General features: G+C 41.6%; 1 protein-coding gene across 2 annotated transcripts; it reads left to right on the top strand.

Annotated features, from left to right (window-relative positions):
* SLC35B3 (solute carrier family 35 member B3) lies at positions 24657-45823 on the top strand. Of its 2 annotated transcripts, XM_018039235.1 has the most exons (11): positions 24663-24765; positions 27102-27231; positions 28935-29228; positions 32500-32621; positions 36411-36565; positions 37813-37920; positions 39199-39296; positions 41853-41945; positions 42365-42476; positions 43456-43525; positions 45112-45823. In XM_018039235.1, exons 3-11 carry the CDS (start codon positions 29028-29030, stop codon positions 45260-45262), a joined length of 1110 nt encoding a protein of 369 aa, XP_017894724.1. In that variant the 5' UTR covers positions 24663-24765; positions 27102-27231; positions 28935-29027; the 3' UTR covers positions 45263-45823. The 2 variants fall into 2 exon arrangements, with proteins under 2 accessions (XP_017894723.1, XP_017894724.1); XM_018039234.1 differs by lacking the exon at positions 27102-27231 and having other exon boundaries at positions 24657-24765.

The raw sequence follows: 72089 nt of genomic DNA, 5'->3' as shown, positions 1-72089 counted from the left end.
TGATAAAAATATTTACTAATTCAAAAAGAGGCAAATAAGAGGCAAAAGGGGGCAAAAGCATAGCTCTATCAAATAGAAAACAAGCATAAAGAAGGCATCTTTGAATCTAACAGAAACACTGATCAAAATAAATATAAATGGTCTAAATATTACACATAAAAGGTAGAGATTATCAGGTTAGACTTTAAAAACAAGCTCTATTTATATGCTGTCTACAAGAAAGTCACTTTAAACACAAAGAAACAGATACAAAATACAAAAGCTGGGGTTAGCGGCCCTGGCTGTCAGTGTCCATGTGAACTGCCAGACACTGACATCAGAAGGGTAGCATATCCTAAGGGCAATGGAGCATTCATGCTTGGAGTCCTCCCAGAAATTGCCTAACACATCTCTTCTCTCAGCTGCTTTAATGTATCCTTTCCCTTTTAAAAATCTTAACTGTGAGCATTAATAGTGAGATTTCAATGAGGACGTAACAATGCTATTAATAATTAGGGACACGAAGATCCAAATGTAATTTAATGCTACTACACATACATTAGCACAGATAAAATAGAAAGTCTGACAATACCAAGCATTATTGAGGACATTGAGCATCTGGGACTCCATTCACATACTTTTGTACGAATGTAAAATGACACAGATACTTCAGAAAAAAGTACAACTTTTTATAAATTTAAACATATGCTTATCACACATGCTAGTTATCAATTTCCTGCTTCCTAATTTCAAGTTCATCCTTCAGAACCTGCTCTGCAATAAGGGATAGCTCTCTAAGCATTTCTCCTTTACCATGAGCCAGTGTTAAGCTCGGTCAGTAGAGGGCACTAGAGAAACACTGCAGGAACAAGGGGCCTCATGGTTCGGGTCCGCTGTGTCTTGTTTATTATTGCCACACAACCCATCAACACCCAATTTAGTGCTATTTGCCCCAGCTGCATGCCCAGGACATGCGACCCCTTAGCAACAGCCTGGGCCAAATTACTATCTTGCCATGGCCCTCCTAATGTGGACCCCATGCTTTAAAGACCTTGTGCTCACAACAGCAATCTTCCTGTTCTGTGTACCTGCCCCCATCTTCAGCTCACTTGCAGTGCAGAGCGCTGTTTCTAGCTTGCCTGGCATCGATGAACCAATTCTGGGCACAGGAACCCAGAGATCTTTTCCACCTATCAGTAGGCCACAACAATACCTTCTCCAGTGAGAACTAACTCCAGCTTTGGGGAGACAACCCCGAGTATTCATTGGAAGGACTGATGTTGAAGCTGCAGCTCCAATGCTTTGGCCACCTGATGCGAAGAGCTGACCCATTGAAAAGGACCCTGATGCTGGGAAAGACTAAAGGCAGGAGGAGAAGGGGACGACAGAGGATGAGATGGTTGGATGGCGTCACTGACTCAATGGACATGAGTTTGAGTAAGCTCCATGAGATGGTGAAGGACGAGGAAGCCTGGCTTGCTGCAGTCCATGCGGTCACAAAGAACCGGACAGGACCGAGCGACTGAACAACAACACCCCCTCTTCCAACCATATCATCTTGTGGGTATTCTTCCTCAGTTCTGAAGTAGGCTTTGCTGCTATTGCTGCTGCTGCTGCTAAGTCACTTCAGTCGTGTCTGACTGTGTGCGACCCCACAGACGGCAGCCCCCCAGGCTCCACCATCCCTGGGATTCTTCAGGCAAGAACACTGGAGTGGGTTGCCATCTCCTTTTCCAGCCTTTAGAGCTTTCTTTATATCAATAATGGGTTTCCCTGGTGGTTCAGACAGTAAAGAATATGCCTGCAATGCAGGAGACCTGGGTTCGATCCCTGGGTCAGGAAGATACCCTGGAAGAGGGCATGGCAATCCACTCCAGTATTCTTGCCTGGAGAGTTCCATGGACAGAGAAAACTGGCAGGCTACAGGCCATGGGGTTGTGAAGAGTTGGACGCAACTGAGTGACTAACACTTTAACTTTTTCACTTCTTATATCAGTATAGTCCCTCTCCTATTACAGCTTAATGATTCTTTATATTATACTTCCACAGCTCAAATTACTACAGTTTCTTCTCCTGACGGAGCCCTGCTTGATATACAATACGACTAGTTCACCTGCTCCCAGTCTCATGAAAGACACGTGTAATTTTATTTAGCAGCTTTCAAGATTTTTTTAATTTTGGTTTTCAGAAATTTGACTGGCTGTGTTTGTCTTTGTGCTTATCTTGCTGGAGTTTGCAAGCTTCTTGAGTCTACAACAAGAGTCTTCAGCAAATCTGGACATTTTTAACCATATAATCTTCAAATAATTCTTTTTTGCCACATCCACATCCTCTTTCTCTTCTGCGTCCTGCACGCTATTTATATTTTAGACACTTTGATATTGTTTCTGTAACATGACTGTGGCTTCATTTTATAACAGACTGCTGACAGCTTGCAAACCAAGTCCTTTCTTCTTCCCCTGCGGCCCTACAGATGGTAAAGCTGGTAAGAAAGCTCCCCTTGACACCAGCAAGAGATGCGGAGCGTTAATCTTTCCTTATTCTCTTTAGCCCTTTTCAGATCAGATCGAGGGGACTGCTCAGCTCTCCCAAACACCTGTGTTTTGTGAGTAATAAACTTTTTCATACCCTCCTGCTATGCATGGGGGTGGGGAGAGTATCACCAATCTTGATATCTGAACCACACTGGGGGTGGAGGGGTTCATCTGTTATCTCATGATGACTACAACAGCACCATAAAGGCTTGTTCTTTCTTTTCTTTTTTTATTCGGAGTTGCAGATTAAATAATTTATGTTAAGCAGTTTTTCAAGTCAGCTGATATGCTTTAATTCATATATATGTTGTTAAGATATACATGTTAAAAGGGATTACTTTTAATTCCAATATGGTATTTTTCTGTTCTAGATGTTCCATTTAGTTCTTTTTCATAGTTTACAGTGCTCTCCTGAGATTTACTACATTTTCATTCATTTAATATATAAATAGTACAATAAATATAAATGGACTATATCCTCCAAATCAAAGACAAAGATAGCCAAATAAGATTAAAATTCAAAATATTATATCCTGTATAAAAAAGATATACCTAGCTATGAGAAGCTATCTTAACCCACATAACTGAAAAAGAACTTATATTGAGAATGAGAGAGTTAACTTAGGCAAGTTGATACAGAGTCCAAGCCTAAGGCCCCCTTAAGGAGGAGGTGAACATTCTTTCTTTTCCACATTCTTTTGCCTCAGACACATAGGCCTCATAGGCAACAGTGTCTCTTGCTCGAGGACATGCTTTTTTGAGTTCAGAATGTATGTTAAGAGAGAAGGTCTGGGTAAAACTTCCACAGCCATGGGCTCTGGGTTAACTCCGGCTAAACTCTGGCTAACTCTGGGCTAGCTCTGGCTAAATTTGTGCTGATGTCATCCCAGGGGGTTTGCTACAGGAAAGGGTCTGGACAAAATTTTCACAGCCTTGAGGTATTTTTCTATTCTCAGCAGCTAGCAGAAAAGTATATAATGCCCTGCTTAAAACTAGCAAGGTGGGTAATCTTTCTAGCCCCTTCTAATGTCTGTGTCAGAAGCTTTTTGCTGTCACTATCAGTTTGATAAAATTTCCACTACACAAAGCTCTGAGAGACTGAGACTCTCTCTGGTCCCGGAATTAAATCTGCTCCTGCTGCTGCTAAGTCGCTGCAGTTGTGTCTGACTCTGTGCGACCCCATACACCGCAGCCCACCAGGCTCCCCCGTCCCTGGGATTCTCCAGGCAAGAACACTGGAGTGGGTTGCCATTTCCTTCTCCAATGCATGAAAGTGAAAAGTGAAAGTGAAGTCGCTCAGTCAAGTCTGACTCTTCTTGACCCCATGGACTGTAGCCCAGCAGGCTCCTCCATCCATGGGATTTCCCAGGCAAGAGTACCGGAGTGGGTTGCCATTGCCTTCTCCAATCTTCTCCCTTGGAGACCACAAACCCAGTGGAACACTGTACGTTTTCATCAATCATCTTGGGGGATTATCCAGATCCCAAGACAAGGTATAAGCTATCATCTTAGGGCTAAGCTAAAAGCTCTCAAGAACATACAAAGAATTTCTGTGAATCAAGGGGACAAAAGGAAACAACATAATATAAAAAGATGCTGACAGGCACTTTACAGAAGAAGAAAAAACCATAGCATATGTATAAATATACATACATTTATATGTTTATTAGTAATCAGAGAAACAAAACTTACCCACAATGCATAATTTTAAACCATATGAATAACAGACAACACAGCATCCGCGAAACGTAAAGCAACAAAAACTCCCACATACTGGCACACCGCTCTAGAAAACAACTGGACGTAACCTAATCTATTTGATCAACGTGCCTACCTTGTGACTCAGCAACACCACTGATCTGCGTATACCTGAGAGAAACTGCTGCACACACATACCAGAATGCATGTACAAGAAGGGTTATGGCGCCATTGTTCATAACTGCAAAGCTTGAAATGGGTGTAATATCAATCAACAGTGGAATGGAAAGAGAATTTGTTACATAGGTATACTTCAGAGATATTGCAGGGTCAATTCCAGACCACAGCAATAAAGCCAATATCGCATTCAAGTGAGTCACACGCATTTCAGTTTCCAGTGCATTTAAAAGGTATGTTTACATTATACTGTAGTCTCTTAAGTGTGCGATAGCATTATGTCTAGAAAAACAATATATACACTCTAATTTTAAAATCTTATTTCCCAAAACTGGTAATCATCAGATCCTTTAGCAACTTGTAATCTTTCTGCAGTAGCAACATCAAAGATCACTGACCACAAATCACCATAACCAAATATATTAATAATGAAAAAGTCTGAAATACTATGAGAATTACCAAAATGTGACACAGAGATGCAAAGTGTGGGAAAATGACACCAGGAGATTTGCTCAACATAGCACTGCCACAAAACTTCCATTTATTAACAACAAAAAAAGCAATATCTGAGAATGGCAATAAAACAAATTGTAATAAAATGGCTCATTTCGTAAAGAATCTGCCTGCAATGCAGGAGACCTGGGTCCGATCCCTGAGTTGGGACGATCCCCTGGAGAAGGAAATGACAACCCACTCCAGTACTCTGGCCTGGAGAATCCCACCGACAGAGGAGCCAGGCAGGCTACAGTCCATGGGATCACTGAGAGTCAGACACGACTGTGTGACTAACTTTCATCTGGGCTTCCCTGGTGGCTCAGATGGTAAAGAATCCGCCTGCATTGCGGGAGACCTGGGTTCAATCCCTGGGTTGGGAAGATCCCCTGGAGAAGGAAATGGCAACCCACTCCAGTACTCTTTCCTGGAGAATCCCATGGACGGAGGAGCCTGGTGGGCTACAGTCCATGGGATCACAGAGAGCCAGACACAACTGAGCAACTAACACATAATATAATAAAAGGTATATGTGTGTGTTAGTTGCTCAGTCATGTCTGACTCTTAGTGACATCATGGATTGGGGCCCGCCAGGCTCCTCTGTCCATGGGCTTTTCCAGGCAAGAATACTGGAGTGGGTTGCCAATCCCTTCTCCAGGGGATCTTTCCGACCCAGGGATTGAACCCAGGTCTCCTGAATTGCAGGCAGACTTTACCATCTACCATCTGAGCCACTAGGGAAGACTGCCTGGGTTCCTACAATGGAATATTATACAGCAGTGAAAACAACTACAGCTACTTACATCAACATGGATGAATGTGAAAAAACCTAACCTTGAATAAAATAAAGCCTGCTGCTGCTAAGTCACTTCAGTCGTGTCCGACTCTGTGTGACCCCATAGATGGCAGCCCACCAGGCTCCCCCGTCCCTGGGATTCTCCAGGCAAGAACACTGGAGTGGGTTGCCATTTCCTTCTCCAGCACATAAAAGTGAGAAGTGAAAGTGAAGTCACTCAGTCGTGTCCGACTCTTAGCAATCCCATGGACTGCAGCCCACCAGGCTCCTCCATCCATGGGATTTTCCAGGCAAGAGTACTGGAGTGGGGTGCCATTGCCTTCTCCAAAAATAAAGGCAGAGATAAATATATACAATTTTTTTTCATTATATAAGTGTCATAAACAGGTAAAACAATATTATTGATGAAAACAGAAAAAGTATAAAAACAAGCAAGGAGATGAATACCTCTTGGGAGAAGAATGAAATCAAGGAGCATCATAACAAGAATTATATCAAACCAATATTTTATTTCTCATCCTGGATAATAGATTCATGATGGCTCTTTTTATTTTTATTCTTTACACTGGACATAAATTTTTATGTACTTTTTGTGTGCATAATACATTCCATGATAAAAAAATTGTACATTCCACAATAAAAAATAGTTTTAGGAGTCAGGACAGAAGACACCTTTTAAATAAGAAAAAAAAGAGACTCACCAAATCAGACATTAAAACTGTTATAAAACTATAGCAATTAAAACAGTGTTGGAATAGAGTAGAAACAGACAAACGAAAAGAACAGTATGAATTACCCAGGAATTAGACAGAGCCTAGAAATTGTCTTGTATATGTGAGGGAACTTTTTATATGATGGAGGGGCACTGTAAATTTGGGGGAAAGGATTCAATAATCAGAGGAGAGCAATAAATAAACAAAAGAGTGGTCAGTTCTTACTCTGGATAACCTGTGTCTTATCCTGCAGAACTGGGGGAGGAAACAGTCAGGTGTCCCGGCACTGGACTCCGGTAGCAACATTCCAATCCCCTCCGGGGTATGCTAGGAGTAATGGCCTGGGGAGGTGCCCTGGCCTCCGTGTAACTCACCCCACCCATCAGCAAAATGGGGGTGGCACAATGACAGTACTTGCCACAAAGCCTTGCGCACACAGCCTTCAGCTGAAGCTGAAGCTCCAATCCTTCGGCCACCTAATGAGAAGAGTTGACTCACTGGAAAAGACCCTGATGCTGGGAAAGATTGAAGGTGGGAGGAGAAGGGGAGGACAGAGGATGAGATAGTTGGATGGCATCACTGACTCAATGGACATGAGTTTGAGCAAGTTCCAGGAAATAGTGAAGGTCAGGGAAGCATGGCGTGCTGCAGTCCATGGGGTCACAAAGAGTTGGACTCAACTTAGCAACTGAATGGCAACAACAACAACTTGTGCAGATTAAGTAAAACAATCCATTTCAAGTGCTTAATGAAGTCCTGCCCTTGGATGAAAGCCAAATAAAAGGCTGGCTTCCAAAATTATTCAACTCCTATTTCCCAAAATGAAAGACTTTGTGTGACGAGGCAGAAACAAGGCTTTTAAAAATCATTATTTGTCACTTTTCTGTCTCAGTCAACAGACTGTCTTTGAACAGCGTGAGAGTGGTGTTTTTGCCAATTCAAGTCCATGTACTCAGTACCTGACGCAGCATTTGCGTGTAAATGAAAGTGCAAGTCACTCAGTCATGCCCAACTCTTTGCAACCCCATGGACTGTATCCCGCCAGGCTCCTCTGTCCATGCAATGCTCCAGGGCAGAATATGGAGTGGGTAGTCATTCCCTTCTCCAGGGGATCTTTCCAACTCAGGGATCGAACCCAGGTCTCCCGCATTGCAGGTGGTTTCTTTACTAGCTGAGCCACCAGGGAAACCTGCCATGGAAGTGGCGCTTAATAAATATATATTGTGTTGCACTGATTTAAATGAAGAGGGGAAGGGAAAGTGGCTTTGTTATAAAAAGGGAGTCAGTGTGGGTGCTGGAAAATGCCACAGATTTCCACTACTATGTACAGAAAAATAAAGCAGTGTTTTAAAGGCCAAATGTAATGAATCCCCAAGGTTATGCTACTGTGAAATCATAGTACTCTGAAATAGGAATTAGAATCAGTCAATCCAAAATGTAAAATACCACGGAAGACAAGGTAATAAAATATCATACACTTTAAATGAATAGTCCAATTAGCCAAACACCAGGGAGAGCTTCAATCAGAGCGTAACTTTACGTGAGCAGAACAAGGAGCCGCTATTAATGTCAATGAGTAAAAAGGACCAAAAACTAATAAAAAGAAGAGGAGCAGCGCAGTGATTACCTGGTCACCATCTCATAGCAAACCTAATCGCTGAAGAAACAATCGAAAGCATCAACATAATTCTTTTGTTAGAAACTTAAATATATATCTATAATCAATCGAGAATTAAAATAATCAAATCAGTGGAAATCAAATCTGATTAAAAAACTATATATTGTCCACCTTCAAAGAATAACATCTGTGCCAGAGTGGCAAGTATTACAGCAGAATAAGCTTCAGGGACTGCATGATTCTATAACATCCTGGTAGTCACTTATCTGAAGTTTCATCAGAATAAAATAACTCAGAGAGATAGGGAAGGGCGTGAAAGTCCAGCGTGCTACAGTTCATGGCGTCAGAGTCCAACACAACTGAGCGACTGAACGAGAACAGCAGCGAAATAAAATACAGACAGAAGAAACATACGACTTATTTTGTATGACTGTTACTAAAAATACTTAAGAAAATATATTTTACTTGGAATCTACCTCAGAAACACTTTCAGGTGCCATTAAAAAATTTCATAATTTTTCACCTGGAAAAATGTGATATATTCTATATAAAGCTTTTACAACAAAATTTTCGACATACTTTGTCTTCTTTTAAAAACATATAGCCAGGAGGTTTAGATGTCAGGAGAACAATGACGAGATACTTCTTTATCCTCCAAAAGAGTATATTTTCAATCTCATGACCAAAAAATGAATCTTAAAAGCTCTGATTCTTTTTGCTTTTTCCTGATTCCAGAACTGATTGACCGTATATCAAAACTGAATCTTTCAAGCTATTACATTTCACCACCTGGTTAACCTTATCAGTAAAGCACTAGAAAACAAACGCCACACACTAGAATTCCATCCACTCTGAAGAGTTGTCTTGATTATAAAGAGTTGCCCAAAACCAAGATAAATTGTTATGGAGACCAGAGGCGGGCTACATTAACTGAACACGACCGAATTCTATTAGACCTGCGTCTACAACAACCCTAAGGTCTAAGGCTGCTGGTGTTGGCCTCATGCAGAACAGAAATGCTGGCTGTTCAGCTCACATTCACCCAAACTGCATAATATATCCAGATATAAAGACATTTAGAGTTTCTAAGTGTTTCACAATAATTGTGCTTGATTCACAGGGACATCTCAATGTTCTACAGCACCTTTCATACACTTCTCCCATGTTTCTCTACCAAATTAGATTTGATGCAAAAAATTATTATGATCCTAGAACCATGACAAAAAATTTGTCCCATAAGTAACAGTAAAACCCATAAAAAAAAACTGTAGAAGGGAATTGAGATTTAGGTCAAGAATTCAAAGGACCCCCAAAGTACAGTCATAGGAAATATACAGTTCAGACTGAGAATTTATAAAATGGTCCTAGAAGATATAACTGGAATTAAATGGAAGGCGGTACCCACCATTCCTAAATCGTTTTAATCTTTGCCTGTACTACAGGCAGGAAAGAAGTGGTTTCACAAGTGAAGGTGATACAAAGCAAGCGTCTGTGATCTAAAATAATCTGGCCGTAAAACACAAAGAGGGCTTCCCTTGTAGCTCAGTCAGTAAAGAATCTGCCTCCCAGTGCAGGAGACACGGGTTCCATCCCTGGGTCGGGAAGATCCCCTGGAGAAGGAAACGGCAACCCACTCCAGGATTCTTGCCTGGGAAATCCCATGGACAGAGGAGCCTAGTGGGCTACAGTCTAGGGGGTCGCAAAGAGTCAGACACAACTTAGCGACCCAGTAACAATAATAAACACACAAAGAAGGCAAGGTGCAGATGTGATAATAAATATTCATGATGTTTACTTTGGAGAACAATCATCGTGGCTGTGGTTTCAACATCTGGTAGTCCAGAAACCACCCCGCCTCACCACTTCCCTACACACAATATGAAATTAAGTTTGGTGTTTTACCTACAACAGTATTCCATGTCACTCCTACTGCAGTTTAGCCTTTCATTCCCACCAAACGCCAAGAACTTCCAGAACGCATTACCATGCAAACGTCCTGGGTGACTTTACTACACATTTATATTGCAAGGTAATCAATAAATTATTATTTCAATATTTATTGGAATCTCAGAATAAGAAAGAAGATAGATTACACAAATTCATCTTCTGTGATGAATGGACATTCCAGCAGAAGGCATACACTGATGGAGTAGGTCAGTATGCAGACTATATTACTGAATATTTCAACCCGGGTTGTAAATACAGTATCTGTTTCTCTTAGGGACTGTCACACTGAGTGCAGTATAAAAGGCAATAAATTTCAACAGATTAATTAACTCTTTGGTTACTGGGGCTGTGGGTCACCTATCCTGGCACCTAATAAAAATTCCTTTAATGCCAAGACATAAAGAAGGGCCTCTTTGGAAATGAGTTATTAACAGCATTTCATGAATAGATGGAGAAATTGTAGCCGAGCCATTTAAGTGTCATAAAGTGCGGCGCGGGCTGCTGGAGGCCGCGGAGGGACTCCAGGCAATACCATAACAATCAAATCTGAGATGGAAGAGGGATTGAGCTGTCCACTCAGAATTTTTATATTGTCAAAGAGCAGCGAGGAAATAATGTGATCAAGAAGTGAATTAACCTTGTGTGTGAAAGGAAGGAGATGATCTGATGGAAAAGCAGTAAAGTAAAAATCACTCCATAATGCCCGCATCGCGGCCAGCCGATCCAGACCTCTAAGCGCCAGCCGACTCGCTCCCACGTTCGCCTGTAATTGGAATACATTTATTCATGCTTTTTCAGTTCTTCGGGGGTCTCCCTGTTGGAAACCCACCAGGCATTAATTCCTATCAATGCTCTATCTTTTGCAGATTCCTGCAAGCTGCTAGACAGTCTAGGGTGGGAATTAAGCTTCGGTGAGGGAGGAAGGAAAGTGCTGTTGTGTCTAGAACAAGATACGAATCCATCTCACACTCTGGGCCACACTGTTTAACTCAGCACCTTCACCGCTCCCATCAGTATTTCTTTGGATGCCTTCTGATGAATGTCTAGTGATTCTTTTTGAATTTTTATATTGCAAGACTTCCTACAAGAAGAAAATAAGACATAGCAGAGACTAACCAATTGATTTTGGTAAATGCTAGGATAACTACTGTTTACGGTGTCAATTTCACTTTCTTATTTGAGGTTGCATTTCAATATAGGACACTTCTCTACACATAACCCCGAACTCATGTAAAAAATAGTAATAAAATTTAAATCAATATATTTTTTTTTTCCTGATAACAGTACCTTTAGCCTAAATCACTTAGTAGAACCTGATCCAGCAAATCCTAGCAAGCACGTGCCTGGGACACAGAGCGTCTACCATGGACGGTGCACTGGTCTAAACGCTTTACATACATTAACCGAGGCGACCTTGATGACAGCCCTAGGAGGGTGGGCTTTTATTACTATCTCCATTTTATAAAAACTAGGGAGCACAGAGAGGTTAAGTAAATTCCTCAGGGTCACACAGCTTGAAACCACAAAGATCTCTCTCGAGCAGATCTAGATTCTTAGCCACTTAGATTTAGCAGTTTGGACTCTTAGCCACTTTGCAAAGCCGTTTCACCAAAAGTAGTTAATAGATCCAACATACCGTTCAAATCACTTTCCCCAAACAGCGGATATTCTACTTGTATGCTAATAATTAATTTTAAAGTTATACAGGAATGCACATCCATGTGTGTCCCTTTTGGGAACTGTACACCTTGGGCTGTCTCTGTATCGTCAATCATTCCCCTTTTCTATGAGGGAAAGTTTCCAGAAGCATTGAGATGCGCTCTGGAGTCTTCTGACAAGCCTCCATCTCCCTGACCTTACATCCTCTTAAAGCTACCATCACCCTCTCAGGACCAAACCCCTCCAGGAGCTGTATTCATGGGCCGTCTCTACTAGCTCACACCCCATGAATCCTTCAGCTTCTTATGAATCTGCCTCCTTGCTCAGCACCCTGTGCTAAACCCAAAGGTCACTTTTACATCTTCATTTTGTTCAACCTTTCAGGAAAAATGACACAGCTAACCACGCCCTCCTTGAAAAAAAGGCACCACTATGGCCTCCAGGACGTCATCCTCTGCCCACTCCCCTCCCTCTTACTTGCCTGGGTTTCCCTCCACTGGCTCCTCTTGTGCCCAGATCTGAGGTGCCGAGGGTCTTCAGACTGGACTATGGACCTCCCACCGCCTCCCAGCCACTCCCCTGTGGTCACGTCATCGGCTGCATGGAGGCAAAAGCCATCTTTTGGCAAATAATGCTTACCTGTTTCTCTCCTCTCTTCACTCTAACTGTAAACAGCCCACTGCTCCCTGACGTCGCAACGTATATGTCCTATAGCATCTCAGATTTAACAGATACAAAAGGGAACTCTTGATTTCCCCCCACAAGCAAAATAAAAAGGAAAACAGCAACAACAAAAACAACAGAGAGGGCATCCTAGTTAGCGGTGGAAGCCAGAAATTGAGGCGTCATCCAAAGCCCCTGCTTGGCTCTCTCCATCTCATCTGCCATATTCTGGTGCACATGTGATTTTTTTTTTAAATTCCGTTCTGGCCACCAACTGTGAGGGAAAGATTTTCCTTATCTGTACAAACACACTCAGGAGGAAATGCCTCACTCGTCGAGCGGTGGCTGAAACCGCAGCTGCCGTCTCGTGGTCCTCTGAGGGGACATCACTGGGGAGGCACAGACGACAGAGAAGCACCTGTGGGCATGGTGGTGCCTCAGAACCGACTAATCCCAGAGCTGCCCACCTCTGGACATCCTAGTAAGGTCTGCAACAAACTTCTCATTGTAAGGGGCTTTCTGTTGGTCTTGCGTTATTTCTGGGCTTCCCAGGTGGCGCTAGTCGTAAAGAACCTACCTGCCAATGCTGGAGACGGAAAACGTGTGGGTGCAGTGCCCGGATCGGGAAGATCCCCTGGAGGAGAGCATGGCAACCCACTCAGTATTCTTGCCTGGAGAATCCCATGGACAGAGGAGCCTGGCAGGCTACAGTCCACGGGGTCGCAAAGAGTCAGATGCAGCTTGGCACACTATGGCACTATGTTATTTCAAGCCAAAAGTAATCTGACAGACACACCCCTTCTCTAACTAGTTCTCTGCATAACAAATTATCTCAACATTCAGTGGTTCAGAACAGCAATAAGTGCAGTATGTTCTGAAGTTTCCGTGGGTCATGAACTCGGCAGTGGCTTAGCTGGGTGGCCCTGGTTTGGGGGTCTCTCAGGAGGTTGTTGATATGATGTATTGGGAGACTTGATGGGACAGGTGGGTCCACTTCCCAAATGGCTCATCCTCACGGGCCATCCACACGCCTGCTGCCTGCCATCAGTGGGTCCCCAAGTCCCTCCCACGTGGGCTTTTCCACAGGCTTCTAGGGCACCACGTGGCACCGATCTCTCTTTGAATGAGGAGCCAAGACTGAGCGAGCCGAGTGGAATCCATTTTTTTTTCAGTTACCATGCATCAGAAGTCACAGAGCATCAGCCCCCGTCCATTCATCAAAAGACAGCCACCAAGTCCAGCCCAGATTTAGGGGCAGAAATGAGTGTCCGTCTTGGGAAAAGGTACGCTGATATATTTTAAAACCAAGCGCACTTTTTCTCAGTGCATTCTAGTCCCGGTGGGCCTTCACTTTCTAGAATTTGAAGTCCTCTCCACCTCAGAGCTCTAGCACATGTGACCACGACTACCTAGAACATTCCTCCTTTGCATTTCATCTCTCCGTCAGGTGAGTCCTCCCCAAACACCTTCAATAGTTGCTTCCCTCAACCGCACCCATTTCTTTCTTGACTCCTCGACTCTCCCCTTCATTACACTGTTCACAATTTATCATTGTTTGATTTCCCGTCACTTCCTTTTTTCTTCTGTTGGTCTGCATTCACCCCTTGGGCTTCCCTAGTGGGTCGGTGGTAAAGAATCCAACTGCCAATGCAGGAGACATAGGTCCAATCCCTGGGTGGGGAAGATTCCCTGGAGAAGGAAATGGCAACCCACTCCAGTGTCCTTGCCTGGAGAATCCCATGGACAGAGGAGCCTGGCAGGCTGCAGTCCATGGGGTCACAGAAGAGTCACACGACTTAGCGACTAAAAACAACACAATTCAGCTCTTGGAAGTATATCTCATCTTTTTTTTTTTTTTTTTTTTTTGCTATGCTGTGCAGCATGTAGAATCTTAGTTTCCTGGCCAGCAACTGGAACTGCAGCCTCTGCAGTGGGAAAGCAGAGGTTTAGCCACTGGACCATCAGGGAAGTCCAGAAGTATGTTTCATCCTTTGTCCTGTTTACCATTACATTCCCAGAGCCTAACAGAGTCTATCAGGAAGCAGGCACTTAAGATATAGCAAATGAATAAATAAGAGAAACTTGGGCGATGCATCCACAAAATGCTTTTGAACAACAGCATTAGCACAACAATTCAGAGGGAGTTAATGTAAGATGATAAAGAAGTTCAGGAAGTTCAATATGCAAAGATCTCATAGCTGCTTTTTGAATATTCAAAGGACTATCATTGGAAAAGAGGATTAAATCTCTTCTTTATGATTCATGGAGTAGAATTAGAATGAATGGGTAGAAATTATGGTAAAACACACTTTAGTTCAATAAAAGGAAGACTCTTCTAATGATTGTTGTTGTTGTTCAGCCGCTAAGTCACGTTCGACTCTGTGATCCCAAGGACTATAGCACTCCAGGCTTCCCTGTCCATCACTATCTCCTGGGGTTTGCTCAAACTCATGTCCATTGAGTCGGTGATCCCATCCAACCATCTCATCCTCTGTCATCCCCTTCTCCTCCTGAAGGAGGAAACAGACAGAACAGGCTCCATCTTGAAAGCAGGACTCCATCTTGGGCCGGACTGTGGACTTTGAGCTATAAGCCCAGTATCTACGGAAGGTGAAGGTGAAGTCGCTCAGTCGTGTCCAACTCTTTGCGACCCCGTGGACAGTAACCTACTAGGCTTCTCCATCCATGGGATTCTCCAGGCAAGAATACTGGAATGAATTGCCATTTCCTTCTCCAGGGGATCTTCCCAACCCAGGGATCAAACCCAGGTCTCCCGCATTGGAGGCAGACACTTTAACCTCTGAGCCACCAGGGAAGTTGTATCTATGGAAACGACATACCAACTGGAAAACCAGGCCCCCCAGATGGAAGAACCCCAGGGCTCATACCTAGACTCTCCATTGCCTAAAAGAATACCCTAATTATCTGTGTAACCAAATAGAATCATAAATTCTATTATGCTTATTGGAGTATGACCACAGGCCTATTAATTGTCCACTATTAACTACCTAGGCTTAAGGCATATGAATCACAGGTTAACTTTGATTGTCTCTTTCTCTTCCTCTGTTCAGACTAGTTTCAGGGAGGTGGGTTTGGGCACGTACACTTAGGGTATGTAAGGTTTTCACAAAAACTGGTTGGGGTTTTTGGCTAAGAGGAGACTCTGCCTTGGGCCCGCCGGTGTAATAAACTGCACTCCACTGTCTGCATTGTCCTTCTGAGTGAGTTTGTTTCCCGGAGCGCGTGGCTACAACACTCCCACCTTCAATCTTTCCCAGCATCAGGGTCTTTTCCATTGAGTCAGCCCTTCGTATCAAGTGGCCAAATAATTGGAGCTTCAACTTCAGCAAAAATCCTTCCAATGAATATTCACGGCTGATTTCCTTTAGGATTGACTGGTTTGATCACCTTGCAGTCCAAGAGACTCTCAAGAGTTCTCCAACACAACAGTCTGAAAGCATCAGTTCTTCAGTGCTCAGCCTTCTCTATGGTCCAAGTCTCACATCCAAACATGACTACTGAAAAACCATAACTTTGACTAGACACACCTTTGTCAGCAAAGTGATGACTTTGCTTTTTAATATACTGTCTAGGTTTGTCATAGCTTTCCTTCCAAGGAGCAAGCATCTCTTAATTTCACGGCTACAGTAACCATCCACAGTGATTCTGGAGCCCCAAAAAATAAAATCTATCACTGCTTCCACTTTTTCCCCTTCTATTTGTCATGAAGTGATGTTTAGAGTTACCTAAAAAACTAAAACTTCCTGATCTATAAGAATAACCTTCCTATCATTTAAACATATGCTCTGAGACTACCTGCCCTCAGTGTCAAAGAAGAAATTCAAACTGGACCAGAAGACTCTAAACTCCCTCTGTGCATTCTGGGATTCTATAGTGTCAGTTCAGTTCAGTTGCTCAGTCGTGTCTGACTCTTTGCAACCCCATGAGCTGCAGCACATCAGGATTCCCTGTCCATCACCAATTCCCAGAGCTTACTCAAACTCTTGTCTATCAAGTCAGTGATGCCATCCAACCATCTCATCCTCTGTCCTCCCCTTCTCCTCCTGCCCTCAATCTTGCCCAGCATCAGGGTCTTTTCCAGTGAGTCAGCTCTTCACATCAGGTGGCCAAAGTCTTGGAATTCAGCTTCAGCATCAGTCCTTCCAATGAATATTCAGGCCTGATTTCCTTTAGGATGGACTGGCTGGATCTCCTAGCAGCCCAAAGGACTCTCAAGAGTCTGCTCCAACACCACAGTTCAAAAGCATCAATTCTTCAGGGCTCAGCTTTCTTTATACTCCAACTCTTACATCCATACATGACTACTGGATAAACAATAGCTTTGACCAGATGGGCCTTTGTTGGCAAAGTAATGTCTCTGCTTTTTAATATGCTGTCTAGGTTGGTCAGAGCTTTACTTCCAAGAAGTGAGGATTTGATTTCATTTGAAATCTTTTGATTTCATGGCTGCAGTCGCCATCTGCAGTGATTTTGGAGCCCCCTGAAATAAAGTCTGTTGCTGTTTCCACTGTTTCCCCATCTATTTGACATAAAGTGATGGGACCAGATGCCATGATCTTGGTTTTCTGAATGCTGAGTTTTAAGCCAGCTTTTTCACTCTCCTCTTTCACTTTCATTGACAGGCTCTTTAGTTCCTCTTCATTTTCTGCCATAAGGGTGGTGTCATCTCCATATCTGAGGTTATTGATATTTTTCTTGGCAATCTTGATGTCAGCTTGTGCTTCATTCAGCCCAGCATTACGCATGATGTACTCTGCATATAAGATAAATAAACAGGGTGACAATATACAGCCTTGACGTACTACTTTCCTGATTTGGAACCAGTCTATTGTTCCATATCCGGTTCTAACTGTTGCTATTTGACCTACATAGAGATTTCTCAGGAGGCTGGTAAGACGGTCTGGTATTCCCCTCTCTTGAAGAATTTTCCATAGTATAGAAGAATTTTCTATAATATAAGCCTTAACAAAATATACATTAAAAACTTTCCTACTAAAAAGATTTTTGAGACATAATAATGAGATAAACATTCATAAGAAAAGATTTCTGTCTACCCTCTCATGCTGTTGGAGATTTGATTATGAAGAAGATGAAATTTTTAAATGACTGTTTTTGTGATTACAAAAAGAGCGTGTCTATTTTCAGAATCTAAATTTTTTTCTATATTGATGAAATATTGATTTCAGAGCTAAAGAGGTTTTAATTGAATGTTTTACCATGAGGTATATTTTCTAATATCTTTTGTTTCTGGAAATAATAAATTTCTGCATTTAATTAATCTTTTAAACCTCATATAAAGTAAAAAATAATCTTTAGAAAATAGCAACAATGACCTTCAAAATGTGAATAGATAAACTGTGGTACATTCATACAGTAGAATATGATTCAGCAATAAAAAGAAGTGAGTTATCAAGACATGAAGAGGTCTGAAAGAACTTTAAATGCATACTGCTAAACAAAATAAGTCAATCTGAAAAGGCTACATACTGTACGTTTCAACCATATGACTTCTGGAAAAAGGAAAACAGTGAAGATCAGTAGTTGCCAGGGATACGTGGGGAGAGAGGGGCAGATGACCAGGTGAAGTGCAGGGGATTTTTAGGGCAGTGAAACTACTCTGTATACTTTTTAATTCCAGAAATGATATATTTTTCCTGATCTAGTCAATAAATGTTGGTTAAAGGAATTAACATTCTAGAGAAAATGAAATTTATTCCACATTATGAAATGTCAGTTTTCTGATTCATCACTATTGTTCACATACCATGAACCTTTAATCACACAATATGACCTTTCTACAAGACTGCTTAGTATTCCTGTCTCCTCCTTCTTCTGTGCCAACACCTATTTTTACTTTATTTTGGTTGCAGGATAACTGTGTTACCATGTCGTGTTAGTTTCTGCTGTAGAACAACGTGAATCAGCTCTAAGTATACATATAGCCCCTCCCTCATGAGCCCCTCTCCCTGCCCCATCCCACCCCTCTAGGTCATCACAGAGCTCCGGGCTGAGCGCCCTGTACTAAACAGCAGCTTCCCACTAGCCGTCTATTTACACATGGTAGTGCATACCCCTGCTTCCTTGGTGGCTCAGTAGTAAAGAATCCACCTGCAATATCGGAGACCTGGGTTCAGTGCCTGGGTCAGGAAGATCCCCTGAAGAAGGAAATCACTACCCACTCCAGTATTCTTGTCTGGGAAATCCCGTAAACAGAGGAGCCTGCTGGGTTACAGTCCAGAGGGTCGCAAGAGTCGGACGTGACTTCACAACACAACAACAAAGTATATACACAACAACGCTCCTCTCTCAACTCATCCACCCTCTCCCCTCCCTGCCCCCCGTCCACAGGTCCATTCTCTGTGACTGTGTCTATTACTGCCCTGCGAACAGGTTCACCTGCACCATTTTTCTAGATTCTGTATATATGTGTGTGTTAACGTACAATGTTCTCTTTTCTCTTTCTGACTTACTTCACTCTGTATGACAGACTCTAGTTTCATAAACATCACCACAACTGACCCAGTTTTGTCCCTTTTTATATTTTGTCAATAGTATGTTTGGGCTAAATTTTAAAAATACTAACATAAATTTTTAATATTAACTAAATTTTTAATACTACCAGGCACTGTAATTCCAATATTAATCATACATATTCATAGTTAAATATTGATATGGGGTCCACAACCAGTTCTCATGGTGAGCCCTGAGTTGACAACTTGCTGATCATGACGATTAAAAAATAAAATTCCCTATACTTAGAAGTACCACTGCCCCTTTCCCATTGAAATGACAGAGTGATCAGGAAGATGAACAATTCATCTTCTACTCAAGACAGGTAGGAAGCACCTTAGTAGCCCTGATGCCAAGCACACCAGGAGTTAGCCCTGTTGTCATCTGACTGATGAGCAACAGCAATTCTAGACACCCGACAGGCTTCAGCTGAGACTTTCTTCTTACACAAAACTCCCTAGCTTGGTTTCCCCCGAAAGCATCACCTAAGACAACTACTTGTGTGTGGCCAGGTCACTTTGGAGGTGTTCCTAGTTAGAAGCAGAAAGAGGATAAGGAGAAACATATAAAAGATGATACGAGAGTGTATTACTGAAGTTGGTGCTGTAGGCAATCGAAGCTCCATTTCCCCAGGACCTCTTAAGAAGCGCAGAGAACGGTCTTGCCAACCTATCTTGCTAAAGGGGGAGAGACAAGAACCTTTATCCACTGGCTACTGTCGCTTGGTTGAAGGCAGACCCAGGAGTGTTAAGTCACCAATGCTTCAGAGGCGGGCAGGGCATGAGCTGAGAGAGCTAGCACTGGCCTCGGGGGCTGCCAAAGTCAGAAGAGCTTCAGGCAGCCTGGCGAATGCAGAGGAGAAGCCGTCGGGGAGAAGAGTGGAAGCTTGCGTAAGACTGTTCCCCAGCTAGTCAGACACTAGAAGGGACGCCGAGAATACGGGTCAGGACACTGAAGGCTTTTGACATACAGGACAGTCAATTTCTTAGACGCTATTACCAATTCATAGCTGCACATCTTTAATTTTGTGGAACCACAAGGGTTCTCACAGGGTAAATGGGCAGCAGCGTTCCAGACTGCTTCTCACACAGCTCACATTTGACCTGTAAAAATACGTCACTGACTGTGTTACTCTGCCAAGACTGTCTTAGCAAAATACCACGGATCGGTGGCTTGCTGCTGCTGCTGCTAAGTAGCTTCAGTCGTGTCCGACTCTGTGCGACCCCATAGACGGCAGCCCACCATTTGCAGAGGCTCGAAGTTCAAGATCAAGCGCTATGTCGTCACGTAGTCTTCCCTCTGTGTGTGTCTGTATCCACATTTCCTCTTTTTACGGGGTAACCAGTCAAAACCGGATTAGAGTACACCCTCTTGACTTCATTTTAACTTAGTTACATCTTTAAAGACCTTATCTTCAAATGCAGTCCCATTCTAGGGTACTAGAGGCTAGGACTTCAACATAGGAATTTTGTGGGAGACACAACATGGCCTGTGACATTGACTTTTACATTTAAAAAGTATTTATAATATTTAATTAAAGTACTGCTCATTTGATTTAATATAAAAGTTACCCTAGATTCCTACAGAGTAACTCCTATCATAAACAAACTCTCTGATTATCAAAAAGGCAAAGTCATGCTTATCTTCATGATTACGATTATGAAAATTACTGACTAGCACACACTTACATATTTATATAAATTTGTTTATTTCTTGTCTGATTAATAGATATAAAGTGATTTAAAACCTTATGGCAAAGAATTAAATAAACATAACTTTATAATGAAGCAGTGTCATAGTTGAAATTGGGACAATTTTAGAAAACGAAACTGTTTGATTTTCTTCTTTCTTCCTTTGGACTTCCAGAGAGAATTACAGGAACATTTAATCCAGCTGGTTATTTTGGGCCATATTATTTTCTTTGTCTTTCAGGCACAGGAGAAATTTTTATATGTGTGTGCATCACTGATGCTTTACTTAAACATTTAATTCTATGTTATATTCAGTACTTTCTTTTTCATGACTTAAACTCAATTGTTCTCTAAATATATTTCCTTGTCAGTCTAGAATTGACAGTATCTGATGGATACAATCTAGGAAGGCTAGGATTTGCCAGAAAGAGGGAAAGATAAACCAGCCTTGATGAGGCAAAGTGAATTTTCCCGCATGCGCCATTAGCAGCCTCCCATTTTGGGTACACTTTTCGAGGCTGGCACTAAGAAGCAACTGCAGACTCAAAGACTGCCTTCTCCAGTGTCTTTGGTTTGGTTGACTCCGTTCTGACCTCCCCTCACTCCCCTTTCCTGCTTTCTAAAAAGCCTCCATTCACCCAATGAGAATCCTCCTCATCCTTTAGATTCTGCCTTCTAAAGGAAGCTTTCGCAAACCACTCCAGGCAATATTTTATTTCTCCTGAATTTCCTTATTACTATCCTCACACTTGTTCGGCACTGAGTCATTCGCTCACCGAGTAATTACTGAGTGCAGCCTGTGGCCTGAGCACTGTTCTAGATGATGGCATTAGCGCTGTGAATAAATCAGACCAAAGTCCTGCTCTCATGGAACGTTTCAGCAGAGCCAAAGAGGTGAGATCCAACCAGTCCATCTAAAGGAAATCAGTCCTGAATATTCACTGGAAGGACCAATGCTAAAGCTGAAACTCCAATACTTTGGCCACCTGATGTGAAGAACTGACTCATTTGAAAAGACCCTGATGCTGGGAAAGACTGAAGGTGAGAGGAGAAGGGAACAAGAGAGGATGAGATGGTTGGATGGCATCACCAACTCAATGGACATGAGTTTGAGTAAACTCTGGGAGTTGGTGATGGACAGGGAAGCCTGGAGTGCTGCAATCCATGGGATTGCAGGGTCGGACACAACTGAGCAACTGAACTGAAGGAGGTGAGGGAGATATAAATGACACACCTGTGGGAAGTCATCACAAGTGCTATGCAGTCCACATGAAGCTGAGTAAGGACAGTGTGTGAGTGTGTGGTGGGGGGGGGGGATGGCGGGCAGTTGGGGCAGGTGGTGGTTAGCTCTCCTGGATGGAGCAGTCAGGGAAGAACTCTCAGACCAAGGTACATTTGAGCAGCTACGTTGGAAAGTGAGGGCACTCATTCCGTGGGTAGCTGGGAGGGCAGTGGTCTGTACAGAAGGAACAGTGAGTCCTGGGGGCTGCTGCCCAGGGTGGCTGGACAGGGTGAGACGGGCTTTAAATAGCAGCTGTGGATGTGGCTCATTCAGATCGAGTTTTCTTCTTAGGAGGAACTTTTGAATTTAGAAGGTAAAGCTTTTGAATTTGAATTTGAGTAAAATGGGTTCTGAGCAGAGGAATGGTATATTCTGGCACAGGTTCTAAAAGGATCATTCCAGCTGCTGAAGGGAACTGGGATGTAGAGAAATAAAGGGGAAGCAGAAAGACTGGCCAAAAGACTACTGCAATTGTACAGGTACAAGTAGTGGTAACTCAGGACACCTCTTGTAAGTTGTTTCATGCCAACATTTATCCTTTCCTGTGTATCTCTGACTCCTTGCCGTCAGAGAGCTTTCATTTCTAATTTATGGATAATGTGCACGACCCGTGCCGTATACATGCCTAACATCAGACTTAGAGCCACATTATCCAAATACAGAATGGCATCACTGGAAGCCTATCCTTTACTACTTTTTGAGGACATTTAAATTGTCTAAGCCATAGCCAACATTTGTAAAATTCAACCTCAGTCCGTCAGTCAATTCAGTCGTTCAGTCATGTCCAACTCTTTGCGACCCCATGAATCGCAGCACGCCAGGCCTCCCTGTCCATCACCAACTCCCGGAGTTCACTCAGACTTATGTCCATTGAGTCGGTGACACCATCCAGCCATCTCATCCTCTGCCGTCCCCTTCTCCTCCTGCCCCCAATCCCTCCCAGCATCAGGGTCTTTTTCAATGAGTCAACTCTTCGCATCAGGTAGCCAAAGTATTGGAGTTTCAGCTTCAACATCAGTCCTTCCAAAGAACACCCAGGACTGATCTCCTTTAGAATGGTCTAGTTGGATCTCCTTGCAGTCCATGGGACTCTCAAGAGTCTTCTCCAACACCACAGTTCAAAAGCATCAATTCTTCAGTGCTCAGCTTTCTTCACAGTCCAACTTTCACATCCATACATGACCACTGGAAAAACCATAGCCTTGACTAGATGGACCTTTGTTGGCAAAGTAATGTCTCTGCTTTTCAATATGCTATCTAGGTTGGTCATAACTTTCCTTCCAAGGAGTAAGCGTCTTTTAATTTCATGGCTGCAATCACCATCTGCAGTGATTTTGGAGCCCAAAAAAATAAAGTCTGACACTGTTTCCCCATCTATTTCCCATGATGTGATGGGACCAGATGCCATGATCTCAGTTTTCTGAATGTTGAGCTTTAAGCCAACTTTTTCACTCTCTTCTTTCACTTTCATCAAGAGGCTTTTTAGTTCCTCTTCACTTTCTGCCATAAGGGTGGTGTCATCTGCATACCTGAGGGTATTGATATTTCTCCCGGCAATCTTGATTCCAGCTTGTGCTTCTTCCAGCCCAGCGTTTCTCATGATGTACTCTGCATAGAAGTTAAATAAGCAGGGTGACAATATACAGCCTTGATGTACTCCTTTTCCTATTTGGAACCAGTCTATTCCATGTCCAGCTCTAACTTTTGCTTCCTGATCTGCCTATAGGTTTCTCAAGAGGCAGGTCAGATGGTCTGGTATTCCCATCTCTTTCAGAATTTTCCAAACTGTGGAAAATTCAACCTAACACGTATTAAATGGAAATGCCTAGCAGACCCACCACTTACAACAGGAGATGCGCGCTGTGCTTCAGTATACACCTTCACTGTCCGCCCGATACAAAATTCAAACGCTGCTCCCTGAACAATGCCTGTGAAATTCTGAAAGCTGCACACAACTGGATTGCAACCTATATTTTAACGCAATTCATTCCTTCCTTTCCTGGGTCTCTAAAGCATGCTCTCAAAAATGTTCCTTCCTTACAGTAATCTGCATCATTTTAGCGTTACCCCCAACCAATCATCACTGCACCTGCAGCCCTGATGCTGCTGCTGCTAAGTCGCTTCCGTCGTGTCCGACTCTGTGCGACCCCATATACCGCAGCCCACCAGGCTCCCCTGTCCCTAGGATTCTCCAGGCAAGAACATTGGAGAGGGTTGCCATTTCCTGTAAACGTTTAGTTTGGGGGCTGGCAGAGCTGTGGGATTTACCCATTCTGAGCAAGTGGCACCGTCACAAGGACGCTAATTTTCGCGAAAAGGACCGGGGTTGCCGTAGCCAAAAGCTGAATTATTCCGTCAGAGACAACCCAAGCATTACTTGGGTTCACCTCCTCCAGAAAGCAGGCAGAATATGGAAGTATAGAAAGGTATTGTGACTTTACCCCATCTCATTTGGATCGAGGAGAGGTAAGAGGGAACCCCTGGGGTGTCTGTATCGGGGTTCAACATTCTCCAGTCGGCTTCCTTCTCAAATTCCAGGGCAAGGCCACCTGCGTGGGACCCGCGGGGCCCAGAGTCCCCCGCCCTGCAGCCAGAGGAGCTGCACGGGCTCAGAGGCTCGAAGACTAGAAACACTAGCAGCACAGCTCGGAGGAGGAGAGCTCTCCACCCGACAGTCACTCGCCGCCGGGACGCTACGTTTAACGAGCAGAGCAGCGCACTCACAGCATCATCTCTGGACCACAGCGGTGCTGGGCCAGCGAGCGCCGGGGCAGAGGGAGCGTGCGCGAGACGTAGCCGCGCCCCCGCCGGCGGAGGCTCGGGGCTGGCGAGGGGGCGGGGCCTCGCGACTGCGCACGCGCAGGAGGACACATAAGCGGAAGTGGCGCGCGGGCGCGGGGGATGAGAGCACCTGGCGAGGAGGCGGCGGCGGCGGCGGCAGCTGAGGTGGCAAGTGCCGGAGTGGGCGAGGAGGAGACGCAGGAGGTGATGGCGACGGGCCTGGGGAGGGGGAGACGCTGCGTCTTGCTGAGGCGGCCCCTGGGCTGGGGTCCCCCTTCCAGGTGACCCAGGGCCCCCCCGCACCTCCGGGCCTTTCGCCGTGTTTGGGACCCAGCCCTCCCCTTCCCCACTGAGAACCGTGACACGGCCCGCCTGCGTCCTCGTGAGGGAGCGGGACGAGGTCGGGAGACAGGGCGCTGGGGCCTGGCTTAACGGAAACCTGCTGACAAGGTCTCCTCTTGTGCCCTCCGGCTGGCGAGAGCTCGCTCGGGCCGGTGTGTGGACCCGCACGCCTCTGGGAGGGTCTGCTCTGCTAGGCTATTCCCCCGGGCCTCTGGACCCGTCAGCCTCCTCCTGTCTCAACCACGACAGCCTTTAGAGTTAAAAGCTCCTTCCCGGTTCTGCGTTCAGCTGGGCACTGTGTGGCACTCTGCTGTCCACCTGGGGTGCAAGGTGATCGTCCTCATCGGGGTGTCAAGTTCGTGTCGTGACCTTCCACTCGAAGTTCTGCAGACTCGTCCAGGCTTTGCAGTTTCACTCTCTCCCAAAAGTATTGGGCATATGCATTTCTTCTCCAGTAAGATATCAGACGTCTAGGACTGTTTATTGGATGGACGTTTTTCTAATTGGCATAGTTTGGGATTCAGAAGAGAGAAACAGCCTTTGAAAATAATTTAGATAGGTGTTATTTGTACTTAGGGCTTCCCAGGTGGGTCAGCGTTAAGAAGCCTATTGCACTGCAGAGGACACAGGGTCAATCCCTAGGTCAGGAAAATCCCCCGGAGGAGGAAATGGCAACCCACTCCAGTATTCTTGCCTGGCGAATCCCATGGACAGAGGAACTTCTCAGGCTGCAGTCCAAGAGGACTGAGCAACTAACACTTTTATTTGTACTTAATTTCTTAATATACCTATTCAATCCTAATTTTAGTTTTCTCCCTTGGGGAAAAAAAGAGTCAGTCAGTTCAGTTGCTCAGTTGTGTCTCTTTGCCACCTCATGGACTGGAGCACACCAGGCCTCCCTGTCCATCACCAACTCCTGCAGCTTGCTCAGACTCATGTCCATCGAGTTGGTGATGCCATCCAACCATCTCATCCTCTGTCACCCCCTTCTCCTCCTGCCTTTAATCTTTCCCAGCTTCAGGGTCTTTTCCAGTGAGTTAGTTCTTCACATCAGGTGGCCGCAGTATTGGAGCTTCAGCTTCAGCATCGGTCCTTCCGATGAATATTCAGGACTGATATCCTTTAGGATTGACTGGTTGGATCTCCTTGCAGTCCAAGGGACTCTCCAACACCACAGTTCAAAAGCATCAATTCTTTGGTGCTCAGCTTTCTTTATAGTCCAACTCTCACATCCATACATGACTACTAGAAAAACCATAACTTTGACTAGACGGACCTTTGTTGGCAAAGTAATGTTTCTGCTTTTTAATATGCTGTCTAGTTTGGTCATAGCTTTCTTTCCAAGAAGCAAGCATCTTTTAATTTCATGGCTGCAGTCACCATCTGCAGTGATTTTGGAGCCCAGAAAAATAAAGCCTCTCACTGTTTCCATTGTTTCCCCATCTATTTCCCATGAAGTGATCGGACCGGATGCCATGATCTTAGTTTTTTGTATGTTGAATTTTAAACCAGCTTTTTCACTCTCCTCTCTCACTCATCAAGAAGCTCTAAAGTTCGTCTTCACTTTCTGCCATAAGGGTGGTGTCATCTGCGTGTCTGAGGTTATTGATATTTCTCCCAGCAATCTGAAAAAGAGTAACCTTTAAAAATGAGCACACAATTTCTTGAACTTTGTGCAGTGAAGTATGTTCTACGAAATATAACAGAATCTTGTTTTTCTCTGTTTTATAATTATACCCCACAGGTCATGATTAATATCCAGAGTCCAGTTAATCTAGCTATAAATGGCAAGATTCTTTTAATTGTAAAGCACAGTGTGGCAAAATACAGAACCGGGTTTTTTTTTTTAGGTTATTCACATCATAGTAGCATATTTTCCTTATAGTCTACCTTTTTATAGTGGGAGACTTTTCTTCTAAAGGTTAAGAAAAGAGATTAAGAAATTAAATTTTACTTCAGTAGATCATTTTAAATCAGTGTTTCACCATTCATTTATTTTTAAATTTCAATATGTGCTGGAAATGCTGCTTTTTTATTCCAAATGATGGTTAATATCAGTCACGAATGCCTTAAATGGAAGGAATATGGCTGTCAGGATCACAGTTATTGGCGATCAGAGCTCAGTGTCCTCCTTCATCAGTCACATAATCTAAACCAGTGATGTTCTGTTTAATAAAACATTGCATTCTCAATTGCAGGAAGGGAGAGGATTTTTAAAAACCTACACAAGAACAGATTTATTTGAATGGTGCTCTACACCCAGGCCAAAACTTATGGAAAATAGTTGCTGACTTTTTTGTTTCTTCTACATTCAAACACAACATTTAGGTAAGGTCTTTCAAGGCATGCTTTATAATGAAAGTCATATCTGAAGGGGATCCTGCAAGATGACTTTAAAAGTCTAAACAGAGATGACGTTGATTAAGCATGTGGGAAATAAGAACGTGTGTAAAACATGGAAAGGAAATACCGTAAAAACTTCTTAAAATTACACATTTTTCTGTCCAGAAACATGGCAGGTAGCTTGTTCAACAAACATTCTTCAATGCCTGTGTGTTACTGTTAGTTACAAGTTGTGTTCAGAGCCTTGACCCCAAGTTTAAATTGCAGAAAGGGGCCTACTTAATCTCTGTAACTCAGCAGATTAGAAGGGATCTTGAAGAAGTCACTAATTATTGTGGTTTTAAACTTACATGTCGCAGGGGGCAGGGGTTTGTTTTGTTTTTCTTTTAAGATTTCTGGATAATTCACGGTCAAAATTATTATTATCCTCTTCCTTCAAGTAGAGTCTATGATTTAGTTCCTCTGGGATTGTAACAGTGTCTTGTAGGAAAGTAATTTTTTCTTAATAAGTTTGTTCTGTACTTTGTCATACTTCTACGCTATCTCGTCAACTTTTACATGAGTTTATTTTCCAGTTTCTATTAATCCAAAGAGAAATTGACAGTCATCTATGGAGCTTTCATGATTTTTTTTTTTTCCCCACAAACTAACAAAAAGTGATTTTTTTTCACTTTTTACAAACCCAAGAACTTTTTTATTTTTTATTTCTTTTTTCTAAACAGCTTTATTGGGGTATAATTAATACATACAAGAAATACACATGTTTAATAGATAGAATTGGATGAGTTTGGGCATAAGCATACACCTGTGATCCCATCTCCATATGCAAAGTAATAGATCTGTCCCCACCGGAAGTGCCTTGTGTCCCCTGGGTGTGAGTGTGTGTGTGTGTGTTGCTGTTAAGAATGCTTTACCTGAGATCTACCCGCTTAACAAATGATTGAGTGCACAGCCCCACATAGTTAACCATAGGCACTGTGTTATGGGGTCTCTGCAACAGGTGATGTCTAGGACCAGAGTTATCTGGTGTCATTGAAGCTTTATACCCACTGAACAACTATACCAAAGACTTTTTAAGTTACAATAATGTTCTCCAAAGGAAGAAAACATTTCCTTTTAACTCAAGAGATGCTGTTGCTAAAGCATAGTATCTTTTCTATAATCAGATAAATCTGGATTTTTACATAACTTACATATGTTTGACTTTATTTTACCGTGTCATTAGCAAATAAATTTTACAGTTGGCTTAGCAGCTGTAGGAGTTTGGGCTGTTCTTTACTCTTTTTCTACAATTAGAGATTGACTTTAATGTTGAAGATGTTCTGCATATACTGTTGTGGGCTTTAAAAATTATATCCTCACTACAAATAGAAGCATAATAAAGGCACCCTTACTTCTTTACTACTTTGAAATAAATACAAGGCTAGCTTTTGATTTGTTGCTGTGGAGATAAGAATGGTGTGCATTTAGTGATATATTGGTCTTTATCAGGTGAAGGTAAATTGTTTGGAGAGTAAACCTATTTTGGTCAGTTGGAAGCTTGAAGAAGAGAAGTAATGTATTAAAATCCAGAGAGAATGACTCTTAGCTGTATAAATTTCAACATGTGACCTGAGATAGTATTTGGAGCATAGCACTTGACTTGATGGTCTAAATGTTTTGCTTGAATTGTTTATTTCCTTCTATAGGACCTGGCTCAGCAGGCAGAAGGAGGACTGAGCAAAGGAGAAGAAACCAACAAAGATAACTTTGGTAGCACTGAATGCGGCAAAATAAGAACAATGGATCTCAAGTTCAACAGCTCCAGGAAGTATATTTCTATCACTGTTCCATCCAAAACCCAAGCAATGTCACCACACATCAAGTCTATAGATGACATTGTCGTGCTTGGCATAAATCTCAGCAGATTCAACAAACTGACTCAGTTTTTCATATGTGTTGCTGGAGTTTTTGTATTTTACCTAATTTACGGATATTTACAGGTAAAAAATTAGTTATTTGTTTGTAATATGTTAATTATTTGTAATAGTTGAGCTCATTATGGGCACTACCAACAGTTTTGTCCAAGAGACTTCCCTTCATAGGATAGCAAGTTGATTCACAAATTTGAGTTTCTTAGTATACTAGTAGAAAAAGGCTACTTAAGATACAATTGGCTGGAAACAGGGATCCAAATTTTAGAGTGAAGTATTTTACATGGGGGAGGGGAAGCCAGAGACAATTTTTAAAAACTAAAGTTAAGAAAAAATATGAAATATTATGTTTTAGAAAATGTATAATAAGTAATTATAACCGTGTGTTTTTTGAAAGAAAATGATTCAAGTATTGATTAGTATTTTGGAACACAGTTTTCACATAAAATTGAACAACAGCACAAAAGCCATATTCGCATTCATTTTTTAATTCCTGGAGCTCAGTAAGAGGTCATTTTGCAAGAATATATCTGGATGTTTAATATTTTTCCAACGGTGTATCTTTAAGCCTATACTATTTGGATCATTTTTTTTTTTTTTTAATTAAAAAATTTTTACTAAAGGCCTATTTATTGCTTTACTTGGCTTCCTACCCTTACACATAAATAGGTATGTAATGTGGTAGTTCAAAAGTCAAAAATTTAGTCAAGTTCTTTAAAAATCAATAAAATAAAAAGACATTTCTACTATTTTTAAATTATTACTATGTAGCTGCTCTGTCCCTAGACCTAATCAACTTCTCAGCATCCCTTACTTGTAACTTCCCTTCTAAGATATGGATAAACAGGCAGATAAGTAGACAGAAGGACTAACTATATACCAGAATAGCAATGAATTGCTTTCTTTCTTTTTTTTTAATTATTTTTTTTTCTTTTTTTTTTCTTTTTTAATTTTAAAATCTGTAATTCTTACATGCGTTCCCAAACATGAACCCCCCTCCCACCTCCCTCCCCATAACATCTCTCTGGGTCATCCCCATGCACCAGCCCTAAACATGCTGTATCCTGCGTCAGACATAGACTGGCGATTCGATTCTTACATGATAGTATACATGTTAGAATGCCATTCTCGCAAATCATCCCACCCTCTCCCTCTCCCTCTGAGTCCAAAAGTCCGTTATACACATCTGTGTCTTTTTGCTGTGTTGCATACAGGGTCGTCATTGCCATCTTTATAAATTCCATATATTGATCATTATTTAAGCATCTGTTGTGTTCTCATCCTTGGTGGTTTCCTCTTGGAAACTAACTTTGTGCTTACTGCTTAGTTGTGTCCAAGTCTTGCAGTCCCATAGACTGTAGACTGCCAGGCTCCTCTGTCCATAGGATTCTCCAGGCAAGAATAGTGGAGTGGGTTGCCAGTGGATTCTCCAGGGGATCTTCCCTACCTAGGAATCGCACCTGAGTCTCCTACATTGCAGGCAGACTCTTTACTGGCTGAGCTACAAGGGAAGCCAGCTTTGCCAGAACCTTATTTTTCTACGATTTTTACCTCTGCAAAAAATGTCTAGCATTGCCACAGTTTGTCTTGTATTTGTGTTGCTTTATGGGCTAGCTGTATACATCTGACCAGCAAAGTCCTGACCTGCAAAGACGTGAGGTGGATGGATGACAGTCCAGGCTAGTGTAAACAGCAGACATATTCTCAGTTATCAGTTCATTAGTGGATATTTTCAGCCTTTACCAACTTGCTTTTTCTTTGCAATTCCCTAACATGAGAAATCTTTATAATTCAAGAAAAGGAAAGTGATGTGTTTTCTTAAATGTAGATAATATTTCTGATATTCTTTATAATCAGAGTGATCTTAAAAATTATTCTTTGCTTTTCCTTTATCTTATAGAAATAAAATATAAAAGTAAGTTTAAAAATAGAAAATAGAATTGTGACTATTCCTTTGCTTCTAAAAGTGCTATATAGGGTGTCTTAAGTGTAAAACAACATGAATTTTAAAATCTTAATATTTATATTGGTAACTGATTTTTCTACTTGAAGATGATATAAAAATTCAGGTATAACAATGAAGAACAACACAAAATGGTAACTTTTATCAGATGTTGGAATTTCTTATTGAGAAGCATTTTTTTCTCCTTTGAAATACCATTGTTATCAAATAGCTTGGGAGCAAAGTTAGCCATTGCAATGGAAAATGAATTAGAAATTTACGAATTTTGTTAAATTTTTTTCTATTTGATAAACGATCAGGGATCTTAACTAAAAACTAATATGTTCAAAGTTTCTTTTAAAATTAGATAAACTGATTAAATTGTAACATTACTTTTTGTGAGAACTGACATTGCTACTAACTCTTCCATAAAACTCCATATTAAAATAGTTTAAAGAAAATGGGGTTTTGTAGTAAATTTAGCAATATAGAAAGTGAAATATTTACCTAGTGTCAGGATATTAATAAAGATATTTTTTATGTTTTTATAAACCAGACAACTCCTACTAAATAACTCACAGACTTACTTAAACATGAAATCTAAATTTGGCAAATTGCACAGAATCCTAAATGGAGAAAATCAGTTCAGGATTTTTTAGAGCCTATGTTTAGTTTTCCTTTGAACATAAATTTATCCATCAGTTTCATCTTTTTAAAATTTATTTAAAGTATAGCTAAAATATATATTATTTATACTATATATTATTCAATTTATATAATATTTATCTATGTGGTAGTTGATTTATTCAGTTAAGCCAGATAACTTTATTAGACTACTTCTTAATGAGATTAAGAATGGCTTATTAACAATTAACAAATATTTTTCATGATATAACATTATGTTTAGGAAGAGTAACCATTCTTCTATAAGGGAAAGGTTTTTATGTAATCCATGGTACAGGACTTCTAAAAAAAACCATTAATTAGTGAGTTGAATGATTATGTTAATACAGGAAAACAGGCTTGAGGTAGTAGACTTGTAATGAGACTTGCTTTTTAAGAAGTGCGTGGGTTCTTCAGCCAGCTGCCTCCCTCATTGTTGTGGGCAGCTCTCTTAGTTTGGGTCTTTTAAGTACGTGATGCGGTTACTTCCTAGTTCTTCCTCCTGCTCCGGTTGTGCTGGACTTGTGCTGGACGTCTGCCATCACGTCTTTTTAAAGGCCTCTGAGCCTCGCTAATTTTACCTCTCAGAAGCCTTACGTTTGGATGCTTTTTGGTTCATTTTGCTGTTTTGAGGGGTGACGCTTGGTTTCTATTACATTGCTGTGCTTACATGAATTCATTGTGAGGAGATTGGTCCACCGCTGAACTTAACGGTGTTCATGTATCTCTTGACAGGAATTGATATTTTCAGTGGAGGGTTTTAAGCCCTATGGCTGGTATCTTACTTTAGTGCAGTTTGCTTTTTACTCCATATTTGGCCTGATAGAGCTTCAGCTGATTCAGGACAAAAGGAGGAGGTATGTGGATTGCTTGGTTTTTTTCCTTTTTTTTTTTTTTTTGGCAGTTAAGTACATGACTAGTAGTTATTTTTTTTTGTTTTATTATTTTGGGCTCATGGAGTATGTTATATGTGAAATATATGTTTTACGTTAATAAAACATTTAATATCCAAGAATTTTCATCAGTGTTACCAACATATTAAAAATGGTAAATTTGATATTTCCATTATATGTTGAAAAAAGTAATATCCGCTGAAGTGTAATGTTACCAAAATATTGTTGAAGGAATTTCCTGATGGTACGGTGGTCAGGACTCTGCACTTAACTGCAGGGGCCCTGGTGCAATCCCTGGTCAGGGAACTGAAATCCCACAAGCCACACAGTGTAGCCAAAAACAAAATGTTGTTTAGACTCAATAATAAAATAGATTTTCTTAAAACAGAACATATTCAGATGTACATACATGTTCTTATAATGGAAATAGGTGTGATTACTGAAAATTTTATACTACCTAGGAGTGGCCTTGATATGAAATGTCAATACGTATTTTTATACTGGTTTTTTGAAATGGATAGTTAATACTTTGTTTTGTGGGATATGTTCCATTTATCACATTTGTAATGACCAGCAGTAGGGATTATATTCATGGACATTAGAGAAATTTTATAATGTTCCTTCCCATCAAAACTTAAGAGTTTATATGACAGTATCTTTTAAATTAATGACCACCTAGGTTTGAGTAATATCTTGAAATATTTTTCCTGGCATATTGAACAATATGCAATGAAAACCTCATCTCTTATATCAGAAGGGGGTGGGGAATTTGAATATAATATTTTCTAGGTAAGTTTAAATGTGGTTATCCTGTCATGTCAGACCCTAAAATGTGAGTATTTCATGCATATATTGGATAGTTCAAGTGTACCAAGGAGATAACAGTGTTGACATTATCTTCACTGATATAAATGTTTAATCTTCAAGTAAAAATAAAAAATTCTCATAGCTACTTTTTTCTTAAATAAGTGTTTTTGATGTTTGTATGAAGATAACTATAAAATTTTAAATATTTAAATGAGCAACATCAGTATCATTGGTCTAATTTTACCTCTCAACCTCTATATTGCCAATAAATTATTACGGCAGCAATTTTAAAAATGTTTGATTCCAGGATCATCTTTATTATTTTCGTGCTCTGAAACTCCGCAAGACTTAGCTCAGCCATAGGAGGTAGAATAGAAAGTAAGTAAATGCATCTGTCAGGACTAACACACGTGGAAGCTTGATGGTTTATTATGTATTGCAAACTGCTGGGCCTCTGATTGCTTTAAGTTAAAAATCACAGTGCTGTATTTATTAGATGAAAAAAACACAAGATGACGCATCCTCCTAAGTGGTAAATTTTAAAAAGATACAGCTCCTTCTCAGCTACCAAAAGATAGAGAGTGAGCCATCAGTCATGTTTTTCCCAGCCTTCAAATCACATGCCCATAACACATTTAAAGATAAAGTCATTTGTGTTTGATGTAAACACAGGTGAAGAAATTAGGTAGAAGAATTTATAGGCGTATAAGAAAATATAATTATGAATTGAAATCTTTTCATTCCAAGGCACATTAAAACCCTTTTTAGAAAAAAAAAAAAAAGATCTTTAAAGGTGTATTACAGTGAAAACATGCCCAGTTGCATATTTCTGAATTTATTTCCAAGTATTTGTATCTATCTCTGAATTTATTTAAGTGGCACTGCTCTTTAGACCTCTAATTAGTTGAATTCTTTGCTTAGCTTTTCCTCCCTTCCTGTATTTATATGAATATCCGTGAGCTTGTAAGAGTACAGAATTTGGAGTTAGAAAATGTGTATTTGAGCCTCCTGTTCTGTCAGTTCCTCAGGGAAGTTTCATGTTGAGGATGAAATATGGCGATGTGTGGTATTACATCTCACAGTCTAGAATACCTTAAGTACACGCCTTGTTATTTCAGTGAAGATGACCTTCTAGCTTTGGTGTTAATTACTCTGTGTGAGTTTTCAGTAAAGGAGATCTATTAAATTGCTTTTCAAAGGACTTTTCAAAGTTACAGCTTCCCTGTCATATCTAAAGTAGTAAGTAGTTGGGGTATTCAAGTAGAAACGGCTGAGAGTCCTAGAGGCAAGATGGTGAAATCTAGCCTCATTTCACCAGTGAGAAAGCAGGCCTGGAGGAGAGCTGGGATTTCCATGAGCTCATGCCCCACGCTGGAACCTTCTGAATTCAGGTTTCGTGAGTTGCAGGCTGGTTTTCCTTCTCCTTTACTGCACTGCTTTTCTAACCTTGTGATTCTCCTGACTTGAATTTTCTGGCCACTCTTTGCAATTTATGAATGAGGAAATTTGCCCCTTCTGACTCCGGTCGTCATCTGGAGAAGTCATGCTGTGCTTCCTTCGCTGGTAACCCCCGCTGAGGGTTAAACCCTACGGACAGTGTAGGAACCAGCGTAGGAACCAGCATCTGTGTACACTGATGCATGTGGGCATGCCCAGTTATTTCCTCACGGGTTCTGAACATTGACCACTGTGTTCGTAGTTAAATATAAGCAAAGGTCTCAAAATTGAATTGGAAATGATACATTTTAATTGAACTTTTCTGGCAAATTATTTTGCCTTATGCATAGCCATGTAAAAAAAAAATGTGGAATTTTGTTGTCTTGATTTAAACATGAGCCCAAATCCCAAAATGAAAACTAGGTCTAAATCTGCAACATAAATCTAAAAATGCAACATAATAGAATTATGTGGATGTACAAGGTTGTTATTTTAGACCATTGAGTATCTCTTCAAAGTAAGCATATACTCCCAAGAATAGCTCAAAATTCTGAAGGTACGATATTAAGAATCTCCTTTAGGAAGTCCAGTTAGAACCCAAAGTAAAACATCTGGGATCATGAGAGAGTTGGACTCCTCATCTGAAAGTTGGTTGTTTTAACAATTTATAGCATTAATAGCATTAGAGATAAGGCATAAGACATTATGGTAATAAAAAGCAGCAGCAGCAGCAGGGTTTTAAACCACCATGGACTTCCTAGAGAAATTCTGCTCTGATTATTCAAGCAGAATGGACAGATATATTTTTCCTAATGCTAGATGGAAACATTAGGAAATAGAACAGCAGTTAGGAGTTAAAAGGAGCTGAACGTTAACAAAGGTTTCCCTGGTGGCTCAGATGGTAAAGAATCTGCCTGCAATGCAGGCGACCCAGGTAGGATCCCTGGGTCAGGAAGATCCCCTGGAGAAGGAAATGGCAATCACTCCAGTATTCTTGCCTGGAAAATCCCATGAACTGAGGATCCTGGTGGGCTACAGTCTATGGGGTTGCAAAAGAGTTGGACATAACTTAGTGACTGAACAGCAGCAACAACAAGGTGCTTTTTTACCATTTTAGAAACCAATATTTCTTAAAAATCAATTCTTATTTTCTGCATGTAGTCAAGATGGTTTTTGTATGTAACTGTAACTACTGTTAAAAAAAACCTTAAATGTAACAAACATTTATATTTTCAGTAAGAATCTAAGTAACTAATGTACTACTATTTCACACAGTTGAGAGTCCTCACTTACAGTCCATTAAATAAGGGTGAACTGTTAATTTTAGTGCATTCTCTTGTACAAGTAAGCAGTACTATACCTTTAAGAATAGTGATATTTTACCAATATTTCTAGAAGTATTAAACAGAAATTAGAAGAGTAATTAGGAATTTACACATTGTAAGCACATTCTCTTACAGTAGTATAATTGGGTCCCAAAATGAAGATTTTGAAAATTGTCTTTTACAGAATACCAGGAAAAACCTACATGATAATAGCTTTTCTAACTGTGGGTACTATGGGGTTGTCAAACACTTCCTTGGGCTTCCTGAACTACCCTACCCAAGTCATCTTCAAGTGCTGCAAATTGATCCCCGTTATGCTAGGAGGAGTTTTTATTCAAGGTATAGTAATGATGTGTTTTCGTACTGTTTGAAGCTAACAGGATATGCTGTGACATCTAGCATTAGGAAAAACATCAAACTCCAGTTAATATCTTTAATGAACATTCTAGGTATTGTAACAATTCTGAGTGATAATCTAATATAAATAAGATACTATAAAAACACTGATACTTCCCTGATACACCTCAGGATCTGAAATCTTTGTACTTGGGGAAAACCAAAATAGTATTTTGTTTTATTCTTTTTGCCTGGAGTCTGCTACATTGCCGAAAGGCCATATTCACATATTGAAGGCTTAGCTCAGAAGTACCCGGAAAGCTGTTTTCAACTCTGATTTTCCTACTCTCCAGGGCTCCACTCTCCACCTCTGTTGCGCAAATGGATAATTCTCATGATGAAGTAAAGCTTAAGCTGAGCAAAAGTGTTCTTTAACCCCCTCTGCTGAGCCCCAGCTAAGTTACAGGCCTGTGAAGGCAGGAGCAAGAGAGGAAGCAGTGATAGTGGCAGGTCGCGGAGCACGCCCATATGAGTGTCATGAGGAGCATTCCTGCTTGGATGACACGAGGTTCCTCATACAGCCCTGACTTCGTTTTATGCATTATAAGCCTTCCCAAAAGAGCCCTTTAAAATGAAAACATGTATGTCAACTGAAACATATAATTTCAGGATAACTGTTCACATAGGAAAAAATAACGATCTCAATTCCTATTAAAAATCACATTTAACTTTGTGAATGACTTAACCGGTATAAGAATATTTCATTACAATCCTTCTAAAAAGTTACACTGTGTAATTTCCTTATTTAAATGTAGATGTACTGAAGTAAGTTAAACCTCACCAATTTAGAAGTTATCTGACTGTAGTATTTGCAAACTTATATATAGCCTGAATAACTACTCTGGTTATTTTGTAAACTTATAAACTATAAGAGAATTCGTAGGCTTATGTTATAAAATAAAAGAGGCACTAATTCCACAAACCTTTTAAATGTTCTAATTTAATCACTATCATAGCAGATGAAAGAAGGATTTCGTGTCTAATTTTAAGGACATTTTGGTGCTCACAGGATAATTTAATTTTCAGAAACCCTTCTGTGACTATCCCATGCCTTGATTAAAATGTTCTTGATCATTTCTGACATTGTATATAAAAAGCAATCCCTGCTGAGCCTGTTAGACACATAGATCCAACACTGTGCTGAGTGGGTAATTGCATAATGAGGTTGACTTACCCTTTGTTATACACAGGGAAGCGCTATAATGTTGCAGACGTGTCTGCTGCCTTATGTATGAGCCTCGGCCTGATATGGTTTACCCTAGCCGACAGCACAGTTGCGCCAAATTTCAACCTGACAGGTAAGGAATTTATTTGTCTTCTTGGATCTTGTCAGCGTTTCAGTTCAGAGTAAGAATTTTTACAGTTTCATTAGGGTTTTACATGATGGTGTGACATCTGTGGTTCTCATATCTAGCATAAAGTTTTTGGACTCTTCATATAAGATGTAGTAAAAGTGTCACAACTCTGAAACATAACCATTGTTTTCAGTACTCTTGTATTTGGGCATGACAGGAGGCTGTTTGCCTAGTTAAAATCTCCTGCTTTCAAGTACTTGACAGATCAGTCTTTGAAGGACTGAGTTGGAACTATACACACAAGTTGCGGAACCACAGGAGTAATTGTTATTTTTCTGAAAAAGAAGAAAGGAGCGTGCACAGCTGCTTTTCACTGTTTCAGCTTCGCTGTGTCCGCACCTGCAAAGGAAGAAGATATTTGGAGACGGAGGGGAAAAGTCATTTTAGAGGCGTGTGCGTGCTTAGTCGCTAAGTCGTGTCTGACTCTTGCAACCCCGTGGATTATAGCCCTCCAGGCTCCTCCATCCATGCAGTATCTCAGGGAAGAATACTGAAGTGGATTGCCATTTCCTCCTCCAAGAGATCTTCCCAACCCTGGGATCAAACCTGTCTCCTGCCTTGCAGACAGGTTCTTTATACCGTCTGAGCCACCAGGGATAGGAGTGGTTCACATAAAAAAGAGATAATAGCTTGCCTCACACGAAGGTAGTGGGAGCGTAGAAATGAGATGCTGCAGTAACGGATGTGAAAGCGCCTGCACGTGGGGGTGTGGGTGATGACGATGAGGAGGAAAGGCGGTTTCAGTGGCTCTGCAGCTTCTCACCATGCTTGTTTAGTACAGTGTTTCTTTCAGACTTGTAACCAAATCACTAAAGTTCTTAAACAGCCTGACTTCACTTCGGTGCAATATGAGCCTTTCCAAAAGAGCCTTTTAAAGCAAAAATGTGTATGTCAGCTACTTCACATATGAAATCCAGGATAACTGTTCAAAATAATGATCTCAAGTCCTATTAAAAATCAGTACTTTAAACATAAAACTGTTACTTGATGTGATTATTAAACACAATAAGGTGATGGCATCAGTGCAATTTATTAGTATTAGTTTTGTTTCTTAAATAATATCGTCTACATGCCTGTTACAACTGGATGTGGATAAAAGTACTCTACTGAGCAAGTGTAACTTAAGGGCTGCTGTTTTTTTAGCCCAAATTTCTCATAAGTCTTGATTACTGTTCATACATCTGAATGAGGAGGTAATTTTTTTCTTATGCCTTCTTGAAGGTGTGGTCCTCATCTCGCTGGCCCTGTGTGCAGATGCTGTCATTGGGAATGTCCAAGAGAAAGTTATGAAGCTGCATAATGCTTCTAATTCAGAAATGGTAAATGCTCTTGTGCTTTTTCATCACAGACTCAAAAATGATGATGTCCTTAGTTTAATGACATAATTATAGTACTGAAGACTTGCATTTTTGCATTGCATTTTAAACTGGTTTACGTCACTGTTTTCATAAAAATAGCACGTTCAAGTGTCACACGAAGGTAAAAAGTAAAATACCATCGCCACCACTAGTACCTTATGATAAGCATTTGATCGTCTTTTTCCTCTGATTCATGGAGTTTAGGGCGTGGTAACAAATCTTCTCCATTGCATCATGTTTCTTCTCTCGTTGTATCTGGTATTATCTTCCATCCAGCAGTTTGTAATTTGCATGTAGTTTAGCTTATCTTTTGCTTCATGGCTTCTGGCTGTGCATTATTATTGAAAAGGGCTTTTCCAACTCTCAGATTTTAAGAATTTTATGCCAGTAGCCTCCTAGTTTTATAATCTCCTCATTTATTAAATCTTCAATCCAGCCAAAGCTTTCTGAAAATTTTCTTCCATATGACTATCCACTTGCCCTAGTATCACTTATTGAATAGTTCACTTTCCCAACTTTTATTTTAAATATCTTCTTTCATCCTGTCATGTTCGGATGCAGAGTTTAGAATTTTGTCTTTTCCAGTGTATTTCTGCCCTGGACCCGTATGACAGCAGCCTTATCACCAGACTTTCACCATCTGTTAGGACTAGCCACTGTCGTCCCTTTTGCTTTTCAGAATTTTACTACCCGTGGTTACTCTCGGGTGTCCATATCCCCAGATAAACTAGAAATCCCATTGGTTTTGTGATTGGTATGGCATTGAATTACTAATTAATTTAGGGAGAATGGCATCTATACACTTGATTCTTTCAGTCCAAGAATGAGGTATGACTTTCCTTTTATTCAAGTGTTTCCTTTAAATGTCACTTAGACTTTATATAAAGTTTTCTTTGTATGAATCCGGTATTTTTTTTTAATTGAAATTATTGTTAGGTGTTTCATCTTTTTACCCTTATTACTGCAAATATCTTTTCTTCCCATGTGTCTTCTAACTGGTTGGTATTTGTATCCAGTAAATACGTTATGTGTGTGTTTGCTTTAGTTTTACAGCCGACCACCTTGCTAGACAGACAGAGCTCCCTGCGTTAAGGATACGTAGGGCTGGTTACTTTGGGAGCAGAGTGGGCATCTGTGCGGAGTCCCTGAGAACGCAGGAACCCTAATCTGGGTCAGGAGTTTTCTTGCTCATCACCACTCTTCCTAGATAAGGGAAAGAGCAGAGAGTTAAGAAACTGTAGGTAACCAGAAAGTTAGTGCAATACAGTGGTTAAAACACACACTTTGATCTAAGGTAGCCTTGGTTTATATCCTCCCTGTACTAGCTCTCCTCTTTTGGGAAGATGACTTACCATCTCTTAAGGTTTTAGTTTTCCCATCCACTCACTGGTAGGAAATGATGGTCAAGAGTGCCTGACTCACCTACTGGACAGCGCAGAGAACTCTGTTCAGTGTTACGTGGCAGCCTGGTTGATGAGGGGGAGTGGATATCTGTGTGTCTATGGCCACATCCCTTCACTGCTCGCCTGAAACTATCACACTGTTTGTTAATCGGCTATACCCCAATGCACAATTAAAAGGGTAAATATATATATATATATATATATAGCCTGAAAAAAAAAAAGCATGCCTGTCTCTTCAGCTGGTTGTGAGAGATAAAAAGGATTGATCTATATAGAGCATCATTAGCATAGTACCTGACACATAGCAGGTTTTGAAGTTTGCCAATAAGGCTGATTCTGTTTATAAGGAGCATAATAAACCAGGATAGAAAGATTGGTAGGAAAACTGAGAAATTAAATAATAAATACGCCATCTACTGCTTATTTTCATTATAGTTTAATAGTCTTTGCAAGCTTAATGTTTGGGTTTTTCATATCTCATAAGTAGTTTTCAGAGTATCTTTGTCTGTGTATGTTTTTAGGATCCCAACACTAAAATCTGGTTTGAATTCAGTAATTAAGCAAAAAATGAATAATTAGGTAGTCATGTATGAAAGGATTAGTACTGCTGAGTTCTGTTATACAAGTTGCTGCTGCTATTGCAAAGTCACTTCAGTCGTGTCCGACTCTATGCAGCCCCATAGACGGCAGCCCACTAGGCTCCTCTGTCCCTGGGATTCTCCAGGCAAGAACACGGGAGTGGGTTGCCATTTCCTTCTCCAATGCATGAAAGTGAAGAGGGAAAGTGAAGTCACTTAGTCGTGCCCGACTCTTAGTGACCCCATGGACTGCAGCCTACCAGGCCCCTCCGTCCATGGGATTTTCCAGGCAAGAGTACTGAAGTGGGGTGCCATTGCCTTCTCTGTTGTACAAGTTATGTTGTACCTAAAACTTATAAACAGGATCAACCATCGTTTCCAGAAAATTAGGCCATATTGAAACAATGATGTTACTTTTAAAATGGTTTCTTCTATACATTTAATTGAATAGATTAATTGACCCACATATTGAAAACCATTCATTTCCACCTTTGGTTAAATAGCACTTTCTTCCACTTTGTTTTTCTCTTCTCTAGGTTTTGTATTCGTATTCAATCGGTTTTGTGTACATTTTATTGGGATTGACATGCACTAGTGGACTAGGCCCTGCAGTAACATTTTGTGCAAAGGTAAACACTAGTCACATTTTTTAAAATAAACATCTTCCATTAAATAGTTTCGTCTGTATTTCTGATTCTCCTTGTTCAAAAAGACTGTATTTCGTTTAGCTTGATGGCTCCTCTAATGCAGTATGTGTAGATCAGAAGTTATTTTAGAAATGAAATGATTTATATTAAAATTTATTTTATCCTTGCTCTTTCTTTAAGCTAATTTTTAAACTATTCATAATGTATAAGTTGGGGGTTTTTAACTTCATCATTATTTTTCCATTAAATCAGAACTAAATAAGAATCTTTGCTTGACAGCATTGTTGAATGGCTTATTATTGCTCAAGAAGTTGGTTAAAATCTGTAATTTTATTTCATTTATAATACCTCAGAGTTTGTTTTGCATTTTTCGTTAGAAAAGGCTTTGTTATATGTTACAGGATCCAATTCGGACCTATGGTTATGCTTTCCTTTTTTCCCTCACTGGGTATTTTGGAATCTCTTTTGTTCTGGCTTTGATTAAAATTTTCGGTGCACTTCTTGCTGTAACAGGTAAGAATGATGTGCTTAATTAGATCATGTAATAAGCATGTGACTCCAGCCCCGTCCTCTTAGCCGTAGGCCCCACGCCGCCCACGCTGGCATGGTGGCTCCAGCTCCTTGGGAATCCAGTCCCTCTGTCTCTCTGCTCTGCCATCTTCATCCTCTTCCAGGCAGGAAGGTGGAGAGAACATGAAAGATACATCCATCTCTATGTAAACTCCCTAGAAATCACACTCCTAGAGACAGCACTTCTGCTGGCACTTAAATTGACACTTGGTTGACTAAACCCAGTTCCATGACCACAGCAACTGTAGGAGAGGCTGGGCAGGTGTCCTGGTTAAGAAATGGGATCTGTTTACCAAGATAGAAGGAAAAATAGATTTGGGGAGTCAGGGTCTGACACGTACTTCCAAAATGGTTCTGGTATTCATTCATTCATGCTTTGAACGTTTAAGTCCCGGCAACTATAGTCTGGGAATCCTGGAGCCATGTGCGGAGTTCCTGTCCCCCCCTGGGTGGGACCGGGGAGGAAGGTTTCCGGCCATAACCCCGGAAGGACAGTGAACAGAGGGCAGGAAAGATGTTCATGGTTTTATCCTGCTGTGCCCACCGTTAGAGTGTTAGGATGTCCTGTAGATTGTCACTTTCAAAGAATATCCCCCGTTCTACCTAATCCTGTCTTCCTTGGAAAAATGTTTCTTGCCAGAATAAGAATGTTTCTCTAAAAGATGGTGAAACTCCATAGCAACGTGGCCTCCGTCAAGTACTTCCTACAGTTGCACTGTAACGTTTAATGTTTGCAGCCTGCTCGATGGTGAACTCCATGGTCGCAGGAGCAGTGACTTTCTGTTGTTTTAATTTCTTTCCTTGACACCTCGTGTAGATCTTGGTGCACAGTAGGCTCTGTAAAGATTTGTTAAATAGATGATTTCCAAAGTATTTCCAAGATAGGAGGCGCATTCTAAAACCAACCTTTTTCTCCCTACAGTGACAACAGGGAGGAAAGCAATGACCATTGTTCTTTCATTTATATTCTTTGCCAAACCGTTCACATTCCAGTAAGTACTTCTCAATTCAACAAGTCTCTCTACCTTTAGGTACTTTTACATTTCCTCTTAAACAGCCTCAATTTCTTTGTAAAGAAACCTTTTCATCTTGACCCACATTTATGGATGTGTCTTCTGCTGTTTCAGAAATGTATGTAATTATTTTGAAGAAATCATTTTGTACACTTAAATTGCCTAACCAGTCCCAATGCACTTGTGACCCTGTTTCTCGTATAAATGAATGTGAATGATGTGGTGAGATTAAGGGATTCCCCTTGCCCTGGTGCAGATATATAAATTATAAATATCTACATAGATGGTTCTTAAGGTTATTTGCTGCCTTTTCCTAAAAAGGATTTGAGGTAGATAAATATTCTGTAAATTATGCCCTAATGGTTTTCTCAATTTCTGGCTTCTGGTAGAAGCACTGACTGTTTTCTTTACTGTCTGGTATGTATTTGAAATTAGCATCATTTAAACTTATACTGGTTGGTAATTGAGAAGATTCAGACTTAGACACGGTCATTGTACAGTCATCCCTCAGAATCCACAGAGTACCAGTCCAGGACCCGATAGACTGAAATCCAAGGATGCTGACATCCCTTTCAGTCAGCCCTTTGCATCCACGGGTTCCACATATGCACACACAGGACCGACTGTGTATTTATTTTAAAAAACACACATATCAGTGGACCTGTGCTTTTCAAACCTGTGTTGTTCAAGTGTCAGGTGTATAAGCCTAAAGGTAACCACACAATAAACTACCATCCCTGTACAGTTGGTCTTCCGTATCCACAGGTATCTGCAGGCTCAACCAACGGCAGAGCAAAACTATTCAAGAAAAAAAAGTTCTGGAAAGTTGCAAAAGGTGCAGTTGGAATTTGCATGGCACATTCATCGTGTTAGGTCTTATAATAATTTAGAGATGATTTACAGTACACGCAAGGTTGTGTACATATGCAAATACTCTGCCACTTTATATAAAAGACCTTGGCCTCCGCAGATTGTGATGTCCTCTGGGTGGAGGGTTAGTCTGGAACCAGCTGGCGGCAAGGGCGGCTGTGGGCTTGTTTCCTGTCAGCGCTTCTCCGTCTGCGGGGCTCAGGTGCTCCTTGTGTTGCCCACACCGTTCTGCTTTCTCAGGATGCGCCCCTTTCTGTCTGTGCAAATTCTACCCCCTCTGGGGTAACTAGTTGGGCCGCTGTGTCAAATTCCCTGACAGATTTATGTATCCAGTGCTTTAAACATACTTAATGAGCCTTCTGGTAGATGTTGGACTTTGAATTTACTATTATCCTCAAAATTCAAGTGCACTATATTTAAACTTCTGTAGAATACTTTTCTGACATACATATTTAACATTAAAAATACAGAATTCCATCTACTATGACCTAAATATTATTTGTAAAATAAAATAAATACTATTTTAGTGCTATTTTAGATTAACCTAAAATAAGTACTATTTTAGATTATTTTAGGTATCCAGTAGCAAAATATTTTATTGAAGAATTTTTGTGAAATCCATCAAACTCTATGGTTAATGATAAATTGTTACTCTGACATTAATCTTTTTTTTTTCCCTTCTTTCTTTCTCTTAGGTATGTGTGGTCTGGTTTCTTAGTTGTCCTTGGTATATTTCTCAATGTTTACAGCAAAAATATGGATAAAATAAGACTGCCATCACCATATGATCTGATAAACAAAATGGTGGACCTAAGGAAATCAAGGACGTTGGCACAAACTGTATAGGCAGTGATTCGTTTTGTAAAATTCTATTTGTAAAATAGAATTAATTCATCAGTCAATTAACTTTCCAAAGGGACTGACAAAAACCAAAGGCTCTGAAGGCATGCTCTCCATTTGTGGATGGGTTACGTATGAAGTTGGCCTTTCTTTAGAACCCTGTTTGTCTAACCTCCAGAGCAATCACGAGGGCCTCGCCCGGCACAGCTTGGACTGAAATGTCAACAGGAAGGACTCAGTGCTTACAGTCTGTTGAGAATTTCACTGGAAATGGACCATGTTGCAAGACTGATTGTATATCATTATGACATATCAAAGAAATTGATATGTAAAAATAGACCGTTTTCCTTTTTCCATTCCATTTTGGTGGTCTTATTTAAATTGAATCTCTGTTGTAAGAGTGAACTGATGATTTAAAGTCCAGAGAGAATAACTTCATTATAAATAAAAATTATTCTGTGATTTTTTTTTTAAAGAATGTGTTTGATGAAATCTTGTTATAAAGAGGGGAAATAAAGGTTGGATTTTGTTACGAAGAGGGAAAGTAAAGTATACTTAAACTTTAAACCTTAGGCTTTTCTCTGATCATTTAAAGTGAAGTGAAGTTGCTCAGTCGTGTCCGACTCTTTGGGACCCCATGGGCTGTAGCCTACCAGGTTCCACCATCCATGGGATTTTCTGGGCAAGAAGACTGGAGTGGGTTGCCATTTCCTTCTCCAGAAGATCTTCCTGACCCAGGGATTGAACCCGGGTCTCCCACATGGTAGGCATTGTAGGCAGACGCTTTACTGTCTGAGCCACCAGGGAACTAAATAAAATGTGCTTTTAATTTTTCTGTGGAATATAGGGGATAGAGAAAGAAGAGTTGTCATCCAGTGTCCTATAAGTATAAATATCACAAGACAGATTTCCTATTATTCATCAAAGGTGCTAGGAAACGTCATGATCTGAATTTTTAAATTGAAGGGAAAATGTTGTTGTTTAGTCTCTAAGTCATGTCCAACTAGTTTGCAACCCTGTGGAGTGTAGCCTCCCAGGCTTCACTGTCCATGAGATTCTCCAGGTAAGGATACTGGAGTGGGTTGCCATTTCCTGCTCCAGGGGATCTTCCTGACCCAGGATTCAAACCTAGGTCTCCTGCATTGACAGGATTCTTTACCACTGAGCCACCAGAGAATCCCAAAGGGAAAGTAATTGTTTTCTTAAATAATAATAAAATTATCATAGTTTCTCTTAAAAGTGAAATTTAATTTGGCAGCTTGAAGATGAAATGAGATAAATTTGAGGGCACAAGTAGATTTAGCAGATTTGCGCAGTATGTTGCTTACACAGTTTTGAGTCTTAAGTTCAGAAAGATTTTGGCCCTAATTTTTTAGCCCTGAGTTTTGGAATTGCTTTAACTATATTAAATCCTATTAATCTTCATTTCCACTGTAAGTAATACAGGCTAAAACAGCTTGATATCCATGCTCTTATTAATATCATTTATACTTTGTGAGTGTAGTATACTTGGAATATTTAATTTCATTCTTAAAATTCCATCATATTCTGATGGTGACCTTAACCTGTTATGTGCATACATGGGTACAACAGAACGCATGATAATTAAGGATCTAGCCCAAGAAATTCTGCCTCATTTTCATGTTGTTCAGTTGCATTTGACTCTTTGTGACCGCATGGACTGTGGCACACCAGGCCTTCCTCAGTTCAATTCAGTCTCTCAGTCATGTTCGACTCTGCAACCCCATGGACTGCTGCATGCCAGGCTCCCTTGTCCACCACCAGCTCCTGAGACTTGCCCAAACTCCTGTCCATCGAGTCGGTGATGCCATCCAACCATCTCATCCTCTGTCATCCCCTTCTCCTCCTGCCTTCAATCGTTCCCAGCATCAGGGTCTTTTCCAATGAGTTGGCTCATGTATCATATGTTAAATAAAATAATGTGGGTCTCTTTTTCCCCAAATGGTAATCATTTTGAAACTTTTCATATTTTAAAGGGAAAGGTTAATTTGTTCCGTTTTATACTACTGCCTTAAATTCTAAGACAATAAGGATTTGTGCTTTAAAAAATTTTTCTTTTCTAAATCCTTGATGAAATATTACAGTTATAACTTATCCATCCTTTTATCCCCATACTTCTCTAATTTTTTTTACTGTCTGCCGGTTACAAACTCCCCATCCCACCCACCCTACCCCCAATTTTAAACAGTTTAGCGTGTTATTTAAAAGTCAGTTTGTCAGGCTAACTCTGTATTCCCATCTTCTTTGACCTACCATCAGAAGGAGATAAACTTTATCTCACTTATATCCGTGGAATAGTAATAGTGTAAAATACATACTAATATCTATAAGAAAGGAAATCAACATTTGAATGTGTACTTTGTGCCAGATTTAAAATATGATCTTTCAGATATATCATGTAGCCTCACTACCAAAAATTAACAATAAGAGAATTTAAAATATTAACTACAGGAATTCCAGGGGAAATCCCTGGCGGTCCAGTCATGGTGCTTCCAGGGTGGGGGCTGGCCATGCTGGAAAGACTAACCATGTGACTATGATTTGGGGTTTTGAGCCTCAGGACATCAGCTCAATCTTTGTGGAAAGTAAGAGGTTTGGAGATTGAGTTCAATTGTATGGTCAGTGATTCAGCAAATCGTGGCTATGTCATGAGACCCAGTAGAACCCCTAGACACTGAGGTTTAGCATTGCTTCCTGGTTGGAGGTACCCATGGATGGATGTGCCATGGGTGAGGCTCCTGTAGACACTGAAGCTTAGTGTTTGTAATCCTGCCAGACCAGACTCCACGGGTCTCTTGTCTGTTCTGAATTTGTACCCTGTATGATAAAGTGGTGCTAGTGGGAAAGAATCCGCCTGCCAGGGCAAGAGACATGAGGCACTCAGATTCAGTCCCTGGGTCGGGAAGATTGCCCGGAAGAGTGCATGACTGCTCACTCCGGTATTCTTACCTGGAGAATCCCACGGGCAGAGGAGCCTGGCGGGCTGCAAGCCTTGGGGTCACAAAGGGTTGGACACGACAGCACAGAACAGCACACTCATGATAAAACTGCAGTGGAATGTATGGTGCTTCCCTGAATTCTGTTAGTTGTTCGAGCGAAGTCCGGAACCTGAGGGGGAAGTGGGAACTCCCCACATTGATTACTGGTTGGTGGCCTGGGGTCCTCGGGGCTTGCAGCTGGTTCTAAAGCAAGGGCAGTCTTGTGGGGGCCGTGCCCCTAACCTGTGATACTTACCCTGCTGCAGATAGATAGGACTACCCTGCAGGTTTCAGGCTTAACAGATGTTTGAAAATAACTTCTAGCATTCGCTGGACTGTTACCTGAGTCTCTTAATTTCCTACAGTGATTTTGTGTGTGTGTGTCTTTTTTTTCCACTGGAGGATAATCACTTTAAAATATTGTGTTAGTTTCTGCCATACGCCAAGATGAATCAGCTGTTAAGTATACATATGTCTACTCCCTCTTGAGCCTCCCACCCCATCCCCTCCCTCTCGGTTGCCACAGAGAACCAGATTTGAACTCCCTCCTGTAGTGATTTTTATCTTTAACCCATTTTACATTCTAGATTTTCCTTGGTCAAAGAACACAGAATTCTAGTAAAATTTGACCGAGATTATGAACCAACAGTATGACTTGGCATGATGAAAAAATATTTATGCATCCTGGTGTCACAACTGCTCTTTAAATGACATGGTTTTCAAATTATCAGGTGAAGCAGAGTGATGCTCAAAATTTGTGTGCTTCCTTCCTAATTAATTAAATAACAGTCTGTTTCCATTATTCATTCGAGCACAACTGTCTCATTTGCACACATTCTACTCTTTACGTATGCCCATGGAATGTCCTTGTATCAATACTTGTCCATTGAACCAACCATCCTAACCTTTTTAACAAATGTAACATCACTGACTTGACTGCTCTATTTTTTTTTTTCTTTTTTTTTTTTTGGCCACACCTCAAAGAGTCATCTTAGGGATCTTAGTTCCCTGACCAGGGATTGAACCTGCGCCCCCTGTGGTTAAAGCACAGGGTAATAACCACTGGAAACCACCAAGGAAATCCCTTGGCTGCTCTATTTTTATTTTAACAGCATTTGTTCATTCACGGAACCAAATGTGAGCCAAAAAAATAGCTCAGTTTGTAAACAATTTGCCTGCAATGCAGGAGACCCCTGTTTGACTCCTGGGTCAGGAAGATCTGCTGGAGAAGGGATAGGCTACCCACTCCAGTATTCTGGCCTGGAGAATTCCATGGACTATATAGTCCATGGGGTGGCAAAGAGTCATACATAATTGAGCAACTTTCACTTTCTCTGTTTTCATGGAAAAAAAGAATCAAATAAAGCGCTTGTTTTTTAAGAAAACACTGTGTATTTTATTTGGGGTGTAGCCGACTGACAATGTTGTGATAGTTTCAGGTGAACAGCAAAGGGACTCAGTCATACTTGCGAAAGTGCCAAAGTGAAAGGGTTAGTCGCTCAGTGGTGTCTGACCCCATGGACTACAGCTCATCAGACTCCTTTATCTATGGAATTCTCCAGGCAAAATGCTGGAATGGGTAACCATTTCCTTCTCCAGGGTTTCTTCCCAACCCAGGGATTGAACCTGGGTCTCCTGCATTGCAGGCGGATGCTTTACCATCTGAGCCACCAGGGAAGCCCCAGCCACACGTATATACATGTATCCATTCTCCGCCAGACTCCCCTCCCATCCAGACTGCCACATAACATTGAGCTGAGTTCCATGTGCTACACAGTAGATCCCTGTTGGTTATCCGCTTTAAATACAGCAGAGTGAACATGTCCGTCCCAAACTCCCCTTGTCCTCACCCTTCTGCCCACTGCAACCTGAAGTTCATTCTCTAAATCTGAGTCTCTTTCTGTTTCGGAAGTTCATCTGTATCATTTCTTTTTAGACTCCACACATAAAGAACCTCTTAAGGGACACCCATTCTAGAGAAGATCTGCTGTAATGTCTACATAAAAATATATAAACTATATAAAAACATATAAACTTATGTTGATTTCCTTCCAGGAAGATCTTACTAACCTTGAATGATAATTGATAATTCCCCACAATGGTAGTGCTTATAAAACTTGAGTATGCAGATGAATCACCTGAGCATTTTCTTTGAAAATAGGATTTTAATTCAGGAAGATTTAGCTTGGGGCCTGAAATTTTACCAATGAGGCATTGGTTCTGCCGGTCCATGCACCGCACTCCAGTGTGGAGGTCTTAGCTACAGATTCGGGATGTTTTCAATATCAGGACATCTGGAATTATTTGAATACTTTCCACCCGATAGACTTCTGCTTGCTTTCCAGACTCACTGTTCTGTGTGGCCTGAGCCTATTTAATTTGTCTGAGTCTCTTTGTTCAAACCGAATGGAAATCTTACCATGTTGCAAAGTCACTGCTGTTATAAGTGAAAAGAATTCTTTAATCATGGCAGGTGTATGAAAGATTTAATATTCATTACTTTTTCCATATACATTGCTTTTTTAAAAATCTTCACAAAAGTTAAGATAAACCCATAATTTCCTACCAGTCATGGTCTGTTGTTTTAATTTCATGGCATGTAGTTAGAATACTCTTTGTGCTATTTTGCAGTGACATTATGAAGGAAACGTTTACGGCAATGATTTACCACTGCTTCAGAATGAACTGTATATTCATTACAGGGGGCTCAGGAAGTAGGGCTGAACACTTATGGGATTCTTCGGAGACTTTAATCACAAAACGTGTTTTATTAAATGTCTTAATCCTATGATACCCCCCAAAATTTCTAAAACATAATTAATTAGACCATTTTAATCGGTTTGACATGATTGATAAGATTTAAATAGATGAAATAAGTAAAACATGGATAATTATTCACGATAGAGAATGATAGAATGAGACCTTGCAATCTGATTGCTATAGATTTCCTTCCGGTCTCACTGCCCTCTCTCTTTTTTCCCCTCCTAATGCCAGTCACAGTGAAAGGAATGAATGACCAAGGTTATAGAAGTGTTAGTCCCTCAGTTGTGCCCAGCTCTTTGCAACTCCATGGACTGTAGCCCGCCAGGCTCCTCTGTCCATGGAATTCTCCAGGCAATAATACTGGAGCGGGTTGCCATTTCTTTCTCTGGGGGATCTTCCTGACCCAGGAATTGAACCCAGGTCTCCTGCATTGCAGGCAGACTCTTTACCATCTGAGCCACCCAGCGTACATTGGGTTTCATATCTGACTCAACAGAGTATGACCATTTGGGGACTGATTTTTTTGTACCTTCTGAAAATGTCCATTACTATCAATACATATCCTAACTGTTAAGAACATATTTTGTACATATATTCAGAGAAGATTCATAAAGATAAGTAATCATTTTTCTCTAGTTTTTAACTATATTCTAATTGATAGAATGTTTCTCTGCAATCTCTCTGCTAAGCAGCACAAAATGATAAAATCTCAGGACTGTCTTGATGTTGACACCTGTCATTAAAGTAAAGAAGTCAAATGAAATGTCTTCTCTTAAGAAGACCCGATCTGGGAATTCCATGGTGGTCCAGTGGTTAGGACCCCGTGCTCCCAAAGCAGTGGTTGTGCAGAAGATCCCGCACCCCACACAGCACAGCCAGAAGAAATACGCAAGGTCTGACCTAACAGTACCTTTAGCAAGCTAAAGGTGCATCCCGAAAGAGTCCTTCTTTGCTTAATGACAGTAGCAACTGATGAAATGGATGTGACTTACATACACATGCCTACCTACGTATATCTATTTCTTAAATCCTTCTTCAAAGACACTATATTTGACTGTAGGGATGAATTCACTCATCAGATACGTTTTCATCACATTCTTCATTAAGCGTTTTCCATTTAGAAGACAAATCTAAAACACTAGCCTTATCATTCTTCAGTTTCCAGTTTAAGTACAAAATCCTGCCAGGGCTGCATTCATTAAAATAAAACAGTCTTGGAAATTAAACGCTAATTTCCCCCTCAAATGGCCTTGTCTGTTTTTTCCCTTCCTTCCTTCTTTCTTTCTAATTACCACTCTAATGAAGTGGCCAGTGTTATGGTAAGAAGTGATTTCAAGGCAGCAGCTTCTTATCATGAATCATGTATTTTATCCACCACCCTCGTCCCATGTGAGTCGGCCCTGGTTATTTAAAATGCATGCGCAAACTCCATCTCGCTGAGTCTATAATAGTTTTAAAATAGCAAATCATCCTTTCAGCACAAAGAGTAGGCTTTCAAGCATTTCACTAAAGCAAAGAAGAAGAAAGCCATTATATAGTCACCATAGGGTCTTTTCTGATCACACTATTACTCTCAGAAATATATTTTCAAAATCTTAAAATGCTCTTAAAACAGTTCTAGTACCGACACATCTGATAAGAATGAGTAGGCTCAAGATTGAGGTGATATATGTATAATTATGGTTGATTTGCATTGCTGTATGGCAGAATCATCACAACATTGTAAAGCAATTTTCCTCCAATTAAAAAAGAGAAACATTTTTAAAAAGGAGCTATGGTGACAGAAAGCAAAAAACTGTAAAGCACTCTCAAAGTATTAATTTTTTTAAGCTTTCAGCTGGCCACACTCTTCCAAACCACGGGTCACACAATTCACTCTGCTTCTAACATCAACTCCTCTTTTTGTTTACCATTAAAAAAAAAAAAAAAAAAGGTTGGCCAAAACATCTTGCTTTCATCCATTAAACAAATTTCTCTTTTAACTTTGATCTTGTCCCATGTGGACTCCTTATCTTTCCATAATAGAACATTATTTTTCATCAAATGTCTAGAATGTGGTCGAGGGACACTACAGCTGGTTGCAACTTGGTTTTAGGCAAGAGAAGCCTGTGACCCTCTTTGGCATTTCTGGGCGTGTCTAGACCCTCATTTATTCTCAAGGACCTTTTTCCCACCTATGGCTTGGGTTGCCCCACGATGTGTTCACTGTACATTAATGCGAGTAGGAATTCAATCTGGTTCTTGAAAAAAAATTCTACAACTAACTTAAAAAATTCAAAAACAGAGACACAGACATAGGGAACAAACACATGGACACCAAGGTGGGAAAGGGAAGGTGGGATAAGTTAGGAGGTTGGGATCAATACATACGCACTCATTTGTGATAGAAGAGATAGGCAAAGAGAATAAACAGAATTGCAGGAGATAAAGGAGACAGTGGTTCAGTCCCTGGGTGGAGAAGAGCCCCTGGAGGAGGGCATGGCAACCCACTCCAGTATTCTTGTCTGGAGAATCAAACACAACTGAAGCGACTTAGCACACACACACACCTGAAACTTACACCTGCTGCTAGGATTTCAATTGGTGTTCAGTCGGAACAACAGATCCATTTAGAAGAATTGACATCTTAACCATATTAAATTTCCCAATCTATAAATATTGTACTTATTTTCATATATTTAGATCTTCGATTTCTTTCGTGTCTAATAATGTTCAGAATATATATATTTTGGACTTGTCAGTAGATGTATAGCCAAGTATTTCATGTTTTGGGTGCTCTTATAAACTACAGTTTTTAAAATTTCAGTTTGCCATTGTTCAATGCTGATATCTAGAAATATTATTGATTTTTTTCTATATTGATGGGTGTTTTATTTTCGATGGCAAGCTTCTCCCTAGACATGATATGTATTCTAGAACAGTGATCCTCAAAGCCGGCTGAGTCTTAGAATCACCTACAGAGCTGTAAATACACAGATTTCCAGCTCACATGTCCCCTCCGTACTTACTCGATAGTTTTAGGACAGACCTAGGAATTAATGTTTACAAAGCGTTCCTGGGTAATCCTAACCTTGGAGAGGTTTGGGAATCAATCATAAGGCATTCGTGGATGTAAATATTTTCATAGATAAGACAGATATAGTAAGAGCGTCATTCATTTCCCGTGCTGACACTTACGCTCATTGGGCATCTTCGGTTGGATTTCCAACTGATAGATTTGCAATGATACGTCTTTTCTGAAACCTAACCATTTCTTTTTAACCAATGATATACATTTGTTGGAAATTGTACCAAATATACTACCTGGGTTTGTGTGTGTGTTTGTGCTCAGTCGTGTCTGACTCTTTGCGGCCTCATGGACTGTAGCCCACCAGGCTTCTCTGTCCATGGGATTTTACAGGCAAGAATACTGGAGTGGGTTGCAACTTCCTTCTCCAGGGGATCTTCCCCAGGGGTGGAACCCACGTCTTCGGCATCTCCTGCGTTGGCAGGCTGACTCTTTACCACCTGAACCACCTGGGAAGCACTAACTGGGCTTAGAAGCTCATTAAAATCCAGTCTATGGCCATGCTTGGCCAGATTAGCACAATATTGCTAACTAGTTAAACAACTTATATACAGTCGCTTTAGGGGAGGAACAAATAAGGGGACACTGGCTGAAAAAATAATAAAAGTGTGGTTAAATTCTAGGATGGCTCACCAAGATAAAGTTTGATGATAAAGGGATTGGTGAGTACACGTGTTACAAAGTCATATTTAAGTAGTTTGTCAAGAGTATGGAAGTGGGTTTATTACCAGGGCATCGAGTTATCTCTTAGAAGAACCCGAGAGCAGGAAATGCAAACTGGCCTCCCACGGGACAGGAGAAGGATAAAGGAAGCCCCCGGGATCCCAGGCAGTTCCTCCGTCCCTTCTGCCCACATGGCTGTTTCCGGCTTCTGTGTGTGTGTGTGGTTTTCTTCCTGCAGAGCCGCTTTCTCAGCCCCTCCCAAGAAAATCCCTCAAGGAGATCCATCTGCACGACACCAGAGCTCAAATCAATGCCAGACTAAGCAGTTCTCAGGTCAGATTACGAGATGGGCTCTAATCAGTCCATGTGACCGTCTCTTAATATTGACTGGTGGTGCCTATGGGAAATGATCCTTTGCGAAAGAAATTGAGTAAGGCATGCAATTTGATTGACATCTGCCACATTTGGATGTCATACATTAAATCTCCTAAAAAGTACAAATTTTAGCCATATACCATGTCATTCTGTGATGACACATGTCCCATAGAAGTGTACCTATTTTGAATTATCTAATAAATGAAGAACTGCATTTGCTAAATGAAACTGTTGCTTTTAAAGAAAACATTCTGTTCCCAACACAGAGAGTTGAAATTTAGTCTGTCCTTTTTAATGTGAGCATTGCAGAAACAGTACTGGGGTAATTAAAATTAAATTACTTTTAAATAAATGAACTGACTACATAACAGGGCCATGGAAATAAAGCCATTTACTTGAATACTGACCTATTGGGTTTTTTCCTCCTTTTTTTTTTTTTTGTTTCTCAGATTACAGCGGTTCCCAAATTACATCTCAGAGTTCCTTCAAATTGGCCTCTATGTTTTTTAAAACCCTATATTTTCATTACACCAAACTTTTAGTAGTTTCATTTCATTTTAACCTTGATCCTTTAATATTCCTTGAAAACGAGCTTTTCTGTCTGTTGCATAAGCCAGTTGGACTATAGAGCTACTACCTGTCTCATTTCAAATCAAGACGCCACTTCTAAATTATAGGCGGATACATACTGACAATAGTGACTTACTCCAGGAAGACTCTGAATCACAGTGCGTTCCCTTTTCAGCAATAAATCCTGAAGTCATACAGGAATTTGCCATTAGTTGCATCATCCATCCCCAGGGCATTTGTGTAGGAAAGCTGTTAAGGACATTTTACTGGCTAGTAAACTGAACAGCAAGATTGTGTGAATCTATTTTCAGAATCCTACTAAAGGATCATGGCGAAATACTCCATTATTGGTCTCTCTTGTACTTTTCCATTTTCCTTTACCTGAATGTTAAAAGACAATCCAAACGTACTTGATTGATTGAGATCAAGGGAAGAAGACTATGTCTGCCCTGATGACCAGTCAGTAAAGAATCTGGCTGGAGTGCAGGAGTCCGGGTTCCATCTCTGGGTCGGGAAGATCCCCTGGAGAGGAAGTGAGAACTCACTCTAGTGTTCTTGCCTGGGAAATCCCATGGACGGAGGAACCTGGCGGACTCTGTGGGGTTTCAAGAGTCAGACATGACTTAGCAACTAAACCACGACCAGGTCAACCTGCTCCCAGAGATTCTTGAATCTGCAAATAGGAATTAAGAAGAAAGAAAGAAATATATACCATTAGTGAAGTTCAGGTCCACTTCAGCACATGTCCTTTCATGCAAGGGGTTTCAACACAGAAATTGGGACAAAATGTGATCTGAGAAAGATTGGCATCCATTGAGATTATGAAGGGCATAACATTAATTTTCCACCTGTCATCATTAGATGGTGTGAGCTAAATCAGACAGCACGATGTTGATGGCCCCTGTTCACACAATCTGGTCTGATTATTTTGACTGTGTGTTATCACGCGCAGGAAAGTCACATCAAATGGGTCTCACAGAAATAAACGCCAGAGCAAGAACATGAGCCTGCAGTGGCCACGCGAACTCCTGGCTCTAATCCTGACCTCTTGAAAGACAGTGAAGTCTTCCTTCTCATTCCCTTTCCACGCTCTTTCTTCCTTCTTTTTTTTTTAAACCTCTGCAGAACGCTGTGCTCTAATCAGACCTTTTTTCTTCCAGCTGGTCTACCAATATGGCATTTGTTCCGACTGCTCTCAGGGTAAAGTCAGGATTCTTTACTACAATCTCCCTGGTCCCCCAGCCTCACTATTTATTCTCCTGGCACACATGCCCCCTCCAGCCAAACTAAGACATGTGATGAGCTCTCTCTTCTCTTTCCTCCTGCTCTCACCAAACGATTCCATCTGCCTGGAATATCCTTCCTCTGGCTAATTCCTTCATGCCTTAAGTTTCTTCTTGGCCATTACCAACTCTGGGAAAGGTTTCTGTGTCCTCTCGTTTCTCCCCGAGCTGTGTGGTGCAGCCTCCTCTGAGGTCAGGGAGCATCCCTGGCTCAGACCCAACATGGTACTTCCCACTCTGCCTCCAGCACCTCCGAGGGTCTTCTCTACTCACAAGTCTAGAATCAGGACCTCATCTTTCATCTCTGGCGCCGCCTCACCTAGAACAATGAGCAGAACAGCAAACATTTATTCGGTGATTCCAACTTTGCGTTTATCTTTAAAGTCTCCTCCCTTGCCCCAAATCCCCTTCTCCCTTTGCTCAGTCATCTTGATCTTTCTCCTCTCCCCAAAATCACACTTAAACCTCATCTGCTGGGAAATACTTTCCCTTCTCTGCTTTCCTAGAGCGTGTGGTTTGTACATTTAACTATTTATTTTGTGAAAGTCCCATAGGCCCAAACCAGACTAGAAGACTTTTTACTTCTAGAAGAGGGGTGTGTGTGTGTGTGTGTGTGTGTGTGTGTGTGTGTGTGTGTGTGTGCATGCTCAGTCGTGTACTCCCCTAAGCTCCTCTATCCGTGGAATTTTGCAGGCAAGAATACTGAAGTGGGTTTCCATTTCCTTCTCCAAGGGATCTTTCTGACCCAGGGATCAAATCCATGCCTCTTGCATCTCCCGCATTGGCAGGCAGATTCTGTAGCGCTGCACCACCTGAGAAGCCTCTCTGTATAGCCATTGAGGTTCCTAATACTCATTGATTGATTTCCACTCTGGAAATACGTTGGAAGGTCAATCCCTTCAAAAGAATAGTGATCTATATAAGGCCATAGCACTCTTACAAAATAAAATGATTCCCTTTGTTTAATATAAGCATCATTATCATCATTATTGTTTTATTATTATTATTTTGATTTGCCAAATAAAACACATCTATCCTGAAGCCAAGAAAAGCAATAAGAACCGGGTGACATGCTTTGAGTGCTTTTATTAGTCAGAGCCCTGGTCTATTACATGCCCAAAGTCTTTAATATGCATGAAACAATATTCTCGGATGCAACAGATGATTAAAGAAATATATTAAAGCATTCATTCTGAATGAAAATACATGGACAAGGTAATTCCCAAGACTCAGAGTGATTACAAGGAAGAACATAGGAAACGAAGTAGGTCATTTCTCCCCAGAGAAATTCTACAGAGATTACATGCAAGTTTTGGGCTTAAAGCTAAGAAGTTGTGGCATAGAGAGCTGAGAAAGCTTCTGGCTTGTTCACATGCATGTTGCAGTGGGGACTTTTGTTAAGGGGTGAAGAGAAATGTAAGAGAAAAGATGTTCCTCGTTTGAAAGCTACTCAGGGGTGATTTCATCACAGGACCTGCGCATCCACGCGTGCTCAGCTGTGTCTGACTCTTCACAGCACCGTGGACTGTAGGCTACCAGGCTCCTCTGTCCATGGAATTCTCCAGACAAGCATATTGCAATGCGTTGCCATTTTGGTGGTCAGTGTCCCAGGAGCTTCCTATGTGCTTTTCTAGCTGTTTAAGGGCTTTTCTGAACCTCATTTTTTAATCTTTCAAATAGGAAAAACAAAATCTTTGCTTACCCCACTGGGATGGAAGAGGGCTGAGAGATCAAATAAAATAAGCAGTTCAACATTTTCAAAGCGAATCTAAAGGCAAGACTTTAAGATTCACTTGTTGCCACAGTTTGGGATCCCCAAAATGGAATTTACAAATATCGCTATTAAACCACGAGCCTTAGCGCCACTATATGCCTAATGCAGGCTTGCAGTGAAACCTGCTTTGCTTATCTAAGGACAAGAATTATTGTGGGGCTACCTAACATAACCAACAACCGGATGGTGTTAGTGGTAAAAAAAAAAAAAAAATCTGCCTCCCAATGCAGGAGACACAAGAGATGCAGGTTCAGTCTCTGGATCAGGAAGATCCCCTGGAGGAGGGCATGGCAACTCACCCCGGTATTCTTGCCTGGAGAATCCCATGGACAGAGGGGCCTGGCAGGTTATAGTGCATACAGTTGCAAAGAGTCAGACATGACTGAAGTGACTTAGTACTGCACACACATCTGACACACTTGGCAGAGAATATGAAGCCCTGAAATGCATTCTTCCTACAACCAATCAATCAATATGTATATATTGATTAGGTGGTATTGACAAGAAAATAAGATGGGCACTGTCTGGAGTTCTCCCAGTCTCCAGAATCAGAGCGCATGCTGGAAGACATATGACATGTATATGAGCATATGAACGATTAGTAAAAATCCACCCTAGGTAGTTGTGCAGGGGTGGGGCCAGGGGCCAGTCTCCTCCTCAGGACACTGGAGGAGAAACTGCTTGAGATAAAACCAGGAAAGACCATGAATTAGTTTCCCTAACCAAGACCACAATGGACAGCTTCAACTACAGACATTTACTCCTTCAAAGTCCGAAGGCTGCACATTGGAAAAGACCCTGATGCTGGGAAATATTGAAGACAAAAGGAGAAGATGAGATGGTTGAATGGCATCACCAACTCAATGGACATGAGTCTGAGCAAACTCCAGAAAATGGTGGAGGACAAGGAAGCCTGGCACGCTGCAGTCCATGGGGTCGCAAAGAGTCAGACACAACTTAGCGACTGAACCCAACAACAGCATTCACTCCAGGATGTAAGCCTGGTTCTCAACCAAGCGGGCAACATTTGTGTAATAACCTCCTCACTGGCGGGGGGACAAGGGATGGGAAGCAACAAGTGATTAGTGATTGGTTACCTCCAACTCATCAAAATGAAGCCTGTAGGCTGAGAGATCTTCATCAGTCCATCAGCAACAGACACCAGGCTGAGCTCTGAAGTCACAAATAAGGAAATACACAGTCTCTATCCTCAGGAAAGCCTACGGTCTAGCCAAAGTCTGAATCCAGCATGTGCTCGGGTCTTCAATGGTTGACCCAAGAAATCGGAGCACTCTAGACAAGAGCCGTCGGTAAAACAGAGCGTGCAGAATGGCGTCTGTAAGTCACTGGATGCCAAAGCTGGACATTGGAGCATATGGGCCACCTGGGCAGTATTTTTTGAACTATATTTTTATTAGATATTAAATAAAGGCAAATTAAATTTATTATTTGCATTACAACTCATCACAGCTATTTTTTAAATATAGCATTTGCATAAACCATGATATCTTTGCTATGTCAGCTCTCTCCACTGTAAATTACCTCTCCATGTGCTTCCTCATTGTAGAGTAGAAAAATTAAACTGAAGACATCCCTAGAATGAATCATGAGTTAACACTGGCTATAAAGTGCCTTCTGATGTAAAAAGAAAATGTATCAGGGTCAGTTAATTACAGGTCTAAGATAAATGGAAATCTGTCCAAACATATTCTTTTCCTAAAAATATCAGGCAAATGATAATTACAAACACAGAATTTTAAATGTGAATAAAAGAGGGGGTGAAAAGCATTACGATATCAGCCTATAATGATGAGTGAGAGTGAAGTGAGAGTGAAGTCGCTCAGTCGTGTCCGACTCTTTGCGACCCCATGGACTGTAGCCTATCAGGCTCCTCTGTCCACGGGATTTTCCAGGCAAGAGTGCTAGAGTGGATTGCCATGAGTAATTTCCAGTTAATCAAAGACCTACTCTATTTTTTTCTCAATGAGAAAACAAATGTTAGCTACGTTTTTAAAGACAGCAGTTTCAGACACCTTGTGACTTGGAGGTTAAAACTATGCTTGTCTTCAGTTCACTCATTGTGTATAATCATCGAAACCCTGACATGTTCAAGGAGCAATCCTTCTGATTCTACTCAGATGAAAATAAAACATTATAAGGTAAATGCTGCTGAGATAGCAAAATGGTTTTTTATATTCATAGGTTGAGTCCTTTTGGGGTACTATTGCCAGTGACTTTAGAATCACATTTTCTGAGTTGGAGAGGTCTAATTTGTGTGTATACCTGGGTTTCTACCAGGGTTAAAAATGATAATTGGGATGATGGTGGTGATGGCGATGGTGGTGGTGGGGATGGTGGTGATGGTGGGGATGCTGAGGGTGGTGATGGTGGTGATCGTGGTGGTTGTGGTGATGCTGAGGGTGGTGATACTGAGGTTGGTGATGGTGATAGTGGTGATGGCGGTGATGCTGAGGATGGTGATACTGAGAATGGTGATGGTGGTGATGGTGGTGATTGTGGTGATGCTGAGGATGGGGATGGTGGTGATGGTGGTGATGGTGGTGATGGTGATGGTGGTGATTGTGGTGATGCTGAGGATGGGGATGGTGGTGATTGTGGTGATGCTGAGGATGGCGATGGTGGTGATGGTGGTGATGGTGATGGTGGTGATTGTGGTGATGCTGAGGATGGTGATGGTGGTGATGCTGAGGATGGTGATGGTGGTGATGGTGGTGACGCTGAGGATGGTGATGCTGAGGATGGTGATGGTGGCGATGGTGGTGATGGTGGTGATGATGATGGTGGTGATGGTGGTGACGCTGAGGATGGTGATACTGAGAATGGTGATGGTGGTGATGGTGGTGATGGTGGTGATTGTGGTGATGCTGAGGATGGTGATGGTGGTGATGGTGATGATGGTGGTGATGGTGGTGGTTGTGGTGATGCTGAGGATGGTGATGGTGGTGATGGTGATGATGGTGGTGATGGTGGTGGTTGTGGTGATGCTGAGGATGGTGATGGTGGTGATGGTGGTGATGGTGGTGATGCTGAGAATGGTGATGGTGGCGATGGTGGTGCTGACAATAGTAACAGAGAGGATGCTGATGATGGTGGCAGCAGCTTCAGGAAGGACAAGTGCTCCAGTGTCCCCTGCTCTGTTCTGCATTGTTTAAGAAGCAGCCCCTCTGTTTGTGTTTTCGCCATAAAGAGCGACCACCCAGTTTGGCCAGTTTCCTTGTTGGTTACACACATGCACACACACAAGCACACACAAACCAGTGAGCCCCCCACACTTCATTCATGTCAGAACTCAACAGCTTGAGTAGCACAAATATTCTGCAGTCACTCATGAAAAGAAATTTTTAATAATAAATATCTAACAATTAATGGGCTGGTGGCTGCAATTGTCTTCAGGGCACACTATCTAATTTCCTTGCAATGTTTCATATCCTTACTTTTCACGCTGCAACAGTCTATCATTAAAACCAAATGCAGGTTTCTATCACTTTTATTTATTTTTCAAATCAACTTATAAATCAGTGCCAGGCCTTGTTACAGATGAGTTCCAATAAATTATCGGCGGTGGACAAATTCTGAATGTTAAACACTTCCTTTCTCTTCCTCCTGCCCCTGCTCTCTGTCTGTCTCTCTCCCTATTGTTTTTTTCTCTCTCTCCGCTCAAAGAGACGATGCCTCTCCCCAGGCCCCTAGGCCTCCATACCTCGCTGGCTGTGCTTTGGTTACAAGAAACAGAGAGCCCTTAGTACTTAATTATGTGCTATTTAAATAATGCAAAAAGACATTTATTTCGCAGAGAAAAATATCAATATAGGAGACGTGAGTCATTTTACAGTCCCTTGGGAAATTTACCTTTCTGAATTTCAAAAGTGAAAGCATTCTCATTAGAAGCTTTCTACATCCTCTCAGCAGCCTGAGACCTGAAGATCTGAGGTTTTCACAGGCGTCAATCCATTAAGCAGATCACCTACCTTTTCCCAACTGTCCTGTCACCACCTCCAAGAAGCCCTTCGGCACATTTGACGGGCTCCTGCTAACTCTCCAGGGAAGAACTGGGGGTACTATATCTGCTCCCACTAACATGGGGTCTGCAGAACAAGCAGAAAATGTGAGACACCCTTCCAGTGTGACTGAGGAACGGAAATTCTAAGGAGATGCATTCTGGGACGATAACCCGGGACTGTCACATGTCCCATCATGCTCATCTTCACAAAGTGTGTCCGAAACACATCTTAGCTGGGAACTAAGAAATGTGCTTTCAGATTCTTCCAACAGCAAGACCCTTTCCTGAATTCTCCCTTGTTCCACCATAAGAAGATAGAACGAAAGTAAAAATCACTCTGACTCTTTGCGACCCCATGGACTATACAGTCCATGGAATTCTCCAGGCCAGAATACTGGAGTTGGTAGCCTTTCCCTTCTCCAGGGGATCTTCCCAACCCAGGGATCGAACCCAGGTCTCCCACATGGCAGGCGGATTCTTTACCAGCTGAGCCACAAGGGAAGTCCAAGAGTACTGGAGTGGTGTCAGCAAACCAGAGGAAAAATGTTTTGAGAAAGTTGAAATGGTCAAATGTGCCACAGGCTTTTGAAAGCCAAGCAAAATAAAGACCAAGTTTTAATTTAGATTTTGCAACAGGATCAACTCAGTACTGATGGTGGCTCAGATGGTCAAGAATCTGCCTGCAGTGCAGGAGACCTGGGTTTGATCCCTGGGTCAGGAATATCCCCTGGAGGAGGAAATGGCAACCCAGCAATACATCTCTAAGTATTCTTCCTCAGAGAATTTCATGGACAGGGGAGTCTGGTGGGCTACAGTCCACGGGGTTGAAAAGAGTTGGACACGACCGAGTGACTTTCATTCAGAACCTTAAGGAGGGCTATTTTTGTCGGAAAGGGAAATTGCACACAATTTAAACTATTTTATTAAGGAAAATTTTGAACCTACAAAGGTGGAGAATAGTATAATGAACTCTAGTATACCAGAACCCAGATTCAGAAAAGATCAAGATTTTGCCAGACATGCTTCATCTATCCTCCTATAGCTGTTTGTGCCTCTTATTTCTGAAGTATTTTAAAAAGTCCCAGATTCGTGTCTTTTAAGCTGTATTGTACATCTTCATAGGTTCTCTAGAAGCATAATGTCGTTACCACACCAGCCAAAGGAGTGTTAACCCTTCAACGCCACTCAGTACTAAGGTCACATACAAATTCCCTAGTTGTAGGCAAGCGTGGTCCGTAGAGCAGCAGCACAGGCTTTGCCTGGGAGCCTGTTGGAAACGCAGCATCTCAGGCCATATTCCAGACTGCCTGGATCAGAACCTGAACTTCACAGCCTCCCCGGGTGGTTCGTATGCCATGAGACTCTTTGTGTATGCCTACAGTGAAGAGGCACTTTCTCTACGCCTGTTCTTTTTGCAAATCACACTCCTACACAAGTATTATACACACAGAGACATGCGCACACACACACACAGACACAAATAACTATTGTTACTAGTTTTGTTTTCTTTCTCTCTTTTTTTTTTTTTTTGACCACACTGCACAGCTTGTAGGATCTTAGTTCCCCAACTAGGGATTGAACCCCGCGCCCCTTGCATTTGAAGCAAGGCGCCTTAACCAATGGACCACCAGGGAAGTCCCACTAGTTTTGCTTTTTTTCAACATTTCTTTTTGTGAATATAAGCAAACACAAAGATACGCATATTTCTCATGTTTCCCCACTAACGTTAGCTTGTTATTAATTGCTGTTACAAATCTTGTATTTTTTACTTACTTACACTGTTTTTAAAGAATTCAGTGCTCCTCTTTTCATGTTTAAAGGTGATTGGCTATAAATCCTGTGCTTCCCCGGGGTTCTACTACTCTTTCTCTCCTCTCTACGCAGGTTTGTCAGTGTTGTTGACTAGAAACTGGGAGGCATTTACACTCTTTCACCTTAATGACCCTCATCCTGCCATTGCCAGACAGCGGTTAAGCTGATGTCATCATCCAAGACTTTTTTTAAAATGAAATCAGGAAAGCCAATACAAAAACTGAGCCTATTCCCACTAAGGTGCTTAGTCGCTCAATTGCATCTTACTCTTTGTGACACCATGGACCAAGGGATTTTTCAGGCAAGAATACTGGAGCGGGTTGCCATCTCCTCTTCCAGGGGATGTTCCCCACCCAGGGACTGAACCAAGCAAACCCACATCTCCTGTGTCTTCTCATTTCAGGCAGATTCTTTACGTGCTGAGCCATCGGGAAGACCCCCATTTCCGCTAGAACCTTGCTTAATCGCAAAAGACTTTTAACGAACAATTACATTCAAAGGAACATTCTCTGAATATGTTCATATATCTACTCTTTTTTGGATTTATTTCCCATAAAGGTCATTGCAGAATGTTTAGTAGAGTTCCTTTGCTACACAGTAGGTCTTTACTAGTTATCTATTTTATATATATGTTAGTTGCTCAGTAGTGTCTGACTCTTTGTGGACCCCATGGATTATAGCCCTCCAGGCTCCTCTGTCCATGGAATTCTCCAGGGAAGAATACTGGAGTGAAAGTGAGTAGCCATTCCTTTCTCCAAAGGACCTACCTGACCCAGAAGTCGAGCCCCAGGCTCCCGCATTACCATCAGAGCCACCAGCGAAACCCACGGTATGTATTTGTCAATCTCAGTCTCCCAGTTTATCTCTCCTTCCCATCCCACTTTCCCCCAGATAACAATAAAAAAGCATAGGTTCTTGATACACATTTGTTAAGTAGATGAGTGAAGTGGTGTAAAGCACTTTACGCAGGTAGTCCCGCACTAAGCTCCGTATTACTCGCTTCTTTGCTGTCGTCTGCCCTCCTAATTTGTTCTAACCATCTACAATCAGACCACATCACTCAGCTGGGAGAGCAAAGCAACGTTTATTCATAAACCTCTTCAGTGTTAGACTGTTAACCCAATGAATATTTTTAAGTACAGGAAAGGCTTCCCTGGTGGCTCAGACAGTAAAGAATGTCTGCGATGAGACCCGGGTTTGGCCCGTGGGTCAGGAAGATCCCCCTGAGAAGGGAACTGGCTATCTACTCCAGTATTCTTGCCTAAACCTTTTTCCTTAAGTGTTAAAATATTTTAAAGATCATCATTTCATTTTGCCACTTAATACCTGCTGAGATAGAGACTTTTGAAATCAGGCACTACCTCCTTCACTTAGAGACTTGAAATTGCAATGATGACTGATTCGTACAGCACCCAAAGTGAATATATAATTGAAAAGTGAATATACAGCTCTCAAAGTTCTTCCAACCTAAGGTTCAGCACTCCTTTGATATTCTTGAACCAGATTCACAATTTGACATTCTTCAAAGTCAGATATAGCCCTCAGTTGAGAAAATCAATACAAATATATACAACATTGGAATCAAGACCAGTACATGTGCTCATAGAAGGCACGAATGCTGCTGCTGCTGCTGCTGCTAAGTCGCTTCAGTTGTGTCCGACTCTGTGCGACCCCATAGACGGCAGCCCACCAGGCTCCCCCGTCCCTGGGATTCTCCAGGCAAGAACACTGGAGTGGGTTGCCATTTCCTTCTCCAATGCGTGAAAGTGAAAAGTGAAAGTAAAGGCACTGAGTCGTGTCCTACTCTTCACGACCCCATGGACTGCAGCCCACCAGGCTCCTCCATCCATGGGATTTTCCAGGCAAGAGTACTGGAGTGGGGTGCCATTGCCTTCTCCAGAAGGCATGAATAAATACATATAAAATAAAGGTTAGCAAAAAGTGCTTCAACAACAACTTTATTGTCTTTTAGCATAGGATATGTATTATATATTCCTAGAAATACCTTCAAATGGGGAGTGGAGATTACAGACATTGTACAATTAAAATAGAGATGGTCATACTAAGTGAGTCAAGCCAAATAGGGAAAGACAAATATCATATGATGTCACATGTGTAGAATCTTAACAAAATAGAAATGAACTTATTTACAAAACATAGACTCACGGACATAGAAAACAAGCTTATAGTTACCAAAGAGGAGCAGGGGGAGGGAAAATTAGGAATTGGGGATTAAAATATACACGTTACTATATATAAAATACATAATCAACAAGGACCTACTGTGAAGCACAGGGACCTAGACTCAGCATCTTGTAATAACCTATGACGTATACATGTCGATGTATCAGTGTATGCGTGTATAACCAAATCACACTGCTGTACACCTAAAACTCACATAGCATTGTAAATCAACTATATTTCAATAGAAACTTTCAAAAATAGCTCTGCAACTTTAGAATTCTCTAGATATCTCGGGGCCATTCTAGACGTACTTCTTACACTCTTCAGATTTCAGTGTTCTGTCTATAGAGGGAAAGCAAATAAACATTCATGGATGCCATCACACACCTCAGCAGGAACAATGAACTTCCCAGCTATCTCCCTCCTCCCCCTAAAAAAGCAATTTAATGCACCACTGGAGGTTGCCTATTAATTGGACTAGAAATAAAGTAGCCTGTGAGGGTTGGCCGGGGAAAACAGTTTTGTGTATGTGTGTGTGTACACATATATAAGTGTTTATGTATATAATATTTCACCCACAAAGTAAACAAGCCACACTCGTCTTTTTCTAATTACAGGGCTGTTTCATAAACTGTAAATGCTAACATGGGAGAGGTAAATCATAGCAATTTAATTAATAAAACAGCTTAGACACTTAAACCCGCATGTGCACCCCTGGGGGGCACCACATCAATAACAGAAGCTTGCAGGCATATTTCAGAAATTTTATGCAATCATTGCAGATCTTGTAGTCAATAATTGTTACAAACTGCATTAACTCTTTTCTCGCTGTAGCCTAGGAGAGATTTCTCAGTCGTTCAGTGTTCTTTGCTCTGTGGATGGTCTCTTAGGGTCGCTAGGAGTGGAGGAGCCCAGGGTTTCTTTCCCTGAACCTACAGCACTGAATGGGCTCAGAAAACCGTTTTTCCAGCCAAACAGCAAAATGTGAGAAGTGAGACTCCAGAGAAGGCAAGGCACACTCAGTCCATCAACTTTCCTTCCATTTGACAGGACTGAAGATTATACATGCCATGAAATGGAATTTCAACCTTGAAATTTATATATTGGTAGATCTTCCTTCTCTTTTAACCTTTTAAAATTAAGTCTACAAGACTCCCATATATTATTGGTGGGACTGTAAAATGGTGAAATCACTTTGGAAAGCAGTTTAGCAACTTCTTAAACAGTTAATATCAATTCATCATCAACCAGCAATTTCACTCCTAGGAATTTCTTATTTCCTAAGAGAAATGGAAACATGTCCACCGAAAAGCTTGATCATGAGTGTTCTCTGGGTTATTAGCATCTCACATGTTTTTATTTTCTCACATACACTGAATCTTCCCTTTCTCCCTCAATCATCTCCAGACCCTTAGTCCCGTGGAATTCCACATCCATCAATCCATCCTTCCATCCCTCTATGTACTATCCATCCATCAATCCATCCTTCCATCCATCCCTCAATGTGCTATCCATCCATCAATCCATCCTTCCATCCCTCAATGTACTATCCATCCATCAATCCATCCTTCCATCCATCCCTCTATGTACTATCCATCCATCAATCCATCCTTCCATCCCTCTATGTGCTATCCATCCATCAATCCATCCTTCCATCCATCCCTCTATGTACTATCCATCCATCAGTCCATCCTTCCATCCCTCAATGTACTATCCATCCATCAATCCATCCTTCCATCCATCCCTCTATGTACTATCCATCCATCAATCCATCCTTCCATCCCTCTATGTGCTATCCATCCATCAATCCATCCTTCCATCCATCCCTCTATGTACTATCCATCCATCCATCCATCCTTCCATCCATCTATGTACTATCCATCCATCAATCCATCCTTCCATCCCTCTATGTACTATCCATCCATCAGTCCATCCTTCCATCCATCCCTCTATGTACTATCCATCCATCAATCCATCCTTCCATCCCTCTATGTGCTATCCATCCATCAATCCATCCTTCCATCCATCCCTCTATGTACTATCCATCCATCAGTCCATCCTTCCATCCCTCAATGTACTATCCATCCATCAATCCATCCTTCCATCCATCCCTCTATGTACTATCCATCCATCAATCCATCCTTCCATCCCTCTATGTGCTATCCATCCATCAATCCATCCTTCCATCCATCCCTCTATGTACTATCCATCCATCAGTCCATCCTTCCATCCCTCTATGTGCTATCCATCCATCAATCCATCCTTCCATCCATCCCTCTATGTACTATCCATCCATCCATCCATCCTTCCATCCCTCTATGTACTATCCATCCATCAATCCATCCTTCCATCCCTCTATGTGCTATCCATCCATCAATCCATCCTTCCATCCATCCCTCTATGTACTATCCATCCATCAGTCCATCCTTCCATCCCTCTATGTGCTATCCATCCATCAATCCATCCTTCCATCCCTCTATGTACTATCCATCAGTCCATCCTTCCATCCATCCCTCTATGTACTATCCATCCATCAGTCCATCTTGCCTGTCCATTCTGTCCTAACCTCATTTGGTTCCCTTTATCCTGTGGCCCAGAGAATTAGCCATGTTAGAGTATCTTTGCCAGTACCCTAAGATACCCATCCCATCCCATCATCTTTCTGCTGTGCCCTGCACAATTGAGGCACTCAATAAATATTGTTGACTGACTTCCCATCTTGCCACTACCTGCTGCTGAAGAAAATAATACAACTGTCTTGACTGAATCCATTAAAACCTGCTGAAATTTAACATAAGCTAAGCTTGCTTCAAAATCTTCCAATTCAACTCCAGATGAGTTATACTGACACTCCAGCAACAGTGTGACACTTTCACATTCAATCCTTTCTGCCTTTTAAAAATACTAGGCTCCATTCCAGGCCAATTATTAGACTAGAATATCTTGAGGTCAGGACCAAAGACTCTGCATGTGTTAAATCTCCCTGGGGGATTTTTGTGTGCAGCCAGAGTCCAGAAGCTTCCCCCGCTTCCCACCTTCCTCACCTGAGTTATGAGAGGAGCAGGATAAGGTCCTCCCGTGTTGTTGACATGATGGAAGACATCTGGTATATGTTCCTTCAGTTTCCCCTTTCAATCTCCTAGAATATCTTTTCAAAGCAAAAGTAAGCAAATTTTTTCTGGCCCTGTCAAGGGCCAGATAGCAAACAGTTTAGGCTTTCAGCGCAAGAGGCAATGTCTTCAACTCATCAAGCAGCCATAATGAAAGTGAAAGTTGCCCAATTGTATCTGACTCTTTGCGACCCCATGGACTACACAGTCCATGGAATTCTCCAGGCCAGAATACTGGGTGGGTAACCGTTTCCTTCTCCAGGGGATCTTCCCAACCCAGGGATCGAACCCAGGTCTCCCACATGGCAGGCAGATTCTTTACCAGCTGAGCCACCAGGGAAGCCCAAGCAGCCATGATCACAGTTAAATATTTTATATCTAGGATTTCCCTGCTGGTCCAGTGGTTAATAGGAGGTATGGGTTCAATCCCTGGTCCGAGAAGATTCCACATGCTTTGCGGCAGCTAAGCCCATGTGTTACAACTCCTGAAGCCCACACCCCCTAGAGGCCGTGCGGCAAGAGAAGCCGCCACAATGAGAAGCCCGAGCATCACAGTTGGAGAAGAGCCTTTGCTTGTTGCAATTAGAGAAAGCTCACATGCACAGCAACAGAGACCCATTACAGCCAAAATAAATAACATGTGTAAGACATATTTTATATCTAAAAATGAAAAAAACACACTGCTGGCTTGTGGGTCATACAAAGACAAACGGTGGCCATAGCTGGCCAGCCCGTTTTAGAGTCCCTGATTATCTCCTCATCGACAAATACAAGGGATTTTTTTTAAAATGTCTTCATAAACCTTGATCTTTGTGTAGCCCTTGATGCCATCGACCACCTCCCCTCTTCAAAGCTTGGCTTTCCTGTTGTCCTTTGTGGTCATTGTTTAGTTGCTTAGATGCAGCCGACTCTCTGCGACCCCGCTGCATTTAGCCCGCAAGGCTCCTCCGTCCGTGGGCCCAGGCTAGAATACTGGAGAGGGCAGCCATGCCCTTCTCAAGGGGATCTTCCCAGCCCAGGGGTTGGACCCTACTCGCCTGTGTCTCCTGCAGCAGCAGGTGGATTCCACTGAGCCACCAGGGAAGTCCCTTATTTATCCTACTTCCATCCTGTTTCTCTCTGACCCTTGCACCAGCTCCTGCGTTATCCTGTGTGCCTGTGCGTGTCCCAAGTTGCTTTTGCGGCCATGTTGTGAGTCACCTGGAAAGGAACTTTTTTTAATCAAGTTGTGCACTAGCCCCTGGAGCCTGACACAGGCCTGCCAACTGCTGCTCATGTAGACAGTGCCCCTCAAACTGAGTTACGGCAGAGTAGGAAGAACAGCTCTGTCCCCCGCTGCAGCGGGCACTTGCCTGACCCAGGGTTCACCCTCCACCTAATTGAAACCCAGGGCCGTGGCTGTACAACCCTGATTGGTGAGCACAGCAATGGCATCTCATGTTTCCATAGCACCGCTTGCTGCCAGGCTTCATATTTTATCAAGGTCAGTCGGATGAACAGAACTTATTTCCTAAGGAGGGAAAACCGATGTCTAACACGTCCTGAGAGTATCTGTCAGCCGCCCAGTATATTCGAATCTATATGCACTTGCCATCTTGCCTGAAACAGTTAGGAGCCTGGCCAGCTGTGCCGGGGAAGGTACTCTTCCAGCTGGAACTGAGCCTAGGAAAGAACTCTGGCCTCATTTTGCACGTACTATGCATTCTAATGAATCTGACTTGATTTCCATTTTAACAATACCGCACAAATGTACTACATGGCACTTTTCCAATAACCACTTCCACATCGTTCATTTTGACACCTCCCATTGTTAGGAAAAGCAGAATGAATGAAGCAGCATTCCGCGGCAGGGTACCTGGGGAGGGGAACTGAACTTCATTTCATTTTCTAATTAGATAGCCCGGGCACGCCCTTTTGTGAGAGGGAGGTTTCTCCAGACTGAAACTCCATGACGTACCTTCCCCCATCCTCATAAACCTGGGTGCTAGCTCTTCCTGCCCATCTGTCGTCCAGGACAGCTGTACAATAATTAACACTCGGTATCTGACTTACCCTGGGAAATCCCACGGACAGAGGAGCCTGGCAGGCTACAGTCTATGGAGTCGTAAAGAGTAGGACACAGCTTGGCACCCAAACAGCAACAACAGTCTGATCTCGCCATTCTGGAAGCCAAGTGGAACATGCTTCTGCTAGCCCAGCAGCAGGCAGTCTC

The sequence above is a fragment of the Capra hircus genome, chromosome 23, assembly GCF_001704415.2.
Source record: "Capra hircus breed San Clemente chromosome 23, ASM170441v1, whole genome shotgun sequence".
In the NCBI taxonomy this organism is placed as follows: Eukaryota; Metazoa; Chordata; class Mammalia; order Artiodactyla; family Bovidae; genus Capra; species Capra hircus.
Note: the sequence above shows the minus strand (reverse complement) of the source record. Positions and strands in the feature narration are given on the sequence as shown.

Coding starts and splice junctions, on each gene's coding strand:
- SLC35B3 (XM_018039234.1), top strand. CDS start 24,682: ATGAGAGCACCTGGCGAGGAGGCGGCGGCGGCGGCGGCAGCTGAGGTG. Junction 36,566..37,812: donor AGGAGGAGTTTTTATTCAAG/GTATAGTAATGA, acceptor TGTTATACACAG/GGAAGCGCTATAATGTTGCA. Junction 42,477..43,455: donor TGCACTTCTTGCTGTAACAG/GTAAGAATGATG, acceptor TTCTCCCTACAG/TGACAACAGGGAGGAAAGCA.